Source organism: Balaenoptera musculus, chromosome 16 (genome assembly GCF_009873245.2).
Source record: "Balaenoptera musculus isolate JJ_BM4_2016_0621 chromosome 16, mBalMus1.pri.v3, whole genome shotgun sequence".
Classification (NCBI taxonomy): Eukaryota; Metazoa; Chordata; class Mammalia; order Artiodactyla; family Balaenopteridae; genus Balaenoptera; species Balaenoptera musculus.
The window spans coordinates 84,579,952-84,650,227 of NC_045800.1; the positions used below are offsets into that span (position 1 = coordinate 84,579,952).

Genomic DNA, 70,276 nt, shown 5'->3' on the forward strand with positions numbered 1-70,276 from the left:
ATTGGCAGGCGGATTCCTAACCACTGCGCCATCAGGGAAGCCCCCCGACAGGATTTTTTGACAAATAATACAACTTACGGGAATTTATCTTATAGAAATAATTATAGCAGGAAAGAGTTGGCTGCAAGCATCACCTGTAAAAGGAAATTTGTCCAGAATCTGATGTCTACCACGAGGATTTATTAAGTAAATAAAACAGCTGTGTCTACTCAGCAGACAACTACGCAACCATTACAGTGTGTCTAGTATCTGTATGGTCCCCAAGATGTTACTGAAATATTACACAGGAAAAAAAGTTGGGTAACTAAAACAAACAAAAAAATGCAAAACTTATGATCCAATTTGGCAACTATATATACATTTATTTAAATACACATCTACATATACATATGCAAAGGCACAGAAACAAGGCCCTCCCAGATGACGGGCGACTGTCTGGACAGCTGAGACTAGGGGTAGTTTTAAGTTTTTTCCCTTTTATTTTCTGAAGTTGCTACAATGAAATATATTGCTTAGGCGATACAAGAAAACAAGAGTATTTCTTAATATTAAATGAAATTTTAAAAAAGAGGAAAATAAAATTCCAAACTAAACTTCCGAGAGTGGAAGCAGGAAGGAAGAGCAGGCGGGACACGGAGCCCCAGGCCCAGCACCTTCCCGCCGAGCATCCACCCGCACAGCAGGGGCCACCAACCCCACCCGGAGCGGCCACCCAGCCGACACCGAGTCCCCATGTTCTGACTTGCCCAGCTCCATCGGAAGATGCGCTCAGAGGGAGGGCAGAAAAGCGGTGTTTCAGAATATGTCCCATGCTTCTTGAAGAACGTAAAAGGCAAAGATATTTAAACTGGGCTTCATTACACACCTATGTACCTGAAGTGAAAAAAACAAGTTTTCTACATAGTTCTAGTGGGGAGAGGGGACCCCAAACCACTGGACCAAGACAAAAACCACATTTGGAATGGCCACAGGGGAGATCTGGCAAATTTTATTGAATTCAGGATCTATTTTCAGGATTCTTTTGCAATACTTATGGCATAAAAAAAATGTTAAGAAATAGTGTGAAAAAATAACTGTAAAATACAATACATATTATATAAACTCCAAAGGATTTTCCACATGATTCAATGCCGCGAATTCAAGCATCTGAGTCCTGCATCCTCCAGCTCTCTTGGACCCGGGGCCACGGCTGCACGTCCGTGCGCGGCTTAGACGGCGTATCTTCTCTCTCCCTCGTGCTTTGCCTTGTGGTACTTCACGTAATCACTGTGCAGCTCCTTAAAGACGTCTCGCACCCCCGGCTGCAGCGAGGCCCGCAGGAACTGGATGTCGGGCTCGATGCACAGGTCCAGGATGAGGTAGATGCCCTCCTGCAGGAGGCCTTTCACCGCCGGATACAAGGTGACCTGGGAGAGGGGGACACACTTCTCTGTGAGCACAAACAGGCAGGTGCCAGACCCTTGAGGCTCTGACGAGGGATTCCAGCTTCTGCCACCGACTTGAGAAAAGACGTTCCTTTTAAAATGCCATTTTGCATGTAAGTTAAACAACTGACTATTCATAAACTTTTAAGTTTATATTTGGGGAAAACAGAGGCCAACTCAAGCAAACAAAAACCTGAGATGGAGTAAAACATCACGAAATCACAGGGGTAGCTTTGCTATTCAGTGAATGATGCCTCTGCACTTACCAGGGGCATTTAAAAACTTGAATCTTTAGATTTAAAAAATCTCATGGTAGGACTTCCCTGGTGGCACAGTGGTTTAGAACCCACCTGCCAATGCAGGGGATACAAGTTCAAGCCCTGGTCCAGGAAGATTCCACATGCTGCGGAGCAACTAAGCCCGTGAGCCACAACTACTGAGCCCACGTGCCACAACTACGGAGCCCACGTGCCACAACTACTGAGCCCACATGCCACAACTACTGAAGCCCGCATGCCTAGAGCCTGTGCTCCGTAACAAGAGAAGCCACCGCAATGAGAAGCCCGCGCACCGCAACGAAGAGTAGCCCCCGCTCGCCGCAACTAGAGAAAGCCCACGTGCAGCAACGAAGACCCAACGCTGCCTAAATAAATAAATAAATAAATTTATGGAATAAAAAATCTTATGGTAAGATCCACCTGAACACTGTGTCATATTCTTCCTCGTGGCCAATCACGTTGGAAGCTCTACTAACTGTGGGATGAGGGCGGCAATGTCGCCACCTCCCCCCAGAGCAGGGCAGGTAGGCAGTGGCTCTGACGCTCTCCAGTCGGATCCCTGATAGATCCCGTCACGTGGCTCAGTGTCAGACGTGACTTATAATTACCACTTCATAGATATTTTTACTTCTTTCAACAATAACACAATGGGCCCTAAATCCCTAAGTGCCCCAGAATGGTTTAATCGGTCCCTGTGCCCAAAGATGCAAGCCTTCCTAAAACTCTGGGTTAACCCAAATCTGGGCCACAGCTGGAGGAGCGGCAGCCCAGCTCTGGCGTGGCTACGTCGGCTACTGGCACGAACTTTGCGGATCAGAGATTCAGGCTGGTGTGTGGACAAAGAGGCCAGGACAGCAGGCACTACTCACCCTGCCAGAGCCGCCCAGGCTTCAGCCGGACCTGGGCAGGGCAGCGTCTGCCCACCGCAGCAGCTGCAGCCAGAAAGCAGCAGCAAGGTTCCGGCTGACAGGCCTGGGGAGTGGCCAGTTCTTCATTAGTGTCCTGATGGCCTAGGAGTTCATGCCTCTCTGCAGACATGCAGCTTCTAGAGAGGATACATTTTATTAACTAGAAGAAGCATGATTCACCAAGGCAACCTCCAGGAGACAGAGTCCTAAAGAGGCGCTTTGTTTCTGCCCCTAAGAGGATGCTGTTCTTCACAGATATGGTTATTTTCACACAATAGCTCAAAAAACATTTGACAGGTGATCACCTTAATTAAATTTTACTGTTTTATAGATGATAAGAACATTCAAGGACCACAGGAGGAATGGCTTGTCTGTGATTCCATACTAAGGTATTAGGGAGGGAAAGAAAAAATAAAACAGACAAACTGAAAACAGAAGAAGTCCTTAACCTCACTAGCTGGGTGAGGGCTTGCTCATTCATTCACTGAATCACCACTCACTAAACAAATAATCCCGCTTCTAAAGGCAAAAAGAGGCGCAGTAATTTCCCCAGTGGCAGCACTGAGATCTGAACGGGGCATGTGAGTCCAGATGTCACAGCCCTTCAGCTGGTGTGTCTCCTTGTGAAGTACAGCCCGGAGCACGGGGAGTGGGGAATGGGACAGCAAGGCCGGTAGTATCAGGACAGCACAGCCCCTTCGCATCTTTACGTTAGACAGCTTATTTGGAAAACGGGAAAAAAGTTAATTTCTACAACGTTACGGTCATTGGCCAACGAATGGAAACATCTCTAAGTTAACCTAAAAGGACCTTAGGCCAGGGGAGTAGTGCAAACTATTTACTCTAAGCTATTGATATAGAGGGACAGTTGTAAATCTGACCTACGGGTAAAAGAGAAGATAAAAGTGACCGTAACTTCCCTGACACGTCTCCAGGATGACACATCTCTGCATGGAAGGAACAAGGTCTGTAGGAGCAGCTGCCCCTCCTGCCCGAGGCCGTCTCACCGTCATCGGCCCCAACCACCGAAAGACCTTCACCTACGCCGCCCGCTGCTGAAACACTTGCCATCTAGCCTGTAATTAAACTTCAACACGTCTTCCTGGTCTAGAAAGATTTATGGCTTTCTCAGTAGAAGCCTCTAATACATATGGAATACTTTCTTCATTCCCAATTTTAAAAACAAATAAGAGTTAAAACGTAGACTGTCCTGCCAGTGGATTCTGGGACGCAACAGCCTCAGATAATTCCCAATGCCTTTGGCCTTCAAGATTAAAATTAAAAAAATAGCAGATAAGCGTAAATTAGACACGAATAATGAGGCTGGCAAACCAGAGACTCTTCATAAAGTAAATCTCAGAATAATAATCAGTGACTTCAGGGTTCAAATCACAGCCTCCGCTCTTGGCCCTTGGGTAAGTGATATTGCTGTGTCTCATTTTGTTCTTCAGTGAAACAAAAAAATCATGCCAGCTCGTGTTCCAGCAAAAGCTCACACATTAATGACTTGACTGCTTGGGAAACAACAAGATTCTATAAAAATGTTAAATAATTGCAAGGAAACCAAACCCCAAGCCCATATCTCATTCAAAGGACGACCTGCAGGGGCCCTTGTATGTGGTCCCAGCTCCCACACACCCGCCCCCCGACCCGGCCAACCGTCCGCCCAAATGACAGACATCTCCACTGGCTGAGGGATTGGGGCTGGGGCTGTGGAAACACCCTGAAGCGGGGCCAGGATGGAAGCTGAGGCCACACCAGGCTTTCTAAGGAAGCCCATTCAGACGACCCTCCCTTGAGAAACGCCGGCACCTCTAATGGAACATATTTAACCAGTGGCTCACCACCATTCTTACGAGATTTACAAAGGGGGGTATTCTACTGAGAGCAAGATAAACGATGTAACTGTATATCTATACCTGCACAAGGAGGCAGATAATACACCTGAACACACTACTTTAAGCCTCTGACATTCCATTTAAACAAGTAAGACATGAAGTCTTGCAACGAACTTACTACACAGGTCACGCGGGGTCTTGCGGAACTGTGAAAATAGCACACTGACACTCCAAAGTGAAATCACTGTTGAAGAATGAATGAATTATCCAGAATACTAAGGCCATAAAGTCAGATTAATTGGGACCAGAGCGCTTAATCCAGTTGAACAAGTCTACCGGGATCTCCCCCAGGCCATCTACCTGAGCGTCGGAGAGCGGCCCCATGAGCCCCTGCTGCTGAGGGACCCCAGGACCCCTCTTTCTGCCTCCTGCTCTTGGACCTGGGTAACATTTCACCTCCCTCATGACCCCAGAGACTGAGCAAAACAGCCCCAGGGTTTGTACCAGAGCAAGAAGAGACCTACCGGTGGCTGAGACCCCCCGCGACCCAGGCACCGCCAGCGCCCTGCGTCTTCGTGCAGCCCGCACGGGGACCCTGCAGGGGCTGCCGTACACGCGGGACAGCCGCCACCGCACCGGCCCGCCAGGCCCCACGGGTCACTGGCCGCACAGCTGGGGGACCCCGCGACCGAGGACTGTGGGCGGAAGCGCGTGGGGAGGCTGGCGGCTCGGCTTACCTTCTGCGCCTCCATCACATACTGGGCCACCATGAAGGGGGAAAACACCCTGAACTCCTCGGCCCGCAGTGCCACGTGGCTGTACATCCTTTCCACGAGGCGGGCGCACTCCAGCACCACCGGCAGGTCCTCTGCGCCTCCTGCAGAAGCAAAGAGTTTCCAAACCGATTAGCTCAGAAGCCGTGCGTTTTAACTCTTCCAATTTCACACTTTCAACATAGCCCCAGTTATTCAAACCTTCCGTTTTTGTGTTTTTTTTTTCCAGACTCTTTCCCTGGCTCAATTTGAAGACAGAATTAGGGAGACAGGATGTGTCCAAATATTGATCTATATTACAAAAGGAAGGGAACTTACAATCCTCAACAGTCCATGGGTTTTTTTAAGGGTCGGACTAGAATAACTAAGATTTTAGGGTGAAATCTACGATTGCTATTGTATTTAGAAAGGAAAATATGATTCTAAAGATAAGATGGCCTAATTATGTCCTTGCCTCGTTAAGTTTCAGAAATCATCTAGGATTTCTCCTTTACAGACAGACGTGAGACTCAACTATCATTACTAGACCTCTTGCTGGCTTCCCAGGTTTATTTCTGACCCCTAGTTCTTCCCACCCTAAAATGCCAGGATCACACACTCCTCCCAGGGGTTCTAACAGCCTGAAATGTCCCCGCGGCCCAGGTTACATGCGCCCCGGCCCCCGCCAGCCAGGCCGTCACAGCAGCAGGGGGGGACCCCAACTCAGCAGAGCAACCTCCCCGGTTTTCACTCAGCATAGTAATACACCGTTTTTATAAAATTCTAGAAAATGCAAACAAGCCTACGGTGACAAAAAACACATCAGTGGCTCCCTGGGGCTGGGGCTGGACCCCAAGAGGGCTCTTTCGGGGATGATGCAAATGCCCTGTGTTTTGACTGTTGGTGGTGCTTCCCCGCGCGAATTTACCCATCAAAACTCATTAACGTATATACTTTAAACAGATGCAGTTTGTTACACATATGTTAGGCGTCAATGAACTTGACTTTTGGAATGCACAGTATAATATGCAAATTTCTAAATACTGAGACTCTCCCCCGAATTAGAAATTTAGCAAGAATCAACAAACCTCAAGGCTGGAAAACAAGCTGTACCCATAATTTATGTGATTGTCATATGGAAGCTTGCTTCATTGGTAAACAAACACGACCTTGCTGAGCTGCAGCAGGAAAAGCTGCAGGAACTCCGCCCCCTTATAAGATGAGCAGAGAGCTGGCTCTACCACTGCCCGTTCCTCCTTAATCTCCCCATTAAACTGTGAGCTCTGTGAGGGCAAGAATGGAATTGTAGACGCTTTTACATCCCCAGTAAATGACAGTAAATATTTCCTGAGTCTAGATACTTTTTTTCTCCAGAAAAGAACTATTTCAATTAGGGGATGTCAAATGCATTCACTGCTGTGGATATAGTTAAAAAAATGTCACAGTCTGAAATTTTTTAAATTGTTTTACGTGTTCATTTGATGATCTGAATATTTCTCTTACGTAAACTCAACTGTGTGGTTTTATCTTCCGTAACATATGTGGCCAGAGACACCTGTAAAATAAACACATTTGAAATCTGTATCTGATACTGTTACTCTGAATTACCTTTGTCTTTCTGCCGCCCTTCGCGTATAACTGAACACACCAATCTATGAAAACAGTTCAAGAAAGAAGGGATGGCTTTCAGCATTACCTGCAATGACAGACAAAAGAATATGAAAATATGTAGGCAACTGTTTATTTCAAGATCTACTTTAAAGGAGTTCATATTTATTTCCTTCTTAACCTTATCTATCAGGACGCTCAAAACAGTGTGGCAACTCCTTTTTGCCGGGATTTTCTAGGGAAACGCTCACCCTACTTACTTAACTCTTTTACATCCGTTTTCATGGTTCGGGGTGGGGCTTCCATGCTGCATAACTTTAGGAATCTAATGAAGCAATCCTAGTTTAGAATTTGCTGAATCTGTCTTTTACTCTGTTAGTGGTGCATTCTGGAAATGGGTAGAAATAAATAACAAAACGTACAGTAGCCAGTGTATTCAAGTGTAATTGCCACTAGAGAAAAAGATTACATAAAGCAAATCCATTTAAAATGAGAAACAAAACTTCTCATTTTTCAGCAATGAAAAGGTCTGGCTGGGACTTGATCTTGAAAAATGATACAAAAGTTATAAAACAGGCTTCTTTTATACTCAACCGTCCTGAGATCATGATCAAAGCAATGCACTGTCCAATAAGGCAGCCACGAGCCACATGTGGCCACTGAAATGTTAATTAATTAAAGTTAAAATTCAGTTCCTAGTCATACAAGTCCACATTTTACGTAGTCAAGACACGTGTGGCCAACGGTTCCTGTGCTGGGTTGTGCAGATACGGAACACGCCCGGCCCGGGAGAAGTTCTACTGGGCGGCACTGCTCTAAGGCTCAGGGTGAACAAGGAGTGAATCAAGTGTTGGGACTCTTTCCTTTGGTACAGTTTATCCAAGCAAAGTCTGGAGAGCATAACACCACATTCTTTATGTCAAGTTATCAGCTTCAGCAACATGTTCAGAAAGAGGTCATTTTTGCCAAAGTATTCCAGGGCGTCATCACATTTCCAGAGGCCCCGTCTTCCTCCTCTGCTATCACAGTGAATAAATGCACACAAATCCAGGGCCAGACCATCTGAGTTCATACCCTGGCTTAGTATGCAATCCCAGACAGAACACTGAACCTTTCTGTGCCTGTTTCCTCATTTGCAAAGTGAAGATAATAACAGGTTGTCGTGAGGGTTAAATAAGTTAAAACATGTCAAGAGCTCAGAATGGCACCAGCTGCGGATCGCCCTGCCGGGGATCCTGGCTGGCCTCACTCTGTGCTGCTCCCTTCACATTTACCCAAGCCGATTCCAGCCGGGGGCCCATATCAACCCCCATCCACCGCCCACACGGCCCAACGGGTGGGCCCCGCTCCCCCAAGTCTGCCCCGCGGGCAATGAGTGTGAGCTGCCGTCGTTAAGTCACATCCTTCTTTACTGCAATACCATGTCATTATCCTTGTCAATTCTCTCCTTTCATTAAACGGTCTAATTCTGCTCAATGGTCATTCCTCACTGGTTTTGCAGGAGATGCATACAGTCTTCCAACGTCACTTTCATCAACTGCATGAAATCCTGAATCTTTTGCAAGATCTGCGGTGTCAGTTTATAATTGATTGGTATTGCATTTACATTCTACGGTCACACAAAAATCTAAGAATCAGCAGAGACCTGACAACAAAGAGCCTCACAAGATAGACAGGACCGAAGGCGATTCTTAAGTGGGGAGGACATTAGATGGAATGCTTAGTTTACCAGAGAATAAATTTTTTAAAAACTGCACTGCTGGCAGGTCTCCAACCTTAGAACATTACAACACTTAAAAATATTTGAACGTGCCTATGTATATGTGTATCTGTCCTATTTGTTAAGTTCCCACGCTTCACACGTATAGCAGAGGCACAAATGAACACCCGCCAAGGAAATCCAGTCTTGTAGCTAAAATTCAGACTCAGCTGGGTGACATTGGTCAAATCATTCAGCAGCTCTGAGCATCAGTTTCTCTACCAATGAAATGGGATTGCCACCGACTACACAGACTTGCTGTAGGGGTGAAAGGAGACACACAGCAAACGTTCAATAAATGGTGGCTAAACTGGAATCTTTTCTACAGGGCATTTGCTCCTAGTCTTATTTTATTTAAAAAGCAGCACACTGTAAAACAAGAACTCAGGATGGTTCACTCCCTATACCCAACTGAATTATAAACCCGAGAAGAGATCTAAGCCAGTGAGCGACACTTAAATATATGATCTGCAAAAACAGAATAATTTCTAATGGGCTTCCAGAAACACCTAGTACACAGCTATGTTCAAAGTGTCAGATCCAACACAGCCTGATGTGAAGGTCACACATTTCTGTGCTTGAGAAACCACCTGGGCCCTAGAAATTACTCAAAGCCAAAAGTTTGTTTTGCAAATCATTGTTTTTCCCACGCCACTGCTCTTCTGAAGGATGCGTTTCCCTGCCCAGCGGGCGCCCTGCCCTCTTCACCTTCGGGTGACACTGCAGGATTGAGAAGAGCACGTTGTGGACCCGCAGGAAGATGCGCTCATACTCGGGAGGCCTCAGGGCATCCAAGGGCACGGCCAGCAGGACACCGAAGGCCAGGCCAACGTGGTGTGGGTTGCTGATGGTCTCCTCCCCCTGCCTCAGCAGCGCAGCCAGGACGTCCAAGATGGGCCCGACCAGTGCCAGCGCCATGGGCTGTTCCCGACAAGCCTCTCGGGTCTGCAGCTACACGGTGAGGAACAAGGGACAGAAGATGAAGGCGATTCTCCGGAGAAACAGCCCCAAACCCAAAATGACAGAGGGAAGAATGTCCAGACTCCAAAATGACCTGAGTGGTCACTGGGCAGTTCAAAGAGACAAGGAGACCAGCGTTCAACCCCCTGGGGGGGCACCTACTAGAGACTTGGCCGTATTGGTCCACACCCTCTGACGGATGCGCCTACGCATGAAGAGAAGTAATTTCTCATAGAAGAGTTGATTCACCTACTTTCTCAGAATAAAAAAACTTCACATCACACACATAACAATATTCTCCCAAAAAGATCCTTAGTTCTAAAATGTCTATAATTAAACTCCATTTGTTACATTTCATAAAGAACAGCTCTAGTTCAAGACATTCAATTATTGCTCTAAAGAATAAACAGAAGAGACTGAAGCTGAGGGGTGGCCCAAAGTCTTACCTGGGTACCCTGGGCGAGCCCACCTGTGACAGCCCTCCTCACATGGCCAGCTGTAAACAGCACCCCAGCTGAGGCCGCCTGGGGCCTCTCACAGTGATCACCTTCTCTGGGTACCCTGGCTGTGCTGACGCTGTGCTATCCCCTTTAGAGTGACCTAAACGCCCAGCCTGCTGTTTATATCCACGTGGCCCTACTATGCGCTTGGCCAACACTGACCAGGCACTGCCCTGGGTCCTATTCCCCCCTCTCCCCGCCCTCTTCCTCCTGATGGTCCCCCTACACACACCTAAGTACAAATGGGCTTCGTCCACTAATACAGATTCCCAGGGAAACAACAAAGCAACAAAACAAAAGATCAGAGAAGAAAGCAATGTCTATTCTCTAGACCCTTTTGCCCTGAGAATATGCTAACCCAGGGCAATGCTCTCACGTAGCACAAGCTGTAATCAGGGTTCATAACGAAGGTCAAATAGGCACTGCTTTTCCGAACCCAAGTCTGGGAATACTGACCCCAGGCTCTTTTGAGGGCAGGAACACAGACAGTCCCAGTCAGAACCAGGCTTTTGTTCTAATGAAACAAAAAGTCATGTGACTACTGTGCATGTTCACACGTGCCAAAATTTAACGTCTGCATAGGATTAACAATCGTCTATCTGCAACGTTACTATCCTAGTCTAGAGCCATTTTTTTTCTCACTGAATCGTCACTTAAACACACATATTCCTACACATGAATGAATGCACTAAACTGACCACAGAACTCTGTGTGGACACAGAGAGGCCCAGGACTCCTTCTCCTGTCACCTAATTTAAATGGAAGCCTCCTGTGGGCACCATGTTCCTTCCATTACGGACCACGAATGCTTCCTGGCGCCCAAGGGCCTTCACATCACACCTACTGATGACACTACGTGTGCAGCCAGACAGAGGTGCTGCCTGGACACCCAGACAGAAGAGCAGTGTGCTTACAGCTGTCTTCAGGACACGGCCCCCGCAAACACACTCTGCATAATAAAACCTGAGCGTGACCGAAGAAGTGCCGCCCTGTCTGCACGTGAAAGGCAGGGGCCGGGGGACGCACAACCCAGAGGTACTCACCATTAGAGCCGTGACCACCTGTGGGCACGCACGCCAGAACAAACTGGCCTTCTCGCCACCAGATGGGCAGTTCAAGAGCAACTTGACCAACGTCACAGCCGACAAAACAGCCTAGGGGAAAAGGGAAAACACTCAACAGTGGGGGGAGCCGCCTCTCTCGGAATGCCCATCTCGGGAAGCAGGCTGGTCACCGGTGCTGCGACAAAGCAGAGCCCGTTAGAACCCCGCGTTGGGGCAGGGACGAGACCCAGCCTGGGTCAAGTCCTGAGGGTGGCGCCCTGCACGTCACCTGCGGGAAGAAATGAACAAGGCGAGCAGACTGCGGCGAAGGAAGGGCCTTCTCTGCAGCGTCTCACTAAACCGAACACGTAAATGTGCCAGGACCGTGAAACACAAGAGGCCACGGCGATCTAATCAGAGGCCCGTCTCGTCGAGGTGGCGTTGGAAGAGGAGGCCGCTGTAACTCACCCGCGAGAACCGCACGTGCGTAGGGGTGAAAGGAGACACGGACAACGTGCGACAATTAGACCAGGTGCCGGATGACAGGTGACGGTTTTCGACCACGGGAAGGGAGGGGAAGGGACTCAGTGACCCGTGCTGGGCATCTCTCACCATCCACTTCATCCACCGGCCCCTTCCTCCTGCCCCTAACGCTGCAGAGCCCACACCACGAAATCCTGGCTTCTGCCCTTTGCTCCCTCTGACCACAACCCCCTAAGCCCGAGCTGCGCTCCCCTCTCCCACCCCGCTGCAGGGTGTGTCTTCCCACCGAGGGTCTGCTGGCTGGCGCCCCCAGCCCCCGCTCCTCGCACTCACCCGCGCTCACTGCGCTGTGCACGCACTACCCCCTCCCTGTCTCCATAGCAATGCCCCCCAGCCCACCCCCCCAAAGCCTCTCCACCTCTGACCTCAGCTCAGCCTTACCCCCTCCACGACTCTCCTCTGACCATCTGACGGGCTTACGTAGAAGTTTATGGTTTGTCTCCCCTGGCTTGCTGAAGGGAAGCCCAGAGGCCTTCTCCAAGCTGAGCCCATCGGGCTGCGCACGCACAGTGAAGACTTCCAGAGGGAGGAGGGCGGCAGCAGAGATGGGCTTCGTGCTCACACAGAGATGTCAGTCCTCCCTGCTGCCCCCAATCTGCCCTCTCCAGCTCTCCGCCCACCCAAAGCAAAACCCAGCCCCTGGGTGCCGATTATAACCAGCAGTCAAGAAGCCACTCACACGGCAGAGAAAGCTCAGAACCAGAAGGCCTGGGCCGCCACCCTGGGCCCAGACAGCGAGCTCCCAGCCTTCCTCCGCCTGTGCGAGCAGGGACAGCCGCCGGCCACTCCGGCGCTCAGGGCCGTTCAGGGGACCGAAGTCGAGCACATCAGCCTCTGAGACACACAGGCCGAGTGGGAGTGAGGGGCTTCGTTAGCAACTACCAAACAGACTGGGGGGCTAAGGACCAAAGGGCAGCTCGTCACCCTGAAAGAGCCTCACATGGGACCCAGGCTACGTGACCAAACCAAGTAAAATCAGAAGTACGATGTGAGAGGTCCCACACAATGGATGTGAATGTAACTTTTTACGTGTCAGTATACGAGTACGGATTGATTTTGCACGTTTGTTTAGTTTCAGCGCTGACACCGCATTGCAAGTCACTTTTCCCATTGAAGCCCATATCACTTACATGCTGCCGCGCAAGGGAGAAAGGAGCAACCCACCTGCAGATCTGCTCTCCACACGTTACTGACGTCCAGTCCCTGGAGGACACACTGCAGCGCCATCTGGAAGTCCTCTGTCGTCCCAACCTCCAACATTTGGGTGAACAAGGCTCCCAAATGAGGCTCAATCTCCTCAACTACCTGAACCGGAATCGCAGGATCTGCGAGGAAAACAAAACTGCTGTGAGAGACAAGGGGCAGGTGAAATGGGGTACAGCTGCTAAAGGTCAGCATCTCAGGGATGCAGAAACGGTCATGGTGCAGGTCAAAACTGCAGGGCACATTCACAGCGTGACACCACCCTCTCACACCCAGCACCTGTGCCCTGCCTGCAGCACCTGGGCCCTGCCTGCAGCACCTGTGTCCTGCCCATAGCACCTGTGCCCTGCCCATGGCACCTGTGCCCTGCCTGTGGCACCTGTGCCCTGCCTATGGCACCTGTGCCCTGCCTGCAGCACCTGTGTCCTGCCCATGGCACCTGTGCCCTGCCCACGGCACCTGTGCCCTGCCCACGGCACCTGTGCCCTGCCCACGGCACCTGTGTCCTGCCCACGGCACCTGTGTCCTGCACCCGGCACCTGTGCCCTGCCCGCGGCACCTGTGCCCTGCCCGTGGCACCTGTGCCCTGCCCGCTGTGCCCTGCCCACGGCACCTGTGCCCTGCCCGCGGCACCTGTGCCCTGCCCACGGCACCTGTGCCCTGCACCCGGCCCAGAGAAAAGCCCGAGAGAATAAGCAGGGGGACGGCGACGTTTAGCAGGGCTTACCTCTAGACCACGGGAGAAGGTGACTGGCACTTTCTTTATACTCTTTTTCTACTTTGCATATATTCTTTTGTAAAATCAATAGGGGCACAGGGCTGGGGTGGTGCTTTTACACAGACGGGGATGTTGAAGAGATGGAAAGAACCCCAAGCTTGTGGGGACTGCCCGCTGCAGTCACCCAGTTGTTCCCACTTAATGCAGGACAGCCTTCTGAAGTACACCCGGTGTCCCCGGGTTTCATCAGAGAGCCCACGGTTAGGGAGTTCAAGGCCCTTTACAATCTGACTCCAGAGTAACTTTCCACCCCCGTTCCAGCCAGCAGACTATCCCACACTGCAGAAGACCCTCCTACGCCCCAGTCTTTGCTTACGGGGGGCGGGCGGGACCAAGGCTTCGAGAGAGAACATCTAGGTCCAAGTGTTCCACAAACTGTAAGATCCTGGATGCAGGACCTCTCTGGGCCTCAATTCCCTCATCCGTGAAATGGGCAAACTGCAACCAACTCCTGTGCTTGGCAAATCAAAGAAAGGGCACCGCAGACTCCCAACCCTGGAAAGCTGAGCGTCAGCACTGCCGCGTCACCCGCCCTCCCGTCACCCACCTCCCATGGCGGAGGCCTCGCCTGCCTGCACAGTCCACCGTCCTGGTCATTTCAGAGTCTTTCCTCACCCTGTGACTCAGGTAACTTGTGTGAATGTCTGTTTACTAAATTAGACAAGTCAAAATCAACAGCTCATTCATCTCCAGAGGAGGACACAGTTCCAAATATAGATGAAGCGTTTTTAAACTGATGGGTTCTTATAATTGAACTGAGGCAGCTGATTCTCCTGTCAGAGAGCATTTCTTACAAATGCTCATTTTTCTGAGCTGAAACCTACCTGAATCACCACCACTGAGGACCCAGGTGGCCACCTTAACCCTCCCTCTCCCAGCCCGAAGCCTTGGGCCACTCCCCGCTTGGCCTTTGCTCCAGACCTCCCACCACCCTGGTCCCTTCTCTAGGCCCAGGCTAGCAGCTCAGGTGCCTGAGGCCTGGGCCCTGGGGCAGTGCTCAGGCCTGCAGTCTGGGGGAGCAATGGGGTGGCTGGCCTCACCCCCGACCGCGGCTCTGCCCCCTAAGTCAAAGGTACCACCGGTCCAAGAACACACAGTTAGGACTTAGGGGCCACCTCCACTGCAGGGATAAAGGCGGACACTGCGTTCTGCAGGGGGTTGCAGGGATAAAGGGGGACATTGCATTCTGTCTAACGAAGGGGCAGGGGGGTCAGAGCTTCGGACCACCGGGGGCCATATCTTAGGACGTTCGTTTAGAATGCTCTAACCAGTGTTAACAGAAGACTGAATTTCAGCCCCCATTAAGAAGGTGACACCATTCCCTAGGACAGTAGCTGACAGGGTGAGACAGAACACGTGAGACTGAAGCCTTTCAGTCAATCCACAACCAGGGCAGATCAGAAAGGGGGGCAGCAGAGTGTCCTTCAGGCTACAGCACCCCAGCCCTGGCCTTGGCCCAGGCGGCCTTGCTTCCTACAGGGGCCCAGTGAACACGTGTGTGTGCTGTGATGGCTGGGCTAGGCTGGCCGACTCCCCAGCCCCACCTCAGACGACTGCCCTAACTAGCCTCCACCTCAGTAACAACCACACAAGAAGAAAATGGACCCGCACCCACTGGGAACAGTGCCACCCTCATGAGCTCAAGTTAGGGACGGACCCTAGCCTGCTAACCTCTGACCTCGGGGACAGCAGGTAGTGACTGTCCTGCTGGAGAGAATGAAGACACCGGCTGGGTTTTCAGTCCTGATTAGCTGGCCGGCAAGGGTGACATCCGACTACAACACTGCAATGACATCACAGGCTGAGCCTCTGTCCAATCAGCACCCACAGCCCCACGACGCCCGGTACCACTCTGAGACCTGCGGGACGATGTCCTGCCCTCAAGGAATTTTATGAGGTTCCCTATAAAGTAAGTCACTTGGAGTTTTGGAAAGTTGGCAGATTTTATCTTTCTGAAGTCCACTGATGGCGCTGAAGATCTGATACTGAAGGGCCTACGAATAAAGATGAAACTATCTATGTTGACCTCTGGGGCCAGGACAGAAAAAGGCTAAAACAGAGAAGAGTGGTTCAAAACTATAAACTAGAACAATCTCCAAAATAAGTGAAAAACTAAAGTGCAAAACAATATACCCAGAAGGCTGCTGTTTGTCTAAAAAGCAGGAAAGCAACTGTGAAGGTAAATGCTTACAGGTGCAGAGAAGGCAGACACCTGAAACGAACTCTGGGGAGGGAGAGTTTCTCCCAGCTCATCATGTGGTACCTTCGGAAATGCAGACCTGCTCCAAAAAGGAGAGGGGCAGCAACTCACCTGGCTGCCGCTTAGCGACCTCTCACCAAAAGCTCTACAGTACAGAACTAGCTCAAGAGAAGACGTCTCACCTGCAAGGACTTTTCTCACAGATTGAAACACGGAGGTAAACACAGACTCCTTCTGGGGGTGCAGTTCTGGGGCTAAAAAGAACAGAGTCAAAAACTGCACGGCTGCCTGGAGAGATGGGGTGTCTCCTGCTAGAGCCGGCAACTCCGACAGGATCTGAGAGTAGACAGCCTGGTAGAGGGCGGCATGGGACAGCAGCACGTGGTCTGTCCCTCCGGGAACCTCTGTCCCGCTGTGCCCGGAGCACAGGGCCAAATCGGCCTCCAAGAGCGAGGCGACCGACGAGAGGACGGGGGGCGGGAGGCGGCGGTCCCGGGCCCCGCGGGCGGCGCAGAGCTGGAGCACGGCCCCCGCCTGCAGCACGGCCGCCTGCAACAGCTCGCGCGGCGCTTCCAGGGCCTCGTGCTGCTTCTGCGCCTTGACTAAAGGCCCCAGCACTTGGCACAGCTTGGTTAAAGACACCAGAAGGAGCTGCTGGCCCAGAGGTGTCTGATCTTCCGACCGTCTGCCTGAAGTTGCTTCAGGGCGCAGGTGGGACCTCGAGAGGAATGCGAGGATTTTCCCGAAATTGAGCCCCGGGCTGAGCTTCCTCTGGAGCAGCGTTCGCAGCGGCTGTTCTAAGAAGGTCTCCACCACCTGGAGGAATTCCAGCCAAGAGGGGTCATCCACGTCCACAAGAAACCTCCTACTGGCTCTGAACAAGGAGGTCAGCGTGATCTCAAAGATGTCGCTAACGTACATGACCCTGAGCGCCGACTGGGCGCTCTTCCCTCTCTGCAGGTGACCGAGGAGCCGGTAGCACGTCATCAAACACCTGAGGGTCAGCGAGGAGGGGCAAGAGCTGCCCAGCGTAGCGACGGCCACGGTCAGCAACAGGAGAAAACAATGCACGTGACAGGGGGGCAGGAGGCTGTCCAGCTGCAGAGCAGAAAGAACCTCCAAAAGCCGAAGAACGCCCTCCAGCTGCTCCCCCTCCAGCTCAACGGCGGAGTCACCCCTGGCCAAGGAGAGTAAGCTCTGGGCGATTTCTCCTCTTGGCTCTACGCCTTCAGATCCGACCTTTGGAAATCTGCTTTCCCAGTGAGCCACGGCCACGTAATCCCCTTCAAAAAGCCAGGGCAGCTGCTGGCGGAGAAGAGCAGGGCCCCTCCGGGCGCCGGCACACAGGATGCCGGCGCAGCTTGCGGTCACGCACAGTAAGAACGCAGAGTGGAGGGACTGCATTTCGGGGAAGAGAGGGCTGTGGAGGACGGCCTTCGATATGTTTTCAAGTGTGATGTCTGGCTCCTCCTCCGCTGAGCCCTCCTGGGCTTTGCTCGTTGGCAAAGTTCTCAGCAGGACACCGGCCAGGTACCGCAGGTCGTCCGGACAAAGATAGGGTGTTAAAATCGTGAGATGGGACACGACTGAGTGCCAGTGGGCGACGGGGTAGGTGAGCGCACTCACTGTCCCCACCTGGCCGTCCCAGGAGGCCGTCGTCCCCCGGGTCAGGCTCGCTCTCCCGGAGCCCAGGATGTAGGCAGCATCGCGCCTCAGAGCGAGGAGGGCTTCTTCAGACTGGACGCCAGTTTGCAGCAAGGTGTTTTTCATTCTCTGCAGGTGGAGCTGCTCCAAGCAGTACCTGCCGAGGGAGTCGGACTGAGCCGTAAACGCCTCTATCTCCTTCCAGTGCTTGGCCTCCAGACCCGGGAGCAGCGGGGGGAGGCCCGAGGGCTCCGGGGCGGTGCCTGCGAGGGCCCCGGGCTCAGAGCGGTACGGGCCGCAGCTCAAGCCCAGCACAGTGTCCACCTGGGCCCAGGTGTGGGCGAGCAGGAGCGCAGAGTCACCGACCCTCTGTCGCCAGGGCTCGGGCACCAAGGGCCGGGGCTGGCGGAGGAGGTCCAGCAGGGGCCGCACGAGGCCCCGCAGCGTCTCGTCCATGGTGCGCCGCGTGCGCCTGACCACGGGCAGGGGCGAGTCGCCATCCAGGCTCCGCGCGTGGACCATGACGCAGTGCAGCAGCGAGCTCAGGGACACGGACTTCAGGGCCATGTCCATGTCACCCCGCAAATCAGGCAGGACCAGGGACTGGAACCTCTCCAGCATGAGGGCCCAGGCGTCCAGGACCTGGCTCGGGGGCAGATCCGGGAGGCACTCGCGGAGCACAGCAGCGGGGCCTGCGGACAGCACGGGCAGCCTGAGCGCCTCGGCCGCGGGGCGACAGATCACCCCCAGCACCTCCCTGAACAGCCGGGGCACCTGCCGGAGCTTGGCGAACGTCTGGAAGAGCGTGTGGATCAGCGCCTCCTGGGCTTTCTGGGTCCGCGACTCTGTGACTTCTGCATCGATCCAAGCTGAAGACAACAGGTCATCCAGGTCAGGCTCCAGAATCAAGTGATTCAGAGAGAGCAAAACCTTGAGGCAGCGGAACCAGGCTGGCACGGGGGCCTGCGGATGGTTCAGCAGCATCTCGGCCAGATGGCGGTAGAAGTGGAACTGAGTCTCCCCGTGCCGAATCCGGTCAGTGGCAATGTTGTAGATAGTACTACTGGCCACTGAATTTAGCAGCTGTTCCAAGGCCAGGAGTTCCGTGGTCCAATCAGACGCAGGCAGGGCTTGCAACTGCTCCTCCTGCAGGTGGGAAATCCTTAAGCAACCAAACAGCCGAGGGAGCACCTTGAAGCAGAGCAGCCGGTTGCCCTCCGTGAGGTAAGAATCTACAAAGAGCTTGTACAGCAAGGCCACGGAGTTGGCCACCACAGCAGCCTGAAGGGACGGTTCACAGTAGCCAGGATCCACCAGCCCGGCCATCACGGTGCCCAGGGGCGCTAGGAGATTCTTCATGGCCCCCATCTTCGTGTCACCTTGCTGCTGGTCCAAGAGCTCCTCTTTGTAGGAAGGGAGCAGCTCGGCCTGAAAAGCTCCGCCTCGAAGCACGGCCTCAATCTGACTCCTAATGTCCCGGCCTAGTGCCGGCCGCAGCTGGCCCTGGCCAGCCTGGGTCCACGTGCCTGCCGAGAGTAAGTGTCTCAGGACCAGGCAGGGCTGGAGCAAGTGTGTGGTCACCTCCCCAAAGGTGCGTCTCGGGTTGACCTGCTGCCGCTGAATCGAGAGGTAAAGGCCGAGGGTCAGGTGAAGAACCTCGAACAACTGGGGCATCACGGCTCCCGGCTGCCTACAGGCCAACCAGCACAGCTGGCTCAGCAGGTCGACCGTCAGCTCCTGCCTGGCCGTGTACATGACAGCAAGGGCGGGCGTCGAGAGGATACCCTGGCAGCAGCTCAGCACAACACAGATGCTCCTCTGAGATCCCAAGAGAGCGAACTCGGCCATTCTCTCATTGATGATCTGAGCATTAAGAAAGAAAGAAAACTCATCACTGACCCTAAACCCACACGTACACACAAAAAATACGACACAATCAGTGTGAACTCACTCCTTGCCCTCATCTGAATGAGAAAGAAATGCCCAGATTCGCACATCTAAATGAACGTGGCATTTCCTTAGCGCACCAAAGGAAGGCAGAGGACCTGTCGTAACTCCTACACACATCCGTCTCCTACCCGTAGAAACTTGGGAAGGGGCTCAGTGCCTTTGTAAATTTGCTGTGCCTTTTTAAAGAGTAGAGTTTTATAAGGCTTAAACCTCAAAGATTTCACTTTTTCTTAGATCCTAAACCTATAATTCAACTTAGATGCTACAGGTAGTTGGACAGTGGCCTTGGGTTATGATCCTGTGGTCCAAAACACATTTTTATAATCAGTCATACTGTTTGTATTTAAAAAGCCAAAGCAAAAGGCATTCTTAAAAGAGAAAAGCAAACGCTGCCAGCTACTACTTAATATACAGCAAACCCACAGTCTATTGCTTCCAAAATTCTGAAATTCACAAACACCAGAAATTATGAGGGCCAGGCAGGTTCCAAAGTTCACTTATAGGCTAAGTGACTTGCTCCCAGCCTTAGGGCATCTGATAATCAAATTTATCCTAGGTGTTAAGTTAGCAGTAGCCCAAGGACACAGATGTGTTTATCTCCATCCGAGTAACTGCTGGCTCTGGAAAAGCCCAAACAAAGATATCACATACTTAAACGCCAGCACACTTACTACAGTGATCTCCAAATTTTTCTGATTATACAACTTTTTCCACACTTATACCTGATAAGGTTATAAATTACACGTATGCACTACAGTACTAGTATCTTATATAATTATAAAGCATACATAGAAATTCAAGTGACTTTTTAAAAAACATATAGAGATGTAAGATTTTCTTCCCACATTCCCCAAGAACCATTCAGAATAACCCACTTTGGTGACCACTGGTCTATCATTTTAAAAAGTGACACAATTTAGAGCATAATTTCAAGAACCACTAAAGCCTATGAACCATCAGGCATCAACCATTTAATTCTTCTGTTCCCAGCCTCTACTGCTTTTCTCCTCCTGCCCGCACGCTCGTGTGGGTGAGGCTGCAGGGTAGAGCGCAGGCTTTGCCGTCAGACAGATGGAGGTTCAAATCCCAGCTCTGCCACTTACTTGCTGTGTGACTTTCGGCAGGTTACCTGGCCCACGCTCAGTGCTCATTATTCGTGCTTTTTATTGTCACCAGCTATCCTCACAGTATTTCAAAATACTCAGTGTTGACAGTGAAGTTCATAATCCCGACCTGAGACTTCAAAATCACTGAGTCAAAAACCTTTGAGGAAATTCTCATCCAGATTTTGGCCTTTGACCTCCCTCCAGTCCAGCAGAAAGGTGAAAAAACAAAAGTCATAAAGTAGCATCATTTGCTGGCTACCTTTTCCAACTAAAAAGGTAATTAACCACTTTACGAAAGAGTTCTAAGCTTTTCATAATATAAAGTGCTTAGCATGGTGTAGAGCATACGATGTGCATTCAATAAATATCAGTCATTATTATAACTCTAAAATTATTATTTCTTTCTCCTCCCCTACCTTGATATTTTCTGTATCTTCATATAATTAACCGTAAGACAAATAAGCCTCCAGCATTAACAGGAAATCAATAGAGATACATGTAACACAGGATAACACAGGAAACTGTTAATTACCTTGATGAGGGAAATCTGAAGGTTAATTGTCTTTCCATTCTTGAGGAGATTCTGCAATTTTCTGCTATGTAGAATGTTATCCATATAGATCCAAAGCCTTTCAACAATGTCTTCCTTCAGTTCAAGTTTTTTCTTATAAAACGCAACCAATGACTGTCGTGCCCAATCAAGTAATACCTGAATTTGGAATATACTTTAAAAATAAATGAATTTCTTTACCAAGAAAGAAAGACACTGGACATTTATAGGGACATCACATGCATAACCAAATACAATTGCCAGGGGGGAAAAACTCTCCTTTAAAACTTATCTTTGGTAACATTATGTTACGTTTTGGTGTCTTAAAATATTTATTATTAAAGAATCAATCAAAAAAATTGTGTCTTCATATGGGACCAATAAAAAGTTTCAAGAGAAACGGTTTCTTCTAACTAATCGCTTCTAAGTTTTAAAAGTTAAAAGCACAACAACAATTGCTCAGAATGGCCACAAAAGGAATGACACACAAAAGCAAAAATGCAGAGTCAGAAGACCAGGGTTTGTGTCCTGGCTTCCCGAGTTACCTGCAGCTTCATCCCTAAACCTATTTACCCTGTTCAGAAGACAGAGAGCCTTCTATGAAATGATTCAGAAGTGCTGTATTAAAAGGAGGGCTGGACATAAACAGTTTCCATTATTGTGACATGTTTCCTTATTCATAAACACAAGGAAAGGTGGTGAGGCTTCAGCTCAGGACACCAGAACTGTCAATAACAGCATGAATAGTGACAAATGCTAAAAGGAAAAAACTCTCTCCGGAGAAGGGTAGTGGAAATCTTGATGAAATTGCCTGCCACGGCTGCCAGGTCAAGCAGCCAAAATGATTCTCAGGTGCAGCCAGATTTAGAAACTACTAGCTCTGCTAGTGCTCTACATACTGGACCTCATCATTTCAATGGCTGTAATCCACTTGACGCATTTTGCGCTGCTTAATACTAGCAAATGAGTATCTAACTGCATGAGGTCATCATCCTGGTGTCTCCATTGTATTAACTGTTTTTCTTAGTCAGATAAGCTTGAGAAATGTTAACAAAGAGCTATGTCTTTCTTGGTTCCTAATCTGTTTCTAATCTATCGGTTTCTAATTTGTTTCCCCTCAGTTTATTACAAATGCTAAAGCTTCTCTACTTCCCAGCCTTCGATTCATCAAGTTCCAAAGATGTTTAACAAAGCACCAACAAAAATTGCTCATGGAGCATCACTTAGGATTTACAAACAAATGAAGCTGCCAACAGACTCAGAACTTAACTTCTGTAACCTAAATCCTAATTTGCTCACTGAGGCACATACTTAATTCGGAATATAAGGGATGTTTCCAAACATAAACGAAATGCTGAGGTTTTGTAACAGAAAAACTTTGTTAATGTAATACCTAACTACTTACTTTTTCTCACTGATAGGACTTTTAACTTTCTAACCATGTTTCCTTCCCCGACCTTTTCTCTAATCTTTTTAAATTTTAACTAAATGTCAATAAGCAATTTACATAAGTGATCATTAGTTTAGGTTGTAAAAATGTAACTTTCACATTAAACTTACTTGTTCTTTATTTGGAAGAACACACTGATGGGAAATCCAAGCAAAGTGAGCTAGTTTTAGTTTATCTTCCCAGGAAGTTGTCTTGCTTTTAAGTTTTAGAGAAATGCCAGAATAAACAGCAGCCATTGCTGCACTTTACCTACAATTTAAAGCAATGGAAAAAATTTATATTTTTTTAATATAAAGGACCAGAGTATTAAGGTCAAACTTAATAGGCATCAGAAAATGAACACTATGTACCTTACTGTCTACATAACTTATACTCCTTTAAAAATATTTTTCTAATGAATTAAAACACTGTTGGGCAGAAATTTATACCTAAGATGCTTGACTCCATGAGTTTTTTGGAGGAAATTCAAACAGAAGATGGATTACACACACACGTACAAGTATTCCTGCTGTGATCAAACATCACATCCTCAGAGGTCAGTGCGCAGGAATTCAATGGAACAAAACCCAAAGTGTTCAAATTACTTGTGAAAAGATTCGTTCACACGTGGTTTTAGATTAAAAGAGTTGTTTCTGCAAAAATATTCTAATACATACTATAGAGTATATACTAGGACCCACCCCACTGAACAGTTTAAAAAGATAAATAAGCAGTATTTGGAAATAGTAATATTTCTCCAAGTACAAAAGAAATATAGTATAAACCCAGTCCCAACAGAAAGAATGTTTTTTCAGCTGCAACAGTAACTTCATAAACTTACCAACACACACTGCTTCTAAGACTCTACAGAATATAGTTACACGATTAACGCTGGAAAAATACAATACAATTATGAATAAAGAAGGAACACAAACATACCAACCACCTATAATCCTATAAAACTGAGGTAAATGTAGCTTTGAGTTTCCTAAAAGCCATAGTAAGAAGGGGAAAACATATCAGGTTAAGTCATTTTCATTACATAAAAGTAAACAAGTCAGTTCCTCAAGGGAGAAAGTTTTTCATGATTCTTAATACTGAAATAAAATTATCGTAAATTACAACAAAATAGGACCAATGAAATACCAAGAAAAGATCGCGGCCCCGTGATTCCAATTTAAATACTGTCAAACCAAAACAATTTGCTATCCTGAGAACCGGATCGCTGGATTTTTTAAATCTAAGGGGTCTGAAATCCTACAGACTTACCTTCAGAGCTAATTCTCAATAGGCATCTTTACAGGGAATGAGCGAACATCGGATGAAAGACAATTAGGTTCAGCACGGTACCCTTCACTCTATTACAGAGGCCAGAACAGTCAAAGGCTGTCAGTCTTCCTCTTTGTCAAAACGTCCAATATCCATTCAACAGCTACTAATTTAACTTCTAAATTCAATGTTATACAGCCATCGCGACAGCTACAAAGTACTTTAAAAGTACCTGCAGAACTGGCTACAAAGACGCCCCATACACCCTCCCGGATATGTCAACCTTGGGCTCTCGGTGCCCGCAGCGATCCCTGCGAGCGGGCGTGGAAAGCCCGGTGCGGACCGCAAAGCCGCGTCCGTCCTCACGTGGCCACGCTAAACCCTGCGGAACAGAAGGAAGCGAGCAGCCAGGAGCGAGGCGAGAGGCCGCCGGAGGAGCAAGCCAGCGGGGGATGGCCGTGCCCAGGTAGGCAGCTCACCTGGAGGCACCTGGTCACCTGGGAGGGACCGCGGGCGGGGCGGAGGGCCGGCTGGGAGGGGGCTCACCTGCAGGCCGCCCCCAGGTGAGGAACTCACGCAGACCCCGCCGTGAGGGGCGGCGGGCGGGGCGGAGGGCAGTCACCGGGTGGGGAGCTCTCCCGGCGGCCAGCCCCGGATGGGGACCGCGCGGGGACGAACGGCCGCAGCGGCGGCGGGACCGACTCCGGGGCCACCACGTGGGGCTTCGCGCTCCTTCCTCCGGACTCCGGCTGCGCGGGGAGCGGCGGGGCGGCGCTGGACGGGGCGGAAGGAACGTGGGGCGGGGCGGCTCGCACGCCAGGCATCGCCAGCCGAGCGCCGAGGCGCCGCGCCCATTGGCGGAGACGGTCGCGCGTCGAGGCCCGAGCGGCCCGGCCCAGCCCGCGGCGGCTCCGCGTCAATCAGTCATGGGGCTGCAGCCCAGAGCCGCCGCGGGGGCGGCGGGGCACGGGGCGCGGGGGCCCGGCTGAGCCGGCCGCGGAGCGCGAGCCTGCCGCGGAGACGACGGAGGCGGACGCGGGGCGACCCCGGCGGCGGCGGGGGGAGCGGGAGCCGCCTGGGATGTTCAGTGAGTGCGGGCGGCGGGCCGAGGGCGCGGGCGGCAGCGCGGCCTGGGCGGTGGGGGCGGGGCGAGCGGGCGGCACCGCCTGGAGGCCCGGAGCGCGGGCCCGGCCTCTCCTTCATTTACAGGAGAGGGAAGTGTCTGTGGGCCGAAGTCGGGATGAAACTTGGCGCATGGTGGCGGGGAGGACGCGGGCGAGCGCGGCGATGCCCACCTGCAAGGGCGCCCGCGAGGCGGCCGCGCCCCTGACAGCCGCGTACGGGGTGCGCGCCGCGGAGCCCCGAGGCCCTGAGCGCCCGGGCGCGACGTGGGCGGGGAGCCGAGGGTGAGGGACCGGGTGTCCTCGGAGGCTCAGCGGAAGTGCTGCCCTCCCGACAGCGGTGAGAGCGCCCTGGGCCCGTGCCCCGCGGCGGCAGGCTGGAAGCGCTGACCTCTGACCTTGCAGGTGGAGGTCTAGGAAGGGAGACCCGGCTAGCAGGAATCGGGGCTGCGCTGGGAGGGGCGCGCGGGCGGGGGCCGTCTACTCTTAGGTGACCTAGCGCTGCGGGGTAGGGCGGACACGGTGGCCGCCCCGGTCTGGGTCCCAGCTCTGCTTGAGGGTGGGAGTAGGAAGAGGAGTTTGGGGCCCTAGCTTTACACTCGGAGAAGCTTCATGCAGCGGAGGGGGCTCGGTGACTACATCGGCCTCAGGTCGAAACCATGTAACTATATGTAACCTCTCGGAGCCTTCGTTTCCTCTTCTGTAATATGGGGTAATGACTGATAACTTAAACTGGATCTTTTAAAGGATACCCAGAAAAGGATTAATGAATGTGAAAATGCCTGACAAATGGGAAGTGTTCTGTAAATACTAGTTATCAGCTATTACAATTTCTTTTTTTGGCAGAGGATACTTTCTAGGTTCCTCGTAGGGCTACATTTGTTGCGTTAAATGTAATTTTGATTTTTGTCAATTATAAATCATTCCTGCCTTAAAAATCAGTGTTAAATTGGCAAACCAAAAAGTGGGCTTGCCTTGACCATTTTTTTTGTTTGTTTTGTGTCATCAACAGTAAAGCAGATTCGTGTGTTTTGGAATAGTTTTGTTGCTTCTCCCTCTGAATCTGTGAAATTTGTTTGGTTCTATCACTGTGGAACTAGATAAAGGCCCCTCTTAACTATTCAGTCACTGGTTTTCTGGTTTTACTTCCGCAAACAGACGTCCTTCATAATACCTATGAAGGACATCTCTGGAGAAAGGGTTGTTGTTTGTTTGTTTGTTTTGTTTATTTGATGATTCGTTTTAGCTGGAAGGGAGCCCCAGGGGCGCTCTGTTAAACCAGCATTACCCAGTGGACAGTGCCAGAAGCCGTTTCTGGCCTCTCCATGTGACAGACAGCTTCTCAGGTAGTAACTGTTGTGATCACTCTCTCAACAAGCATTTGGTAAGCTTTCACTGTTGTGTTTCCCAAGAGAAGCCTTTGAGCCGCAAGACACCGGAAAGGGTAAGAGCTCAGACCATGCAGCCAGGTGGCACTGTGGACCCTTGGGCACCTGTCTGACTTCTTTGAGCCTCAGCTTTCTTATCTGAAGAATGTTCCCTAGCTTATAGGGTTCTCGGGAGGCATAAACGAGATAATCTACGTAAAGCACTTAAAATAGTATCTTACCTGTGATGTACACTCAGTAAGTGCTAGGTATTGGTAGTGGCAGTGTAGGAAACAAATAGTATGGTGATTCCTGTGATAGAGGTTTGTTCCTGGGTTTGGTGGGTGGAAGGAATCAGGCTCAAGGAAGCTTTGGGGAGGAAGAAGTGGCCAAGCTGGGCTGTGAAGCATGAGTGGGAGTTAGCTAAACCAGCTAGGAGTGCCATTTGGGGTGTTCCTACAGTTAATGGAGGAGCCTTGACCAAAGCCCCTAAGGTGAGAAGGCCTTGTGGTACCCACCTGTTTTGTAAACAAAGGCAGATAAGAGTAACCTCAAGGTGACACAGTGGAGACTGGATGTTTTTATCCTCCACACTGGTGAAGGAAGGAGAAAGTTTTTAAGCTGAGCACAGATGGCATCAGATTAGCTGTTTGGAAAGATTGTGCCTGTAGTGGTGTGGGATTAAAAGTAGGGAAGGCCCAGCCACTTGTCCTGGCAGTTTTGTGTCTGCCTGGGACTCCAAAAGGTAAATGACTGCTTAGCAGAGGCAGGCATTTTAATCCAAATCTGGAAGCCTAAAGAGCACTTTGAGAAGGCATGAAGAAACCAGATCATTCCAGGCAACCTTCCCTCTTAAAAAGCATCTTCAAGGATGTACTGTATATGCCTGACTACAAGGCAGGATCCCCCCCAAAGTATCCCTCTGAAAAGAGGGTGGTACCACATGTTTAAGTCTCTCCTATTACAGGCACTGTAATTACTCCTTCCAACAACAAGACGCCATTTGGGAAATACATATTGGGCTGAAACAATCTCAGTCAGTGCTAGTTTGGGATATTTATACAACCAACGTATCAACAGTAAGTGATAAGTTTAAAAAGTTCTGCCCACCTGAATGGGTATTGATGGCTTGCGTTGAGATTTCCAGCGAGAGCATCAAGTGCTGTATCATAGATGATTTGGTAGGTGCGAAGGTGGTGTGTGTTCTGGAAAATGGAATTTGATGATTCAGAGTGGGTTAAGTGACCACAGAGACGCTGATGTTGAAGATGTAAGTGAATAGTTGGCGTAAAATTGTTTCATGAATTAATGTGTTGCCTTATATATTTTTAAATACATGGAAGTTAATAAAGATTATAAGCAGACATTTGACTAATTGATCTACAGTCGAAAAGGTTTTTTTTCTAGTTTAAGTTAACCAAAAATTTTTCTTTTTTAATTTTCTCATTGCAGGGGTAAAGTTGTCTTAGGTTCGAGCTTGCCTTTTATGTGAACGTTTTACAGAAAGTAACTGCTGCTCTGTTCGTCTACTGAAACAAAATTCCTTTTTCCCGTCTCATTTTTTAACTTTAAGGAGGTTTCAAGAATGTTGTGTACTGGCAAGTTTTAGAAAACACTATAGAAAACTCCCATTTATAAATCTTTGTTTAGCAGTCAAATGAGATATCTTTCTGTTAAGATGTATGTAAATGTATATGTATCTTAGTAACCTTACAGTGTTTGACAGTAATAAAAAGGTAGCTCCATTTTTACTAACAAAATACTAATTTCTGGAGATTTGGCAATTTAGGAATCAGAAGTGTTTTGCAAGACTTTGTGCATTTTTAAGTCAAGGCGCTGCTGCTTTAGCTTCACAAAGTAATGCCATGCTCTGGAACTGTGTTGTCCAATACAGAAAGCACGGGCCATGTGTGGTTGCTTACATTTAACTTAATGAAAATTAAAAATTCAATTCTTCAGCTGCGTTAGCCACATTTTAATTGCTAGACAGCCCTTTGTGGCTGGTGGCTAGCACACTGAACAGTGCAGACCTAGAACATTTCCATCATTGCAGGAAGTCCCATGGGCAGCACTACTCTAGAATAAAAAGTGACCCCTCTGCTCTGTGAGACACACACACACAAAGGATTCAGTGTCATTAAAGCATCTCCAAAACCTCACTTGCTGCACTTGAATTCCATTTCCGGGAGAATGATAAACATAGGAAACCATATCCCCCGTATTCTGAGAGCACAGCATCCTGTTTCTTCTGTCTACAGTGGTTGTAAATGGAGCACACGTGAAAGGTGTTCTTTATGACACGGTACATGTAGGCAGCCGTTCTGTAAGTTGTGCCATGCTCTTCCATGTTAACAAGGTTTTGTATAGAAATAATTTTTCTGAGCACTAAAATAGTTTTGAAGGAAGAATCAAATATTTGTGGCTTTCTTGGTTCATAAGAATCCAGAGAAATCATGTGCCTAAAGTAAACCGTCAAGAATTCCAAGCAGAAGCTAGACGACACTCATTTTATTTTTAATGTGAATTTCAAAGATAAAAGCCCTGTTCTAGGGAACTCTCCATCTGGGGGAAACTAAAGAACGGTGATGGCAGGAGTGGGCAGTCTGCATGGGGTGCAGAGGATGATTTTAAACATGGGAGTAGCATAGTCAGTCTTTTTGTCTGGCTGCATTCAAAAGGGTTTTTGAGGTTGGCCTAGAGTAGTAGGAGGACATTGGAATAGTCCAGGTGAGAAGTGATTTGTGCTGTCCAATCGCAGCAGTGAGGATATGGTAGCACAATGGCTCCAAGAGAGTCCTGTTCAGAATAAAGAGTTGATGGCCATTTAGAAGTGAGGGGGAGGGAGATAGAGAAAAGCGTCTTAAGGTGACTAGTTTTCATTTGATTGGTTGGTTTTGTTTGTGGTTTTTGTTGTGGTTTTCTCTGTTGGTGGATGGTGGCACCATTAAGCTGGCTGGGAAAACTAGGAGAAGGAAGAAGTATGGAAGGAAGAGAACCTGAGCACATCGAATTTCAGATGTTTGCAGCGTCCAGGTAGAGAAGTCTTTTAGACTTGAGCTCAGGAAGGTGATCTGACTAGAGACGGCGCGAGTCTTGTGTCAGTAGGGAATGGGAAGGATGGAAGAGGGGAGCCAGAGACCCGCTTGCAGGGGAGGCGGCGTGTTCAGCAACCTAGAAACCATGTAAGATAGTGGGGAAAAGTGACTTAGATTTGACAAGAGTTGAGGAATCTCAAGTCTTAGTAAATAGCCCGCTGGCATAGGAAGCAGGGTCGGCTGGCTGAGTAAGGAGACTGGAGCAGATTTGGGGGTGGCTGCAGGTAGGAAGCTGCAGGGAAAGGAAGTAGGTGACAAGAAAAGACTTCTGGGACGTTATGGAGGTCCCAGCTGATGTTAATCAAGTGCTAGTGGCCTCTGCCTGGCTGTATGATTTCTGCTCCGCCCCCAGCCCTCCCCCCCAAACTAAACCCCCAGATTCTACATTGCATCCTGAGCCCCCAGCTGTGAGCCTTGTTCATGTGCCATTTACTTCTTAGGACACCATGGGAAAGAGCACAGGTCTTAGTTCAAGTGTATTCATGTTAAGTCTGTGTCTGAGCAAAGCCTGAATATGAAAGGCCAACCTAATTTAAAAATTATATCATGATGACTGAAACCGAGTTCATTTATCTTTCAGCTACGATTTTTATTTTCACAAGCATTTTATCACAGTGATTAATGCAAAAGCTTATTAGGTTTGTAGGTGCTACTTAGAATGACCTTTTGATGGATTTTACAAGCACTTAGAATACTGCAAGGAAAGAGAAGAGAACTGATATATGAGCCCCTAGTAGGCACTTTACATGACCTCTCAGTTAAGAAAAAATACAAAATAATTTTTATCTGTTTTTAAGCATAAATTTGTAATTGGAAAAAATACACTATTAAAAAACAACAACAACAGAAACACCTAGCTACTGTCAGTATACTCAGTTGGGGAACTGATTTGAGGATAGTGGTGGTGAGTTTGCCTGGATTTGTTTTGAACTCATTCATCCTCAAAGCTGCCACCTTATATCTGAGGGGCAGGGGGAGACACACTGTTCATATAGTACTCTGTTGGCATCTCATGGAATTGGGTAGCGCTTAGCCCATGAAGTGCTGGGCTGGGGGTGTCTCTCCGAGCACCCCTCCACCAGCCATACACATTTGAACATAAGTGGGTGGGGTTAGGCTGCAGCAGAGAGTAGTATTAAGAGAGTGGTTCTTCCTGCACAGTTGTTACTTTAAGGCCGGAAGGTTATCATGTCCTGATTTTCCGTAGCAACTTTGGTAAAGTATTAAACAGTAGGCAACTATGAATGCATGAGAAATAGATACATATTGTGTCGGAATCCTCATGTTAATTTCCAGAAATACTAATAATGTGACATGAATAGAAAGGTGTGTGATCATCTATTTTTAACTTTAAAGATAAAATATTTTATGTCAATTGAAAATTAAGGGAAAACCTGAAATTTTTAACAAAGATGTAATTAGATTGAAACTCAATTTAAATTTAAAAGATTTTATAATTATGGGAAAAGATAAACAGGTAACTTGGAATTGCAGTGTTAGTCTCATGTCCGAGTCTCTCAAAAGACAGGTCTGTTTTTAAGGAGGTTTTTTGTTTTCTTTTTTTCCCATTCATGTGTCCATTTATGGGTATTAGTACTGTGGAAATCAGTCAAGAGAGGGGGACTGATTTCTCTGCAGAACTCTTTTAATTTATTATTTATTTCACTTGAAATATGTGTGCCCTGGAATCAAGTCCAGGGCAGTCAGTTGGATAATGTCTCTGGTATTTCAGTTGAGTGTGGCTGTAAAAGAGACTAATGCCGGCGTTCCTGCCCCTCAGACTCTTGGCCCTGAAGTTGGCTCACAGCCCACCCTCAGGGAAGGTCCTTGTCATACATGGTGGTTTGGAGCCAGAAACCGCTGTTCCAGACAGCTAATTTGGGCAAATTCATTAGAATCAGTATTTACCAGCTAGTTTCTAGTAATCCCCAATATGGCCAGTTTTTTACTATTGTTCATTCTCACTGCTTTCTGTTCGCTCTCTCTTTTCCCCTCCTCTTCAGACATGCATATACATTGTCCCGCCTTGGGGACACTTGTCATTGCAGGGTCTGCTGTGTCAGTTTTCCCATGTCTTTTCCTGTGCACATTTTTTTTTTCCTGTTAGAGAGGTGACCTCTCATTCCCATCTTATCTGAAACACTAAGGGACACACATTGATACAAGCGTGCACTCCCGTGGCAGCAAGAGATGGGCAGTAGGAAATCTGGAAAAGTTTTAGTCCCGGCCAAAATACAAGGCATCTGGCTGCTTTGGAAGAGTTTGGAGACTAAGAACTCTTGAAGTTAGATTGAAAGCATCTTCAGCAAGTGGCGTAGGGTCATGTGGTGGCGGGGCCGGGGGTGGGCGGGCGGGGAGTGGAGCCTGGTGGATTGACTGCTTCTGACTTGGGTCCAGACTGGCAAAGGGTAAGTAAGTACTCTCCCAGTCTCTGTGTGTACTTAAATTTTTTTTCTCTAAATATAACATTGAATCAGAATCTCCAAGGCTGAAATAATTTATACACACACTCGCAGGAGATTCTTATGTGTAACCAGGTTAGAAAACCATAGAGCATCACTGAAATAGTCAAACTGATACAGGAATGCTTATTAGTAACCACAAAGAAACAATTACCTGTCTTCATCAATGGACAGATGAATACTTAGAGCAGTGATTCCCACCCTCAAAGTCTCAGAATTCTTGTATGAGCAATAGAAAAAAAATCTTAATTAAAAAATAATCTGGGGACTTCTCTGGTGGTGCAGTGGCTAAGAATCCACCTGCCAATGCAGGGGACACGGGTTCGAGCCCTGGTCCGGGAAGATCCCACATGCCACGGAGCAGCTAAGCCCACGTGCCACAACTACTGAGCCTGCGCTCTAGAGCCCGCAAGCCACAACTACTGAGCCCACATGCCACAACTACTGAAGCCCGTGTGCCTAGAGCCCATGCTCCGCAACAAGAGAAGCCACCGCAATGAAAAGCCCGCCTGCCTCAACGAAGAATAACCCCCGCTCACCGCAACTAGAGAAAGCCCGCGTGCAGCAATGAAGACCCAACGCAGCCAAAAATTAAAAAAAAAAAAAAATCTGAGTTGTCATACAGCGAAAGACTAACACACCATAACCAAGTGGGGCAAATTCCATAGTGAAAGGTGGTTCAGTATGAGGAAATTTATTACTATGTTTCATTGTATCACTGAATCTCAATCCTTTCAGACCCAGTGCCCCTCCTTTCTAACAAATATTTGATACTGTCTTTGGTAATCCAGAAATGAAATGCATAGATAATGTAATCATTCTTTACACCTGGTTTAAAGTAATATATTCATGATGTCTTAACATTTTATATTTGTATATAAATATATGTGTTTTTGTGTGTGCATGTCTCCAACCTTCACCGTTTGCTCTGTTGTATGACTTTTAGGCAATTGAAAAGTAGATCTTCAGATTGTGTTTTAAAAGAGTTACCATGAATCAGTTTGGAAGGATTATTTATTTGCAGATGATTTTGGAACAACTTGTTTGCTGCAGTATCTGGGTAAAATAGTTGTTTGGTTATTCACCACATATTGTACACTGAAGGAAATTGCAATGGATAAATATTAGATACAGATAAACTTTTTAATATTTAAAGAAAAAATAAATAACAGGTTTTTGGAATGGGGGGAATTTTAAATCTTAAAAACGAATGGAGGAAATCACAAAGGAGAAGACCAGTGCATGTAATTGAAACTGAAAATTTAAACACATCCAAGTAAATTATCAAAAACACATCTTCCATACACAAAAAATTAGAAGTCCTTGATTTAGAGAAAGTTACCCTGGTGGGGACCATCACATGTGTATGGATAATGTTGCATGCGTTCCAAAACGGACACGATATTTTGATCCTGAAGAAGAAAATATTTTTTCCATCTCAGAAGTGAACCTAGAAAATTCATTCAGCTGTCACTGGTCATCTGGACTGCAGTATTCTTTACTCCAGGCACAGGAGTGTTTGAGGCCCATGGCAGTATCGGGGTTCCTGTCATTCTTGATAATAAATTTAGCAGTCAAGGAAAATAGTCCTTTTGGAGGGGGAACCCCCAACTTAGCTTGAATTATCAGAAGTTATTTACCCCTGTTGAGTGCATTTCCTTCCGTATAAGAATTCATGAGACGTTTTCTAACACATACACATACCCTCTTACAATTTTGATGCTTTTCTGTACCTGACGATACAAATAAAGAGTGAAAGAGGTAAACAGTATGATTGACATGAAGACACACTGGTCAAGTCCTTGACTCAGCGCCAGCAGCCTTTTCCTGACTGCTAAGAAAATCATAGCTCTCCCTTTCCCCGTTATTAACTTCTCGCTTTCTAACATCTCTTTACCTGGTTTCTGAATGTCTCAGGGCTCTGATTTCGTGCTGCCTCCTGCCTGCTTTCTGGCTGGCTCCCTGCTCCCTGACCCCTCTGCCTGAGCGAGGAGCAGCCGGGAACACGGGGCCCTGGAATTCCTCGGGGTGGATTGAAATCATGGTCCTAAATGGAGTTTGCCGGGGATCTGTGGAGCTGTTTTTTTTTTTTGGACCGCACCTTGCAACACGTAGGCATGTGGGATCTTAGTTCCCCAGCCAGCGATCGACCCCGTGCCCCCTACAGTGGAAGCGCGGAGTGTTAACACTGGACCGCCAGGGAAGTCCTGTGGGGCTTTGTTATCTAGGCTATTCCCGTTTTCCATCATTGAAGTTGGCGGTGTTGTCACTGGGACAATACATAAAGTGGAAGAGAGGGTGAGGTTGGTCTTAAGGCTCTCAAGTCAGCCAGGAGACTGGCCACGTGGCCTCTACCCGCGCGTGACGTCCGGCTGTCCCTATGGTTCCCCCGCAGGTCATGAAACGGGTGCGCACCGAGCAGATCCAGATGGCCGTGTCCTGCTACCTCAAACGCCGGCAGTACGGGGACGCGGACGGCCCGCTGAAGCAAGGCCTGCGGCTGTCGCAGAGCGCCGAGGAGATGGCCACCAGCCTCGCAGGTACCACCCACCCACCCCCGTCCCGGAGGCGGCGTCCAGCCCAGGTGCCTCTCTGAAAACCCCCCGCCCAACACGTCCTCCCGCAGGATCCCGGGGGCTTTGAGCTGTACCTGATGTCGTGTGCGACTTTCTCCTTCCGTGTACTGGGGCCAGGGTCTCTGTCCCCCTCTTGCACGTGTCCCCTCCCCCCCTCACCTGGGCCTCACCCGTGGAAGGCAGGTTCTCCAGGTGGATGAGTCCTTTGGGATCAGTGGGTGGAAATGTTGGCATCATATACGTGTTCCTGAGACTTTAAACATTTCTTTTTGCTTTTGCTGTTTGTTTTGAAATTGGATTTGGATTCTTTTTTAGAAAAACTTTGGAGAAATTTTTCCTGCCGTGCTTTCAGGGTGGTTGTGAGCGTCTTTAAGGGTGGTTTCCTGCCATGCTTTCAGGGTGGTTATGAGCCGGGTGTAGGAAGCTTAAGGTTGCAGTGCCTTCTCCAGCTCAGCCCGGCTCCTCAGGGGAAGGCTCCTTCCCTTCAGTGTCAGGCCCACTCACTCTCCCTTGCCTTCAGACTCTGCTGGGTTCCCCTGACAAGGACAGGGCCAGGCGATGAACTTGGAATCGAGTCATGAAAGCCTTAATGTTTCTAGTAGGATGGCCAGTGTACAGGACCAGAGTAATTCCTTCTAAACTCGCCGTCACGGGCTTTGATAAGCTCCTGCTGCCCTGTGTTCATTGGAACCTGTGCTGTTGCTGATAGACAATAGGGCAAGCACTATTAAATTTGTGTTCTCTGTTGTCTTCTTTTAGATACGATGGCGTATTAGGAGAGTCAGTGTTCCTGGAAAACCACCAGGAAAAGCGAGAAGCTTTTAAAATGCGATTATCGTAAGATTTTGTCCTAGGTTTTTCTGTTGCTTGAGTAATCTGAATACTTACATCTGCGTTCAGCAGATGGTGGTGAAGGTCTGCTGGTGGCCAGGTGCTGAGAAGTTCTCGAGAGAGCTAAGACTTGATCCTGGCTCCTGAGGAGCTCTGTCACAGTCCGGGGGTGAGGCAGGCAGACGGGCGCGCGTGGGCGGGCGTGACACAGTGAGTCCTGTGAGGGGAGCTCAGCCTCCCTAGGAGCACAGAAGATGGTGCTCTCAGGTGGGCCGGCAGGTCAAGAAGGGCTTCCAGAAGGTCTCCTGGTTCCCAGCGTACAGTCAGGGGTCCGCAAATCGTAGAAGGAATGAGCTGCGTTTCCAAAGAACCATTAGGAGCTTATCGGGGGGCAAGCTGGAGGTGGGTGTCAAGTTATCAAATGTGGATCTTAGGAGGATGGCTGTGCTGGCTGTGTTGACGGGGGAGGGCCCGGATTGGCACCAGGGGAGCTAGTCAGAAGGCCGCAGTGTGATCCAGTGAGAGGTGAGGACAGCCTGCGCTAAAGGGTGGTCACCGGAATGGCAAGGGGAGGACGCCCGTGAGGACTTGTGACTGTGGGACTCGAGACGGTTCCCTCACGGCGGGGCGGCAGGAGGGGGGCCTGTTCGTGCGCGTGCAGCCTTCCAGCGTGTCTCCGGGTTCTCGGAGGGGACGCTGACTCTCTTCCCGTCTGTCTCCCCGTCTCTCGACGTTCTCTGTCGTGGCTCCTCGGCCCTGCTGCGTTAACTACATTCCTGCTTCCTCCTTCTCACGTGCGTCAGTGTTCGTCCGGATTGTTGTTGAAGATGGCTCCTCAGTCCCCCGCCGCCTCTCCCCCGCTGTGAGGTCCCCCACCCCACCCCCAGCAGAAAGGGTAGGAGGATTTGCTTTTCTTGTTAGAAAGCATGAACTCACAGAATGGCGCTGAAGCGCATGTTTACATCCTGAGTATTGAGACTCCAGCCTTCTTCCTCCTCTCGCTGCCGAGAACACTGGCACCCAGGCACCTGCTGTCCAGGAAGGTGATTAAAAGCCTCGCCCCTGGTGAATCTGCCCTGCCCAACAGAATGGACCTGAGGACATCGCCAGCGGGAAATTGCCCATCCAGGTCCTCTTGGGTGATAAGCGCACGCCCAGGGTTCTCATCAGCTCTGTGGTGCCTCGCTTTCAGATAACAAGGGACTGTCAGATCCTGGAAGAAACTGATCTGCTTCATATGAAAAATGGAAGGAAACAGTGAGAAGCAACTTGAAGGAAGCAAACAGCAGAGAGAAAAAAAACTTCAAAAATACCATCATTGATAGCCTTGAAACAAGGAGAGACGGCTATTTTAAGAGAAGAAAACATTCAGATAAATACATGACAGTGAAACTGAAAAATCATTAGAAGGGTTGAAAGTTGAGGAAGCCTCCCAGAAAGTAGAGCAGAAAGACAAAAAGTGGAATCTGGGAGACATTAAAGGATCAGTTCAGGAGACTTACCTCGAAATTGTAGGCATCCCAGAAAGAGAACACAGGAGAGAAAGCAACAAAATGATTCAAGAAAATTTCTCAGAACTGCAAGACGTGAATTTCCAGATTGAAAGGGCCCACTGAATGCCCAGCAGGGGGGTCGAAGACGGACCCATCCCAAGGCACACGATGGTACAGTGTCAGGTCCTGGGGTCAGATGTGTCCAGAGGAGTCTCTCGCGAGCCTGTGCGCCTCTCCTCTCTCGTCCAGCTCGTGTACCCTGTGCTTTATACCTTTCGTTCCCCTGCTGTCACGTCCCTGGGTGTCAGGAGGGGGTGGGGTAGACATGTCGGTCATATTTAACCAGAAGCCCCAACGTACTTTGAAAATGGGCTGAGATGTCAGGTGCTACTGCTGCGCCTCCTTCCATCCATCCTGCCACGTTTTGGGCTGGCGATTGTCTTTGCCGTCCCCATCTTATGTATCTTTTCCTCCTTAGTCCAATCGGAATCTGGTTGTGCCAACATAGTGTCTGCGGCCCCTTGCCAGGCAGAGCCCCAGCAATATGAAGTGCAGTTCGGACGGCTGCGGAATTTCCTCACCGGTAAGTACTCCGCACGACCCCCTTCTCTTGTTAAAAAAGGGCGCTGCGAATTTCCCTCAGAACCATCTATGTTCCAGCTCTGGTGTTAGGCACCAGGGATTCAAAGGTGGTTGAACGCAGGCCTTGCATTCACACTTATGGTCTATTGGAACCCCCAAGAGAGTCAAATCAGGAGATTACAGTGTGCAAGGGCAGGGCTCTGGGTGCGTTACTCACTGTTTTGTCCGTGGCCTTCAACACAGTGACTGTGACTTGTGTTGAATAAGTGGAAGCTCAGTCAGCCGTGTAGGGAAACCTCCTTAAATGCAGCAGGTGTGAAGTGGACATTGACATCACTACCAGTGATACAGTACATCTCAAAATGGTCTTTTCCCCTTATTTCCAAAAATGCAAGACAGTAATCCTCATGAATCAGCACCACCACAAAATTAGAAGTTGTCATTTCGACCAGTTTGTGGGTGCTGTGATAGCCACAGACACACTGAATCAGTAGATATGAGTTCTGATGAGTTTTTCTCATTCACTGTATGACTCTTTAAATTAATCACTCTAAAAAATGTAGTCATATAGCCTTTCTGGGGCCTTTAGTTCCTCATATGTGAAGTGAAGAAGGCTATTCAAAGGCAAAACCAAGTGATTTCGTCTAGTTCTAAGATGACTGATTATAATTTTAATGTTGAAAAGATGATTACAATAAGAGGGACCATGTTGATTCTGGTTATTAATCAAAGTCTTTTGTTGAGTACTTTATACAAAACACCTTGAGGTACAAGAAATACAAAACTTTCTCTGTCCTCAAAGGATGGAGAGTAATTAGCATGTATTGGTTAGTAGAAAGTTATAGTTAAAATACTTTGAAGTTGTTTTATTTTTTTTTCCTTATTTGAACAACCCTCAGGTTAATAATTTTTAGTGGTAAAGAGGCATAGTAAGTGATCAATATATAAACCAAAATAATATACCTAATTTTGCACACTTAGAGTTGTCCTAATTTTACTTCACCCTTATAATGGTTAGTATTTTAAAGGAAAGAATCCACATTTCCTGTATCCTGTAGTTGGGCAAAATGACCAAAATGTTACAGGAAATAAAGATTATAAAATAAAACCCTAAAGAGGGTCATCTTATCAGTCTCACAGTTGTTGTGTGATGGGATTCATTCTGTTAAATTGTTACAAAAATGAAAAAATTGCGAAGATTAAGGGTCTAATAAAAAGAGTCTATTATGTTTAAACTGGAAAGAAACTCCATGAAGATCCTCGTATCATATAAATGTTAAATGTCTCAGAACAGTGGTCAGCTGCTTTCCATGTCCACTAGAGATAAAAAAAGAAAAATTGGATTTATAAGAAGGATTTCATTCAGAGGTAAGCAAGAACTTGGAGATAATCAAGTTATTTTTCATTATTGGCATTGGTTTTTGAGGCTTTAAGCAATTTTTAAGTTTTTTAAAATCAGTTTTTAGAAAGTTACTTGACTCGGTTTTTTAAATACGGTTATGATTTCTCCCTGAGAGACTTGTCTCACCAATCTAGCGGTGAGGAAGCTGGTTTAGAAAGGAGCGCCTGGCGTCCTTTGGCCCTTCTCTTTCATTCATTCAGCCTGCACCTACGTGAGGCTCTGACTGTCCTGGGCTAGGCATTGCAGGAGACTGTACTCATGGGGGCCCGCCCTCTGATGAGGCAGCCAGGCGGCGCGGAAGCTCCGAATCTGTCACTGTGATGGTCTCCATCAGCCTTCTCCTACGCAATTTCCCGTCCTGTTTCAGAACTGAGAAGGCTGTCTGTTACCTTGTCTGTAATTTAATTCTTTAATCCTCGGTCACAGGTTATTTTGAGGGGGTGAGTATACGTGTCTTTCCTCACAGACTGCTTTTCCTGGAACATTTTTCTCCACGTTCAGGGCTCTGAAGAGCAGTCAACCAAATCGAATGAATAGTTATTTCCTGAGCACCAAGATGAAGTATACCATGTAGTCATTAATCTGAACTGAAAGTTAACCCTAACATAAGGGGGCTAAAGGTCACAGTTTTGCATGAGCTGTGACTGGGGGAGTGTTTTCATAGGCCAAGACGGAGCCAGTCGCTGGGTGTTCGTGGGAGCTGCATTTGGAGTGAAGGGAGGGGCTGGCGTGGGGTGGTCAGAGGCGGCCTTCCTGAGGCGGGTAGGGTCGACATTAGCACTTGCATGTCGGGCACCTGTGCCAGAGTAGGAGGATCCGGCCTACGTGCGAAGGCATGACCAGAGGGGCAGAGACGGTGATTATTTTTTCAGGAACAGCGAAGGAACCAGCTTTGTTGCAAATGGGCTTTCGGGGAGGGATAAATTGGGAGATTGGGATTGACATATACACACTACTATATGCTAAATAGGTAACTAATAAGGACCTACTGTACAGCACAGTGAACTCTACTCAGTACTCTGTAATGACCTATATGGGAAAAGAATCTAAAAAAGAGTGGATAGATGTATGTGTATAGCTGACTCACTTTGCTGTACAGCAGAAACTAACACAACACGGTAAGTTAACTATACTCCAATAAAAAAAAATTTTTTTTTAAAGAAAAAAGAAAAGAAAAGGAAAAAGAAAATGAGCTTTCAGATTGGAGATAGAGACAGACAAAGTGGAGGCAAGATCTGACCACAGGGGTAGAAGTGTGACCCTCATCCTGCGTGATGGAGACAAGCCCGGGCGTGAATGTGGGTGTGGAAGCAGTGGACGAGAGTGTTGGTGAGAGGGGCGATGGGAGGCCAGCCTGAGTCCACTGTGGTCCCTGAGGAGTGAGACAGGGCTGTGGATGCCGAAAGTGGGGTCTTCAGTTCATAGTTACATTGTCAGGGTAGGATCTCCAGGGCTAAGGAGTAAAGGAGGGAGAAGAGCTGAGTATGCCTCAGGCTCTTTGCGGGGGGGGTGGGGGGGTGGGGTATATTGAACAGAAATAAGTCAGGTTTTATTTTTTACGTTGTTATGATGATAGCATCCTGCTGCGTAACACAGAAGATACAGACTGTGATACAGAACTCAGCATCAGCCCCGGGGAGGTACAAAGTAAAGTCTAGGAGGTGGTAACTCTCACAGGAGATAATAGAGGAAGGTGAGAGGTTCTAAGGCTGTAGCTCCCTCCAGTATTTCTCCTCCGGAAGCTGTGGGGCTGCGAGCTCCCGTGAGCTCGCCTGTTGCTCCAGGGCCTTTCCTACAGGACGTGTAGTGGGAAGAGCACGGACTATGGGGTCGGTCCCTCTGGATCTGAATCTGGGGACAGCTGTTGGCTCCTAGACACAATGTGGGTGTAAGTGCCCGGCTCGTGGGAGGCACACGTGCAGTGTTAGTTCCTCAAAGTGAGGAAGAGGAGCCCCCAGGCAGGGACATGAAGGGGCAGGCCAGCTGGTGCTGTTTCAGAGCTAAGGACGGTGTGCGGTCGGTGGGCCCAGCCCTGCGGAGAAGGGCCGGGGAATGAGGACCAACAAGCTCGGTGTTTGTTTAACTTAGTGTCCTTTCAGTAAAATATAAGGTGTATGTTATGATTTCAAGGGAACAAGATTAAAATTGAGTTAAGACTTAATGTTAGTCTCACCTTGTTCCACATATAGAATATGTTGATTGGAACTTTTATTCCTAATATACTGTTCTCTTCAGACAAGAAAGAACAATTAAGCAGCTTTGAAACTATGAGCTGAAACAACGGTGAATTTCAGTAAGTTTTAAAGTACTGCATCCCTATTTCTAGACGGCTAGTTTTTTTGAATCCTGAACTTAGTAAATTAAAATGCCTCTCGTTTTCGAAAATAAGCCTGAAACTAAGATTGTAAGGAGTTGAAAACAGCCCTTCATCCCAATAGAATATATTGGAAGTCTAATTGGTAAGAGTTGAATCTTTTTGTTTGTTTTAATTAGTATTTTGGGAAAGAAATATTCCAGAGGTCTTCTAAAGAATTACGGTATTTAAAGAAATACTGAAATCTGTATTAGGGTTCTCCAGAGAAACAGAACCAACAAAATGTGTATGTATAGAGAGATTTATCTTAAGGAATTGGCTCACGTGATTGTGGAGACTGACGAGTCCAAAATCTGTGGGGCAGACCCGCAGGCTGGGACCCAGGAGAGCTGCAGTTCATTAAGGAATTGGCTCACGTGATTGTGGAGACTGACGAGTCCAAAATCTGTGGGGCAGACCCGCAGGCTGGGACCCAGGAGAGCTGCAGTTCACGTCCAGAGGCCGCCTGCTGGCCGATTCCTTCTCCCCACAAGGGAGGTCAGTCTTTGTTCTCCTAAGGCCTTCAACTCATTAGACGAGGCCCACCCACATGTGGAGGGTAATCCACTGTACTTAGTCTACTGATTTAAATGTTCATCTCATCTAAAAAAATGCCTTCACAGAAATATCTAGAATAATGTGTGAACAGGTTTCTGGGCACTGTGGCCCAGCCAAGTTGACACATAAAATTAACCGTCACAAGTCCACCGCCTATGGACTTGTGATGGCACCCTTACCCATCTCCTTAAACCATAATTAACCTGCAAATAAAGGTGATTAACAAGGTCATAATTCTACTTAACATGGTACAGCTATCCCAAGTACAACCAAAAATGCCCTAATGCCTTCCTCAGAAGAGGAAGCAAAGTCCACAGGTGATGTTTACTCTTCTCCTTGAGATCCCATAATTTAAATACTGTGACGTAAAGTTAGCAATACTTAAACCCTATGATATAGGAAATTCCCTGGTGGTCCAGTGGTTAGGATTCCACGTTTCCACTGCAGGGGGCCGAGGTTCGATCACCGGTCGGGGAACCAAAATCCCACGTACTACACGGCACGGCCAGAAAAAAAAGAGTAAATACTATGATACAAAGTCAGTATAACTTATGTTCCATGGTAAGGGGATAAGAAAGGAAAGAAAACAAAGATATTTGCTTATGTATAGATATACACACACACAAACATGTTCATAACAAAATAAGGAGGAATACTCATGACAGGTACAGTCCTGGGTTCTGTCACTAGTCATGTGGTCATAGCTGGTCTTTACCTTCCTCTGCCGCCTATTCTGTATTCCCTTTGCCTTCAGTTATCGCCTCAGCTGGTCCTGGTTCTTTCCCTGGTGGGATGATGCAAACCTTCGTTCCTGAAGGGCCTGGGCCACTACCAGTCCTGCCTGGATTGGATTGTTGTGTATTTCCACTCACCTTAACCTCGGGGACGGTAATACTAAGAGACGCTAATACTAAGTGACCTCCTGTGTCCCAGACACACTGTCCTCGGCTCCCTGTGGGGCACAGTCCAGTTTCCCCTCAGCATTCAGGGTCACTCACCACAGCCAGCACCAGAGCTCCCTGTGCCTGTTGGTACAGAGGCAGGAACCCTAACTTCAGCTCAGCGGGATCACTGCAATTGAAGTCCATCTTCTAAGAATGCATCTGAGTGGGGGCACGTTGATCCTCAAATGCACCTACTATGCAATTAATTCACCTGTGATGAGGTGAAATAGAGCATCAAGCAGAGATAGCCTGCAGGGATCATCTCCCTTCCAGTTAGGGAGATAAGATTCCCTAACGCAGTGTTCCTGAATCTTGAGCCAGGTGTGGATTCCTTTTCAGGAAAAAAAAAAAAGAAAGAAAGAAAATGCTAGCGGAAGTGCTAAGAGCTGACTTAAAACATTTTTATATTAATTACTTAGGTATGTACAGACATTACACATGAAACCTTTATGCGTACTTTATTTTGTATAAAAGCTAAACTCATTTACATATGAAGTACAAGCAAAACCACAAAAATAAACTTCAAATTAACAGCAAGTGAAAGTAACAGATGGATTTTGCCAGTCATAACTCGCTACTCTAACGGGCCTAGGGCTGGTGTCACTCAGCTTCCCTGAGGTGCTGGTGCCTGCGATGGCCCTGCTCGCTGACCACTCACTGGCCACTCCGTCCAGATGGCTGTGGAACCTTCGCTCCGTCACAGCTCTCTCTGCCCTCCCTCACTTAGGTGTCACACACACTTCTGTGCTTTTCTCACTGGCCGTGACAAAGCTGTTTTTGAACATTCTTTGTCATGTACTTCCATGGTGTTAAAGTCTCAGATTAGTAAATGATTTAGTCTTGACATGAAAGTGTTCCACTTGTAAATTATCACTGCAAAAGAGAAGTTGTACTTTTTAACCAACAAAATCAAAATGAGTACACTGACAGATGTGGGACAATTACAGATGAACGATGTCATGTTGGCGTTGAGACTCGCCAGCCAGGGGAGCTAGACATGTTATTGGACCCACTAAAATAAGAACTTGATGTTACTGCAGGGGATGGGGCCAAAAGGAATCACAGAACAAAACAGAGCACTAAAACTGTATGTTAGTACTTACTTGCTAAAGGCCATCCAGAGAATTCTGAATTTACCTGTGTTCACTGTTTTTTAAATTATCAAGTTAAAGTTTCTGTGAAGAACTCAAGTGTCCCGAGAATGCATCTCAGGTCTCTCCAAGGTCTCAGGTCCCAGCTGGAGCAGCACTAATGTGCTGGGGAAAATACTAAGCCTTGAAGACTCAGGTACGAGCTACTGAATGCATGTGAGAACAGGCACATCGCTTAACCTCTGGGCGTCGAATTCCGGGTTTGCGGCTGACTTCGGGCCGGGTTTCCCGGCCTTCGGGGTCCGTGCTCTTCCTTCCTCGGTCCCGGCTTGGACTTTGAGTGTCCAGAATTCTGTGTTGGGCTTATACTTACATCCATAGCCTCAGAAAGTAGGGTCCTGGCCAGAAGAGGCCATGTGATGGCAGGCTCCCCAGGAGACTCTGCTGACTGTAAAGGCCCTGCTTCTCTTTCATTACAGATTCTGAATCCCAGCACAGCCACGAAGTGATGCCTCTCCTCTACCCTCTCTTTGTCTACCTCCACCTCAACCTGGTCCAGAACAGTCCCAAGAGCACAGTGGAAAGCTTTTACAGCCGCTTCCATGGAATGTTCCTGCAGAATGCCAGCCAGAAGGACGTCATCGAGCAGCTGCAGACCACCCAGACCATCCAGGACATCCTGTCTAACTTCCGGCTGCGGGCCTTCCTGGACAACAAGTACGTGGTCCGCCTGCAGGAAGACAGCTACAACTACCTTCTCCGCTACCTCCAGAGTGACAATAACACCGCGCTGTGCAGAGTCCTCACCTGGCACATCCACCTGGACGTGCAGCCCGCCAAGAGGACGGACTACCAGCTCTACGCCAGCGGCGGCCCCTCCCGGGGCGAGGGCGGTGGCCTGGAGCCTGCCGACGTGCCCGCGCCCATCCTGCAGAACGAGGCCGCGCTGGAGGTCCTGCAGGAGAGCATTAAGCGTGTCAAGGACGGCCCCCCCTCTCTCACCACCATCTGCTTCTACGCCTTCTACAACACGGAGCAGCTGCTGAACACGGCGGAGGTCTCTCCGGACAGCAAGCTGCTCGCCGCCGGCTTTGACAACTCCTGTATAAAACTGTGGAGTCTGCGTTCCAAGAAGTTAAAATCCGAACCCCATCGAGTAGACGTGTCCCGCATCCACTTGGCTTGTGATATCCTGGAGAAGGAGGTAGGAATGTCGGTCTTTCTTCCCTGCGTCTGCCTTACTAATCAGCTTGGAATATTCCTACCAAACGTGACAGATCTTATGGCAAACGCACTTCCTTATTTCCCGCATCGTATAGCTAACGCCAGACTCATGCCTCGTAACCTGTAGCCAGTGACTCCCTGCTAATGCCCAGCCTTGGCGGAGACGATAAGCAATGAGACGTAGGATCGCTGGGTCAGAGGGTCTGCATTTTAAAGTGTGATATTGCCGTCTCCCAGTCCCATCAGCAGTAAACGAGGACACTGGTTTCTCTCCACCCTCACCCACCCTGGCTGCTCTCGGCCTTTCGAGGGCAGTACAGGTCCTCTGGCTTCACCCAGGGTGCCCCCGTTTCGTCCAGCAGTCGGTGTAATGAGCTGGTTCGCTTTGTTTGCGGGTGGCAGTTGAAAAGGGCAGGCCCAGTGGCCTGAGTTTCAGGTCACCGAGAACCACTGCCTCGGAAAAAGCGTGGGCAAAGGGAGATAGAAATTGAACTTCACAGAGTTCACCTTCCCTGAGAGTGGCGCCACGGAAGTTGTGAGTAGGATAGCTCTGTCGTATCACCACTGAAATTCAGGTAGCTCGGCCTCAAGTTACTTTGGATGGAAAACCTTTGCACCAGGTTGAAAAGTTAATGACTAAAAAAAAAAAATCACTCAAGTTAATTTCCAGTTACTGATGAGGGTATCAAGAATGTTGGGTGTACAGATTAAGCCCTATTTCTACCGATTCCTGTTTTCTTAGTCACCTTCCAGTTAGTATGGCCTTCGAGTCTTTGCTTCTTGCAGTTAAGACAATATAATTAGAGAAGTTTGTTATGATGAGTGAAGAGTCTAAATTCCAATGCACAAACTTTGATTTCTAGAATTCTGTAGTGCCCTCCAGAATATTTTTCAGTGCACAAGTTTCTCTTCCTTGGAGACAGCTCTAGCTTCTTGGGGGTTCTTCACATACAGTGAGGGATACTGCCCTCATTTACTCTCAATTTTTTACTTACAAAAATTATTCCTACCGACCTTATTAGCTTTGATGATACTGAGTTTGGGGATTATTCTAGGCATTAAAAAATAATATACAGGAAGATTGCAAAGGTAGAAAGATAGATGCAAAGATGGAAAGAACATTAGCCTAAAATAAAAATTTATAAGATTCTACCGTGGCTACCGCTAAATTTTGTAACATGTGAATTAGATCTCATTTTTTTAAAAAAATCAAAAACAGTAACCAAAAGCTCCTGTGTAAGCATAAAATTATCCCCAATACGACTGGATTTACAGCCCTGCCCTCCCGCTTCTGTCGTCTCCACGTGAAGAGAACCTAGATTAGCCTCGGAAACGTGTTCGCTGGGCCCGCGGTGCCGCTCCCGTCACCCGGGACCGGCAGCCTTGGAACGGGCAGCGGGCCTGCCCTCCCTCCCCCACTTCGCTGCACACCGGACGGAGGTAGCTTGTCGATTGGCAGCTGTGTGTTTTTAATATTTGCACAGCATGGCAAAACCACAGGTCCCCAGTGGAGGACTTGCCCTTCTTTCCAGTTACGTGGACAGGACAGGACCACCCTCATCACCACCAGCCGCCCCGCCCTCAGCCCAGCAGTGCAGCACCTGTGTTCAGTTCATTTAACGTCTGGTCATTTCTGCCCCCGATCTGGTCATCTTTAGATTTGAAAAATAAAGTCTGTGTTGTCAGTAATACTCAGTTCTGTAATTTGCGTGTAAAACTGTCATTTAGACCCGGCCAGTAGGAATATAATGTGAGCCATATATGTAACTTAAATCGTCCTAGTAGTCACATTACAAAAGTAAAAAGAAGTAGTCAAAATTAATTTCAGTAATGTATTTTCAATCCAGTATGGCCAAAATATTGTCATTTCTACACGTAAGCAGTAGTTTTTAAATATTAATGAAGTGTGTTACATTCTCCCTTTTTGTCCTAAGCCTTAGAGATCCGTTGTGTGTTTACACGTACAGCACACGTCCATTCACACTAGCCAGCAGCCACCTTTTCTCTCCTAGATGAGGCTGCTGTCATCTCTCACACAGGTAGCAGTGTCTCACTTGCTTCCAAGTCTTACCCACTCCCAAGCCCAGCCATATTTAATTTCTTTCAGCTCCATCGGTAGCTAATTGGAGAACAGCCCAGGGCTGACTTTCAGACCCCAAAGTACCCTGATCTAGGAATGACCACACTGTGAGCTGGGCCACCTGGAACGTCCTAGTCCAGAAGCAGACGGAGGGACTCCGTGGCCTAAAGCAGGGTCAGCAGACTATAGTATTTGAAGATCTGTTATTTTTCTTACTCTTTGAAAATTTCTAGTTTAAGCATGTCTTATCATGTACATAATATAGTTTATTATTACATGAAAGTACTTTACAAATTAGAAATTCCTATTTGGGATGCATCTGGGGTGGAATGTACTGTGAGGGTTCAGACAGGGGCAGGGCATTTGGGGTGCTGTCCTGTCAGCATGGGAGGCTCCGTGAGGCCAGGCACGTGTGACCCACTGCCTGTTCAGGGCTTCAGCTCGACTGTGCCGAGGCCCTCATGGGGATGGGTTGAGCCACAGAAAAAAATGTGGCTGGACTATTTTAAGCTGTGGTCCTGGCAGGGAGCTGATAGGGATAGCCAGCAGGCCCATTCTGGCTTCCCCATTTCTTGGTTTGCAGAGTCAACCAGGCACTTTTCCACAGGCTCAGGACCATCGTCGGGCCCCTGGGAAGTCCAGCTTGACTCCGGTGTGTCCTCCTCTCTGCCTGTGAGCACACAGAGGGGAGACCCACTTCCATAACTGCCTGCTCCAAGCGAAGACCTCTTAAGCCTCAGAGACAGTCATGTGCGCCCCGGTCGGCCGCTAGCTTTCAGAGGCCCTCTGTGTAACTCACCCAGGGTCGTTTCTTGCCCCCGCCGCTCTTACACAAACTCTCCGGTGCAGAGCAGTGAGTCATTCTTGTAACTTTAAAGTGTTGCTGTAATTTCTTCGGAAAGGAAAATTACTAATATTCTTGGTAACGCTCAGTAGAACCTTAAGCTCTCAAACGCTCCTGTGCTTGTAATGTTGAGTATCTGGAAGAGCCATTTTGAGTATTCATGGACATAAGTGTTTATTTTCTCTTAACTTTTCTCCAATATGTAAACATTGGAGGCACTCATTCTATTTTGAATTTAATAGCTTTCAGATTAAAAGGATGCCCTTTTTCTGTCCAAAGGCTCACGAGGCAAGCTGGTCCAAGAAGCTTCATCCTACCCCCTGCTCTTCCAGTGAGGTCACTTGACTTTATGAATTCCAGGGTGAGGACGGCTGCAGTTATAAGGAGCTTGTCCACGAGAGAATGAACGGAGAGTGGCTTTGAACACAGTGTGCTTGTGGGGAAGAGGATGAGGAGAGGGGCTCTCCCCCCACACCACGAGTCGTCTTTCTGCCACACGTAGGGATTCATTTCCAAGACTCACATGAGTCACTTGGCTTTATTTAGAGCAATTCTGAATCCACGCCTCGTTTGTTACTTTGGGAAAATATTTGAGACCCTCCAGAAAGTCACGGTTTCAAAACTGTTCTCTCCTTTTGGACACCAGCCACTCATGCCTGGTCACAGGGCGTGAGCCTAATTTACTGGTGGCTGCACCTTCCTGGCCTGCTGTTACTTCTGTGGTATGTCCAGGTTTTATTTTTGGCTGAACTCCCACAGCGGTTCTGTAGAAAGATCTCGAAGTGAAACCACGCCTGCCTCCATCACTGGCCCCAGGCGTGGCAGTAACAGGCACGTGGGGATTTTTCTAAATGGACTAGAGACAGGGAGCAGCGTGGCCTACAAAGCAGCTGAGACTGACGGGCGAAGACGTGCCAGTAGAATAAAAGCACCTAAGAACATAAGTTCAAAAGTACATCTTTTCGAGTGATCGGCTCTGGAAATCGGTCCTCCTCAACCTAAGAGTAAGGTCCACAGTCATCACTCTGCACTAACAGCCTTGCTGTAGTCTTAGCTGCGAGGTGAATTTAAGGAAGGCAGTTTGTAAGTCGTAGGAGACATTTTATTCGGTTACGCAATTAAAGAGTTCTTCTCCTGGAGTCACCCGAAAGAGCAGGGTCATTTACTGAGTAGGTGCTGTTTCCCAAGCAGGTCTGTTTGTTTCTAGACGTTTGTTTTCCGTGACGGACCACTAAACACTCTTTTCTTGTGTGTGTGTGTGTGTGTGTGCGCGCGCATGCGTGTGTCCCCGCAGGACGACGAGGACGATAACGCAGGCACGGAGATGAGGGTCCTGCGGGGACACTGCGGGCCAGTGTACAGCACCAGGTTCCTTGCGGACAGCTCAGGGCTGCTCTCCTGCTCCGAGGACATGTCCATCAGGTACTGGGACCTCGGCAGCTTCACCAACACCGTGCTGTACCGGGGCCACGCCTACCCCGTGTGGGACCTGGACATCAGCCCGCACAGCCTGTACTTCGCCAGCGGGTCCCACGACCGCACGGCCAGGCTGTGGTCGTTTGATCGGACGCACCCGCTGCGCATCTACGCCGGGCACCTGGCGGATGTGGACTGCGTCAAGTTCCACCCCAATTCCAACTACTTCGCCACGGGCTCGACCGACAAGACGGTCCGGCTGTGGAGCACCCAGCAGGGGAACTCGGTGAGGCTCTTCACGGGCCACCGCGGCCCTGTGCTCTCTCTGGCCTTTTCCCCCAACGGTAAGTACTTGGCGTCGGCGGGCGAGGACCAGCGGCTGAAGCTGTGGGACTTGGCGTCCGGGACGCTCTACAAAGAGCTTCGGGGCCACACGGACAGCGTCACCAGCCTCACCTTCAGCCCGGACAGCAGCCTGCTCGCGTCGGCCTCCATGGACAACTCGGTGCGCGTCTGGGACATCAGGAGCGCGCACTGCAGCGCGCCCGCCGACGGCTCGTCCAGCGAGCTCGTGGGCGTCTACACCGGCCAGACGAGCAACGTGCTGAGCGTGCAGTTCATGGCCTGCAACCTCCTGCTGGTGACCGGAATCACGCAAGAAAATCAGGAACATTGATTTTTATCTCTGATGTAACGGCCTGGGGCGTGCGAAGGGCTCCAGACGGCAGGTCTTAGGACAGACGGATGGAATCACTGACTGACTGTGAAGGACTCCCCGCGTCCCCCCGCATCCCCCCTCGTGCCCCCTCGTCCCGCGGACATCCCGAGCCCGCCACCCTTCGCTCAGCCCCCAAGTGTGGAAGGACGGGGAAGGAAGGGCAGTGATGGGGAACGAACGTGAGATCAAGAATCACGGAGATCCCGCTGTGTCCTCGTGCCGGCCCCTTCCTGTCTCTGGAGCCATGGTGCCCTCACCTCGCCGGGGCTGCACTTGGCCAGAGGAGGTTTGCTGGGCGCCCTCCCCGGGAGCAGTGCTCTAGGGTCACTGGGTGGAAGGGACTCTATCTGGGTAGAATTCGGCGGCGGGAACTAGGAAAGGGGGCAGGGTCATCCTGGCAAATGTCTTTCCTTTTTCGTGATTACAGAGAACCAGGATTTTTTATTATTGTTATTATAATTATTATTATTAATGAGAAGAGGAAACCTAGCACTGGCAGAGGGGGCCTTCTCTGCTCTCATCTTTCAGGTTTTACTCCTGGCACTGGCTGTGATACTTGGAATTTTGAGGTTCAGGGAATTCAGAGAATCTGGTCGTACAGTGTATTGGGAGAAAGGGAAAATTTCTGGGTGACGAGATTGATCACTCCAGCTGACGTGTTTCTAGAAGTGGGTGGGTGGCTTTGATTGAGAAAGTCTTGGGCTCTTGCAGTGATGGTGGGATAGATTCTTTTCGTGGCTGCACTTCTATTAACAATTCTCTCCACTGAAAGGACAGATTGTGGTAAAGAAATGAAAATAATTGGAAGTGAGAAGTCAAAAGATAGAATTAGAAAATGTTGAATTTCCAAATGATTCCGAGGTGTGGCTTTTCCAGCGTCTTTTCCCCCTGAGATCGTCCCTCCCACCTCCTGCTTTGCAATAGCAGTTTTATGAACAGTCTGTGAAACAAATCTTTAAGTACGAACACACACGTCGAAAACTACGCTCTGAGGATAAAGCAACTTCTAATTTGTGGAAAAAGGATTAAATATTTCTGTTTTCTGAAAAGAGTTATTTTGTATTTTGTTTTCTATTAAAATGTATTTAGTTTCAAAAAACAAAAAGCGTTGGCATCTCTTTTAAACTGAGGACAGGCGGGGGTGTGGGCTGTTCTGGGGACACAGCTCAGCTTTCTGCAGGGTGGCAGCCAGTTACATAGCCCGGACTCCCCGGGGAGCTGCTCTCCCGTCTCTTGTATTCTGTCCGGCTTGTTTCAAATCATTCCTCTTGGCATTCACGTGGATTATTGGTAGCATACAATACTTTTTATACATCCAAACTTGCCAGTTGCTCGCCAGAGACAACATAGATTTTTCTCTCTAGAGTTTTTTGGTGAGATCCTACTTCAGTTTTCTTTAAAGACCCCATTGTAAAATCTCTAAGGGGCATAAGGACGGTGTCATTTAATTAACTCAGACCATTTATTGAACCATTCCAGGTAAAGGACTCATTCAAAGATTTAAATGATGCAAGAATTTTTTAAATGTACTTTAAAACATAATTTTCTGGCAAGGACACCAAGATGTATCACGAAATTAAATGGGAAGACGAGAATTCTAGGCCAAAAAAATTTTTTTACTTGAGCCTAAGATCCTAATTAACAGGAAATGTTTCTTATAAAAATCCATATATTTGAGATATTGTAAGAAAGAATATTTGGCAGCTTACCCAGGCAGCATCACCTTTCACGTGGTCTGCTGGTAGAGCCTAGAATTCAGGCGCGTTCTTATCTGTAATAAGTGAACTCTGAAGTTAGATTGTGTGGTATATTGCTAGAAACAATGAAGTCCCTAAATTGGGCTGAATCATTCTCAGAAGTGAAAGTACCACCGATTTTATGTTTCATGTGTGTTTTAATGCAGAGTTTCTCTGATTAAACACAAAAATGCATTAGTTTGGTCGGCCATCACACTACCAATCACATGTACACTTAGTGATTTCAGTTCAGGCTCTCAATGGTCTGCATATTTGGCCTTTTTCTTTTGTGAACTAATCTTAATATGGGATATAGTTAAATTACCTCACAATACTTCCCCAAAATCTTAGAAATATTATAAGGGTGTGTGTGTGTCCTTATGTCCACAACGGTGCATGAGAACATGGTCACGGTCTTCAGGTCGCTTTCTTGTACTGCTTTATTTTATCTTCAGAGCAATCCTGTGAGGCAGACAGGACTAGAGATATTACCATTTTGTAGGTGAAATACCTAAAATACCCAGAAAAGCTGTATTATCTATCTGTACCCAGCATGGAATAGTCAACATGTCTCGAGTGTGTTATGTAGACGATCTATATTCCAAATCCTCAAGTTCTATAGCTAGAGGGTATAGTCCTGAAGATAGAAAAACTTTTTAAAAAAACTCTCCAAAAAGGAAATATGAGTATAAATAAGTTATTTAACAAGCATATATATATATATATATATAGTGCTTACTCTCTACCAGAAACTGCTCCAAGAGTTTTATGAAAAGTAACTTATTTTATCTCCATAACAACGCTGTGAGTTAAGTGCTGTTTTTCATCCCCATTTTACAGACGAGGAATCTGAGGCACTGATGGATTAAGTCACTTGCCAAGCGTCATCGAGTACAGCTAGTAACTGATGAGGCCAGAGTTTGAAGTGGGCAGTCTGGCTCAGGGTCCATGTTTCATCCATGCTGTTGTCTCCCTTCATTCCCACAGAACCAGGTAAAGAGTGACCTGAGGTCTGTAGTTAACAGTGTTCCTGGCAGTAGTTACAAGACTCATGCTTCCCTTTGCCAGATAAATCAGTAGAAACCAGCAGGATCAGGAACTGCTAGTAAGAAAAAACTTAATATATAGTTAAAAGAAACCTCAGAATAGTCACTTATTTTGAAGCACAATGATAAATCTCTGCAATGTGTTTAAGGTGGGGGGCAGGGGGGAACAGCTGAAATTTCTTAGACTGACAGGCTCAGAAAATCTGACTGTAATTTAGCAATATAGACTAGCCAAAAGAGGGAAAATTAGGATAAAGGAAAGTAATGAAAGACATAAAACAGGAAACAATTTAAAGCTTTTATGTTCAAGATCCAGCTTCTAAGGGTATCCATGATTCCTAGTTTTTCATTTGCTTTATTCCTGTATTTAAAATGTCTTGGTTGTATTTTTTTTTAAAAATCTGTTGCATATGTAGGCTTCTGATTTTGCTATCACCCAGATTGGTATTAAGTACATGGATTAAAAGATTAGTCTGTACTTCAACTTGTCTTTCAGTTGCATGTTTTAGAGAAGTGTCCATTGTCTCTATGCCCGGCCCACACCAAAAATTCATATTATTGCCACCTGCATAGTAGCCAAGTGACTCAAACTGCTTTGTGGGGAACAGAAAATCTTCACTGTGGAGCTTAAGGAATGCAAATGTTCCCTGTCAATTTCACGCGTTGAAGGACACTTAAATACTCTCCTATGATTGACTGAAATTCAAAAAAAAATTTTTTTATGTTAATATGTGAGTGTCTGTTACAATCAGATATCATGTTAGTGGGTGGAAATACAGTGGTAAGCAAAACTGATACAGTCCCTGGCTTGACTTTAGAGAGGGAGGCAGATATTGATCAAATGATGCCATAAATATATACATATATGATTTCAATCTGTAGCGCGTGCTGTACTGGCTGCGGTGGAAGAAGAAACCCAGGGATCCGAAGAAGTAGTAATTAAGCCGAGGCCTGGAGGGTAGGTGAGAGTTATCCAGGCAGAGTCAGGAGAGAACCAGGGCACACTCAGGGAAGTCCAGGGGGGCAGGTAAGGAACGCCACAGCGTGACATGAGCTTGGGTAACAGGCACGGCGTCAGGCACCGTCAGGAGTTTGGGATGGAAGCCACTGAAGGCTGTAGAACAGGGAAAGGATGCAGCCCGGTTTCCACCTTAATATTGCTGGCAACAGGAAGGCATACAGACATGTTTACAACTGGAATTCACTTCAGCGTCAGGATAACGAGGCATCGATTACTGAACCCAGGCTGCCAGGCACTGCGGGGCACAGCTGAGTGGTGGAAGCCAGCTGCCCTGCCGAGTGGCCCCCGGGGCGGTGAACTGAGAGCAGCCTCCAACCCAGAGCCGCTGAGGACCTAATTCTGCCAAAGGCCACACGGGTGAGCTTGGGTGCAGATCCTGCCTGGCCGAGCCTCAGATAAGACCGCTCCTGACCAACCTGGAAGCAGAGGCATTCAGTAAGTGCCCAGATCCCCAGCTCACACTGGGGTGAAAGAATTACTGATTTAAAAAGAAATCACTGGCAGCTGTAAGGAACACAGAGGGAGGGGCAGGGTGGTGGGCAATTAGGGTCATTGCAGTCGTGCAGGGGAGAGAGGCGGGCGACGTGGGCCAGAGTGGCTACAGTGGGCAAGGAGAGAAGGGGGCAAATCCAGTGAGTATTTCAGAGCTGGCTTTGGCTGGACTTTGTCCTGGGTTGGATGGGAGAAAAGAAGAAAGGAATAGTGGATGACCCCAATGTTTCTGGCAAGAGCAATTTCATAGCTGGTGTTGCCACTTACCGTGATGAAAACACTAGAGGAAGAGGAGGTTTGGGGAAGAGAGAAAGAGTTCACTTTGGGGCCTCTTAAGTTTGAGGTGATTATGAGAGAACCAAGTGAAGACGTCAGACTGGCCTTTAGAGAGGGACAGACGCCTGGGGCTCAGGAGACATCGGGCCTCGACCTGCTGATTCAGGAGTTGTCTTCATTACAGTGCTTTCTGCCACGCGGGACAGAAATAGGACTCCAAGTGGCTTTAAAAATAACGAATCTTATTGGTTCACATGACAAAGTCTAAAGGTCAGGTGGGTCTCCTGTGCAGAGCGCTACCAACAGCAACGAGGGCCAGACATTCATGTCCAGTGGGAATGTGACCTTACTCTCCGTTCCTTGCTCTTAAGAACAAGGAAAAAAGTTTCTGGAAGCACCATCAAATCTCTCCGATTTGGATTAGGCCTGCTAATCACTGAATCAGTCCCTGACAGGGCAAGAATCCTTGGCATGTAGTTGGAATTGGAAACCTTGCAAATAGATGAGATGACCAAGGATAATCAGGAGGAGATCAGGGGTTAGGACTATGTCTTGATGTTCCCTGACATTTAAAGGTCAGGAAGGAGTTACAGCCAACAAAGGAAGAAAAACAGGAGAGGGTACCGTTCTAGAAGCCTATGGGAGAAAATACTTCAAAATCGGAATGGTCAGCTGTGCTACTGAGAATTCACAAAAGATAAGGATTCAAAATTATCCATTAGACATGGTGGGGAGGGGTGGTGGGGACTGACAATGTGAGCACTAGAAGTTATGGTTGAGTAATGGACATTGAAAGAGCGTTGAAACTGATTGAAAAGAGGAAAGGTCATAGGAAACAAATATGAAACTGTGAAGGTGACACACACAGCAAGGGAGGAAGGAGAGATTTTGTGCTACAGTGCTAAGACAACTGGCAATCGACAGGGAAAAAAATAAAATTAGACCCATAACTCCCTATGCATGAAAATCAGCTCCAAGTAAATTAAAGCCTAAATGTGAAAGGCAGAAATCTAAAGCATTTATAAGAATATCCTCATGACCTAGAAATAGGAAGAAATTCCTAAAGACACAAAAGGCCCTCAATAAAAAAAGAAAAGATTGATTAAATTCGAAAACATCCATTCATCAAAAGAACCAAAAAAGAAAAAGTGAAGAGGCTATAAATAGAAAGACGGACTAGTAACATGTGACAGACATAGACAAACGTCTGGAACCGCACTGGACAGTAGAATCAGCTGTGAGGAGGGGAATGTTCTCTAGTCCTCTCCTGTAGAATGTTCTGAGACGAGGGGAAAGTTCTCAGGTTCTATCCTGTGGAACGTTCTGTGAGGAGGGGAGTGTTCTCACATTCTGTCCTGTGGAACGTTCGGTGAGGAGGGGAATGTACTCTAGTCCTGTCCTGTCCTGTAGAACGTCTGAGATGAGGGGAATGTTCTCAGGTTCTGTCCTGTGGAACGTTCTCTGAGGAGGGGAATGTTCTCTGGTTCTGTCCTGTGGAACGTTCTCTGAGGAGAAGAATGTCCTCTAATGCTGTGTATGGAACATTGTATGAGGAAGGGAATGTTCTCTAGTCCTGTCCTTTCCTATGCAAAGTTCCGTGAGAGACGAATGTTCTCTAGTTCTGTCCTGTCCTGTGGATTATCCTTGAGTAGGGGAATGTACTCTACTCCTGTCCTGTGAAATGGACTGTAAGGAGTTGAATATCTTCTAATTCTATCCTGTGGAGCGTTCTGTGAGGAGGGGGATGTTCTCTGGTTCTGTCCTGTGGAAAGTTCTCTGAGGAAGGGAATGTTCTCTAGTCCTGTCCTATCCTGTCATGTAGAACGTTCTGAGAAGAGGTGGATATTCTCAGGTTCCATCCTGTGGAACGTTCTGTGAGGAGGGGAATGTTCTCTAGTCCTGTCCTGTGGAATGATCTGTTAGGAGGCGAATGATCTCTAGTTCTGTCCTGTGGAATGTTTTATGACAGGGGAATATGCTCTGGGTTTTTCCTGTGATAAGTTCTCTGAGGAGGGAATGTTCTCTAGACCTGTCCTGTCCTGTAGAACGTTCTGAGAGCAGGGGAATGTTCTCAAGTTCTGTCGTGTGGAACAATCTGTTAGGAGGGGAATGTTCTCTAGTCCTATCCTGCAGAACTCTGAGAGGAGGGGAATGTTCTCTGGTTCTGTCCTGTGGAACGGTCGGTGAGGAGGGGAATGACCACTGGTCCTGTCCTGTGGAACGTTTTGTCAGGAAGGGAATGTTCCCTGTTCTGTGCTGTGGAATGTTCTGTGAGGAGGGGAATGTTCTCTGCTTCTATCCTGCGGAAGGTTCTGTGAGGAGAGGAATGTTCTCTAGTCCTGTCCTGTCCTCTAAAACTTTGTGAGAGGAGGGGAATGTTCTCAGGTTCTGTGCTGTGGAACGTTCTGTGAGGAGGGGAATGTCCTCTAGTCCTGTCCTGTGAAGGTTCTGTGAGGAGGGATTGTTCTCTGATTCTGTCCTGTGGAACGTTCTGTAAAGAAGGAATGTTCTCTAGTCCTGTCCTGTGAACATTCTGTGAGGAGTGGAATGTTCTCTAGTCCTGTCCTGTGGAATGTTCTGTGAGGAGGGGAATGTTCTCTAGTCGTGTCCTGTAGAACGTTCTGAGGCGAGGGGAGTGTTCTGTGGTCCTATCCTGTAGAATGTTCTGTGAGGAGGTGATTGTTCTCTGATTCTGTCCTGTGGAACGTTCTGTAAAGAGGGAATGTTCTCTAGTCCTGTCCTGTCCTGTAGAACGTTTGGTGAGGAGAGGAATGTTCTCAGGTTCTGTCCTATGGAACGTTCTGTGAGGAGGGGAATGTTCTCTAGTCCTGTCCTGTCCAGTAGAACTATCTGAGAGGAAGGGAATTGTCTCAGGTTCTGTCCTGTGGAACTCTCTGTGCGGAGGGGAATGTTCTCAGGTTCTGTGCTGTGAAACGTTCTGTGAGGAGGGGAATGTTCTCAGGTTCTGTCCTGTGGAATGTTCTCTAGTCCTGTCCTGTCCAGTAGAACTATCTGAGAGGAGGGGACTTGTCTCAGGTTCTGTCCTGTGGAACGATCTGTGAGGAGGGTAATGTTCTCATTTTCTGTCCTGTGGAACGTTCTTTGAGGAGGGGAATATTCTCTACTCCTGTCCTGTGTAATGTCCTGTGAGGAGGGGAATGTTCACTGGTTCTGTCCTGTGGAACGTTCTGTGAGGAGGGGAATGTTCTCAGGTCCTGTACTGTGGAATGTTCTGTGAGGAGAGGAATGTTCTCTAGCCCTGTCCTGTCCAGTAGAACTATCTGAGAGGAGGGGACTTGTTTCAGGTTCTGTCCTGTGGAACGATCTGTGAGGAGGGGAATGTTCTCATTATATGTCCTGTGGAACGTTCTGTGGGGACGGGAATGTTCTCTAGTCCTCTCCTGTCCTGTAGAACGTTTTAAGAGGAGGGGAATGTTTTCAGGTTCTGTCCTATGGAACGTTCTATGAGGAAGGGAATGTTCTCTAGTCCTGTCCTGTAGAACATTCGGAGAGGAGGGAAATGTTCTTTGGTTCTGTCCTGTGGAACGTTGCGTGAGGAGAGGAATGTTCTCTAGTCCTGTCCTGTCCTGTAGAACGTTCTGAGAGGAGGGGAATGTTCTCAGGTCCTGTACTGTGGAATGTTCTGTGAGGAGAGGAATGTTCTCTAGCCCTGTCCTGTCCAGTAGAACTATCTGAGAGGAGGGGAATTTTCTCAGGTTCTGTCATGTGGAACAATGTGTTAGGAGGGGAATGTTCTCTAGTCCTATCCTGCAGAACGTTCTGAGAGGAGGGGAATGTTCTCTGGTTCTGTCCTGTGGAACGTTCGGTGAGGAGGGGAATGTCCACTGGTCCTGTCCTGTGGAACGTTTTGTGAGGAAGTGAATGTTCTGTGGTTCTATCCTGTGGAATGTTCTGTGAGGAGGGGAATGTTCTCTGCTTCTATCCTGCGGAAAGTTCTGTGAGGAGAGGAATGTTCTCTAGTCCTGTCCTGTCCTGTAGAACGTTCTGAGAGGAGGGGAATGTTCTCAGGTTCTGTCCTGTGGGACGTTCTCTGAGGAGGGGAATGTTCTCTGGTTCTGTCCTGTGGAACGTTCTCTGAGGAGGGGAATGTTCTCTATTGCTGTCCTGTTCTGTGGAAAGTTCTGTGAGGAGGGGAATGTTTTCTAGTCCTTTCCTGTCCTGTAGAACATTCTTAGAGGAGGTGAATGTCCTCTAGTGCTGTGTATGGAACATTGTATGAGGAAGGGAATGTTATCTCGTCCTGTCCTTTCCTATGCAAAGTTCCATGAGAGACAAATGTTCTCTAGTTCTGTCCTGTCCTGTGGATCATCCTTGAGTAGGGGAATGTACTCTACTCCTGTCCTGTGAAATGGACTGTAAGGAGTTGAATATCTTCTAATTCTATCCTGTGGAGCATTCTGTGAGGAGGGGAATGTTCTCAGGTTCTGTCCTGTGGAATGTTCTGAAAGGAGGAGAATATTCTCAAGTACTGTCCTATCCTGTCCTGTAGAACGTTCTGACAGGAGGTGGATATTCTCAGGTTCAGTCCTGTGGAACGTTCTGTGAGGAGAGGACTGTCTTCTAGTCCTGTCCTGTCCTGTCCTCTAGAACTTTGTGAGAGGAGGGGAATGTTCTCAGGTTCCGTGCTGTGGAGCATTCTGTGAGGAGGGGAATGTTCTCTAGTCCTGTGTGTGGAACATTCTATGAGGAGGGGAATATTCCCCATTCCCGTCCTGTCCTGTAGAATGTTCTCGGGGGAGGGGAATGTTCTCTAGACCTTTCCTGTCCTGTAGAACGTTTTGAGAGGTGGGAAATATCCTCTAGTGCTCTGTGTGGAACATTCTTTGAGGAGGGGAGTGTTCTCTAGTCCTGTCCTCTCGTACGGAACGTTCTGTGAGAGACGAATTTCTCTACTCCTGTCCTGTCCTGTGGAACATCTGTGAGTAGGGGAATATTCTCTAGTGGTGTCCTGTAGAATACACTGTAAGGAGGGGAATATCCTCTAGTCCTGTCTTGTGGAACGTTCTGTGAGGTGGGGAATGTTTTCTACTCCTGTCCTGTGAACGTTCTGTGAGGAGGGGAATATTCTCAGGTTCCGTCCTGTGGAACGTTCTGTGAGGAGGGGAATGTCCTCTAGTCCTGTCCTGTGAACGTTCTGTGAGGAGGGGAATGTTCTATAGCCCTGTCATGTCCTATCGAACGTTGTGAGAGGATGGGAATATTCTCAGGTTCCGTCCTGTGGAACATTCTGTGAGGAGGGGAATGTCCTCTAGTCCTGTCCTGTGAACGTTCTGTGAGGAGGGGAATGTTCTATAGCCATCATGTCCTATCGAACGTTGTGAGAGGAGGGGAATGTTCTAAGGGTCTGTCCTGTGGAACGTTCTTAGAGGAGGTGAATGTCCTCAGGTAACGTACTGTGGAACGTTCTGCAAGGAAGGGAATGTTCTCTACTCCTGTCCTGTCCTTTCCTGTAGAAATTTGGGTGAAGAGAGGAATGTTAACTAGTCCTGTCCTAAGTAATGTTGTGTGATGAGTGGAATATTCTCTGGTTCTGTCCTGTGAAACATTCTGTGAGGAGGGGAATGTTCTCTAGTCCTTTCTAGGAGGAGGGGAATGTTCTCTATTGCTGTCCTGTCCTGTGGAACGTTCTGTGAAGAGGGGAATGTTCTCTAGTCCTTTTCTGTTCTGTAGAACGTTCTTAGAGGAGGGGAATATCCTCTAGTGCTGTGTGTGGGACATTGTATGAGGAGGGGAATGTTCTCTAGTGCTGTCCTTTCCTATGGGAAGTTCTGTGAGAGACGAATATTTTCTAGTCCTGTTCTGTCCTGTGGAACATCTGTGAGGAGGGGAATATTCTCTAGTGCTGTCCTTTCCTATGGGAAGTTCTGTGAGAGACGAATATTTTCTAGTCCTGTTCTGTCCTGTGGAACATCTGTGAGTAGGGGAATGTACTCTACTCCTGTCCTGTGGAATGGACTGTAAGGAGTTGAACGTCTTCTAGTCCTGTCCTGTGGAACCTTCTGTGAGGAGGGGGATGTTCTCTGGTTCAGTCCTGTGGAATGTTCTCTGAGGAGGGGCATATTCTCTGGTTCTGTCCTGTGGTAAGTTCTCTGAGGGGAGGAATGTTCTGTATTACTGTCCTGTCCTGTAGAACGTTCTGAGAGGAGGGGTATGTTCTTAGGTTCTGTCCTGTGTACCTTCTGTGTGGAGGGGAATGTTCTCAGATTCTGTCCTGTTGAACGTTTTGTGAGCAGGGGAATGTTCTCTGGTTCTGTCCTGTGGAGTGTTCTCTGAGGATGGGAATGTTCTCTGGTTCTGCCCTGTGGTAAGTTTTCTGAAGGGGGGAATGTTTTCTAGTCCTGCCTTTCCCTATAGAACGTTCTGAGAGGAGGGGAATATTCTCACGTTCTGTCATGTGGAACGTTCTGTGAGGAGGGGAATGTTCTCTAGTCCTGTCCTGTGGAACGTTCTGAAGGGAGGGGAGTGTTCTCTCATTCTGTCCTGTGGAACGTTCTGTGAGGAAGGGAATGTTCTCTGGTTCTATCCTGTGGAATGTTCTTTGAGGAGGGGTATGTTCTCTGGTTCTGTCCTGTGGAACGTTCTGTGTGGAGGGGAATGTCCTCTAGTCCTGTCCTGTACAACGTTCTGAGAGGAGAATGTTCTCTGGTACTGTCCTGTGGAACGTTCTTTGAGGATGGGAATCTTCTCTGGTTCTTTCTTGTGAGGAGGGGAGTGTTCTCCAGTCCTGTCCTATCCTGTGGAATGTTCTTTGAGGAGGGGAATGTTCTCCAGTCCTGTCCTGTTCTGTAGAACATTCTGAGGGGAATGTTCTCTGGTTCTGTCGTGTGGAACGTTCTGTGAGGGGGGTGGGAGAATGTTCTGTAGTCCTGTCCTGTGAATGTTCTGTGAGGAGAGTAATGTTCTCTGGTTCTGTCCTGTGGAATGTCCTGTGAGGAGGGGACTGTTCTCTAGTCCTGTCCTCTCCTATGGAACGTTCTGTGAGAGACGAATGTTCTCTAGTCCTGTCCTGTCCTGTGGACCATCTTTGAGTAGGGGAATGTTCTCTAGTCCTGTCTTGTGGAATAGACTGTAAGTAGGCGATGTCCTGTAGTCCTATCCTGTGGAACGTTCTGTGAGGAGGGGATTGTTCTCAGGTTCTGTCCTGTCGAACGTTCTGTGAGGAGGGGAATATACTCTCGTCCTGTACTGTGAACGTTCTGTGAGGAGGGGAATGTTCTCTAGTTCTGACCTCTGGAACGTTCTGTGAGGAGGGGAATGTCCCCTAGTCCTGTGTGTGGAACATTCTATGAGGAGGGGAATGTTCTCTAGTCCTTTCCTGTCCTGTAGAGAGTTCTGAGAGGATTGGAATGTCCTCTAGTGCTGTGTGTGGAACATTCTATGAGGAGGCGTGTGTTCTCTAGTCTTGTCCTGTCCTATGGAGCATTCTGTTGGAGACGAATGTTCTCTAGTCCTGTCCTGTCCTGTGGAACACCTGTGAGAATGTTCTCTATTCCTGTCCTGTGGAATGGACGGTAAAGAGGAGAATGTCCTGTAGTCCTGTCCTGTGGAACGTTCTGTGAGGAGGGGACTGTTCTCTAGTCCTGTCCTATCCTGTAGAACGTTCTGAGAGGAGGGGTATATTCTCATGTTCTGTCGTGTGGAACGTTCTGTGTGGAGGGGAATGTTCTCTAGTCCTGTCGTGTCCTGTACAACATTCTGAGAGAAGGAGAATGTTCTTTGAGGAGGGGACTGTTCTCTAGTCCTGTCCTATCCTGTGGAATGTTCTTTGAGGAGGGGAATGTTGTCTAGTCCTGTCCTGGGGAACGTTCTGTGAGGAGGGGAATGTTCTCTAGTCCTGTCCTGTGGTGTGTTCTGTGAGGAGGGGAATGTTCTCTAGTCATATCCTGTAAGACGGTCTGTGAGGAGGGGAATGGTCTCAGGTTTTGTCCTGTGGAATATTCTGTGAGGAGGGGAACGTTCTCTGGTTCTGTCCTGTGGAACATTCTGTGAGGAGGGGAATGTTCTCTTGTCCTGTCATATGGATGTTGTGTGAGGGCGCGAATGTTCTCTAGTTCTCTGCTTTCCAGTAAGGTAGCTGGAAGCCACATGTAGCTATTGAGCAGTTGAAATATAGATAGTATAACTGAGGAACTGATTTTGTTTAATTTAATGACTTTAACCACATGAGACTACTGACTATCATATTAGTCTGCAGAATTCTATCTTATGAAGAAATCCTACATATTAGTGAGAAAAAAAAGCCTATAGTCAGTGGGGAAGAAAAGCAAAAGTCTTAACAGGAAACACTTCACAAAAGAAACTCAAATGGTCAAGAACAAATTAAAAATTACTCATCCTTGTATTATTCAGGGAAATGCAAATTTAAAACACTAGATTCCACCATAGACAGATCAGTCTAAGAACTTTGTAAAAGCCTGTCCGTGCTAAGTTTGGTGTGTTGGGACCCTTGTAACACAGGTGGGAATGGAGGTGCCTTATGTCTTTGAGACACAGTCTGGAATTACACAAGGAAGCTGAAGAAAGGCAGACTCTGTCATCCCAGCCATCCTACCGGCTGTCTGGGATGCATGCTTACACTGCTCAGGAAGAGACATGAAAAAGTCCACGGCAGCAGTGTTCACCATTTTCCAAAGCTGGAAACAAACTAACTGCCCGTGAGGTGAAAGGATATATACATTAGTGAGTAGTCACATGGTGATAAAATACAACAAGAAAAATGGACAGAGCAGAGCTACAAGCAGCAACATGTTTGTACCTCACAGTGTTGAGTGAAGAGGAAGAAAGACAAATTACTTACACAGAATGATTCCATTTACAGAGAGTTCAAGTCCCACAAAACTAACTGTGTATTTTGCAGTATGTGTTCAAAGACAACTAAACTGGGCTTCCCTGGTGGCGCAGTGGTTAAGAATCCACCTGCCAATGGCAGGGGACACGGGTTCGAGCCCTAGTCCGGGAAGATCCCACATGCCGCGGAGCAACTAAACCTGTGCGCCACATCTACTGAGCCTGCACTCTAGAGCCCGCGAGCCACAACTACTGAGCCTGCGTGCCACAACTACTGAAGCCCGCGCGCCTAGAGCCCGTGCTCCACAACGAGAAAAGTCACCACAATGAGAAGCCCGCGCACTGCAAGAAAGAGCAGCCCCCGCTCGCCGCAACTAGAGAAAGCCGTGTGCAGCAATGAAGACCCAACATGGCCAAAAATAAATAAATAAAGTTATAAAAAAAAAAAAAAAAGACAACCAAACTGTAAGGGGGCCAGGGTCCTGATCAGGAGGGGCTGCTAGCGTGCCAGGGATGACTTAGGTCATGGTGTCCCCAGTGGACACTTGAGAACTATCCATTATGTGGTGCAGGGAAGTTTTATTTCATTATGTTTAAAATGTTTCCAGAAGAGTAAAAAGTTGAGGAGCGAGTGGCAGGTGGAGCTGGTGCATGCGGCTCCTTAAGGGGGGCAGAGACTGAGCCATGTGGAAGCAGAAAGAATGGTTTTGTTTGCCTGCTTGTTTGTTTTTGTTGGTTTTAATGAAAATTCCTAAAGCAGGGGCTTTCAAACTTTTAGACCTCAACCTACAGGAAAAAATATATTTTATACTGTGACCTAGTGCACATATATACAGGGTTTCATTGAACCTAAGACTCCATTGATTATAAGAGGTATTTTTTTAAGCTGTCATCAAATGATGAACAATGCTTTCTTATTGCTTATAAGTTTTGTTTTATTTCATGGGTTTTTTTCCTTTTTTTTTTTAAAGAAATGAGGTTTTTTTAAACTTTATTTATTTATTTTTGGCTGCGTTGGGTTTTTCTTGCTGCACACGGGCTTTCTCTAGTTGTGGCGAGCGGGGGTTACCCTTCGTTGCAGTGCGCGGGCTTCTCACGGTGGTGGCTTTTCTCGTTGTAGAGCACGGGCTCTAGGCGCGCAGGCTTCAGTAGTTGTGGCACGTGGGCTCAGTAGTTGTGGCTCGCGGGCTCTAGAGCGCAGGCTCAGTAGTTGTGGCACACGGGCTTAGTTGCTCCACGGCATGTGGGATCTTCCCAGACCAGGGACCAAACCCATGTCCCCTGCACTGGCAGGCGGATTCTTAATCACTGCGCCACCAGGGAAGTCCTCATTTTATGTTTATTTAAAGCACTTTCAGACTTACATAGTCTTATAACATAAGTGAAATACATTGGTATGGGTGTTCCTAAAACTTCCTCACCCAGAGTCCAACTTTTTGAGTCAGTCCTCAGTATCTAAGTTTTCCCCTCTGTGCCCTCAAATACACCATGGTTGGAGCATCTTAGGAGAAGGCAGCCTGTTGTCCCCAGGATTTCATTCCAGGCCATTGACACCCGTCCTGCAAGGCTTGATGTCAGCACCTTCGTTATCCTGGTGTCAACAGAAGCTTTCAGAAAACGACCAGGCTTCTTATTCCTTCCTAAATCGTCCTTAAATATTTTGCTGACAGAAATGAGTGGCTGCAGTGACGCGGGCTTGGCAGCTGGACTAACCACCCACTCTACATGTCAAAACCATCACCATCACCTGGCCGAGGGTAGCTAAGGTGCCATCCAGTTGTGAGGCCCATTCTCTCCTGAGTCCAGAAATGTTCAAAAATGTGTCTTGGACTCAACAGAGTACAACACGTAGAAAACCATTTCCATGTGTGATGTACTGTGAGATACAACATTTAATACTGGTCACAACCCACACATTAAGTTCATGGCCCACGAGGGACATCCCTGGCGGTCCAGTGGTTAGGACTCCGAGCTTCCACTGCAGGTGACACGGGTTGGATCCCTGGTCAGGGAACTAAAATCCCGCCTGCTGTGCAGCATAGCCAAAAGAAAAAAAGAAAGAAAAAGTTCATGACCCACAAGCCAGGCCATCACAGGCAGATGGGAGGGTGCTGCCCTGGACCCCCCAAAAGCTGGCAAGAGGAGGCCAGGGTAGGGAGGGGCAGGCAGGAGAGGAGAAGGTGGGAGGGCTGGGGTCGGGGCACACAGGCGGGAGAAGGGAAGGAAGGGGAGAGGGAGGGGCGTTGTAAATAACAAGAATGAGCTTCTGAACCCACATATGTTGGATCACTGGGATTATTTCTGCATTAGGTTTTGTTCACATCACTCAGCTTTGATGACAGATACACTGCCCGGAGCAAGCAGCTTAGTCTCTCTGAACTTGAGACTGTTTTTCAAAACACAAAGGAAAAAAACAAACAGAAAAAAACTAGAGAGTTGCCGTAATGCTGGCGGTCTTGTCTGGGTGCAGTCCCAGCGACGGTGGCGCCTTCGGCCTGGACTTGAGCCTCCCATAGCCCCGTCGCACTGCTTTCCTCTGGCTTCCAGGAGAAGTGGCAGGATATACAGTCTACCCCCTGTGGCAGTGCAGACCCAGATTCAGATGCTTTGAAATGCACGTACCTGTAAGAAGGAAACCTGGGCTTTAGCGGGGTTGTAGGGAGAAGGGTATTTAATCAGCTTGCTTGGTTTGAGCTGGTGCAGGGGTGGGGCCTGGGGTCTCTTTGCAGAAGGAACGCTGAGGCCTGAAAAGATAAGTGTGCTGCTGAACCCCAGCGCCAGTGAGCTGTGCTATGGCCCTGGGGCTGTCACTTGGCTTCTCTGAGCCTGTTGGCTCATCTCTGAATGCGGAAAAAAGGAATTGAAGTAGCAGTGAAGACACAAATTTTAACAGTCAAAGGATGCCATAATATGTACTCAGAAATATTGAGTGAAAAATCTAGCATATCTCTTACCAACGTATGGAAAAGCCAACAAGCGTGCCTAGAGAAATCAAAGTTCAACTCAGAAGGTAACATGAGATGATGAAAATTGTGGTGTGCTACTCTGAATATACAAAACACCATCGGGTTGTACACTTTAAAGGGGTGAATTAAATCTCAATAAAGCTGTTACCCAAAAAATTCAGAAGGAAGATCCTGCCTCCAAATGATGTAAGTGCCCTGTAATCCGCACACAAAGGTTTCCTGAAGCAGGAGAGGATGCCACACGGCAAGGACAGCTGCACAGTCCGGGGAGACAGCAGGCAGGCCCTTGACTTTGAGAAGATTTCAGCTCCACTTCCAGCAGGACACCAAGGGCTGACCTCTCTGCTGGAAAGATTAACTCAAGGCCTCGAGTTTTGTGTGGTGAATCATTCTAGTTTCTTCTGCTATTTTTTTAGTCTTTTGGCCACACCACGCAGCATGTGGGATCTTAGTTCCCCGACCAGGGATCGAACCCGCGCCCCCTGCATTGGAAGCACAGAGTCTTAACCACTGGACCACCCGGGAAGTCCCTCTTCTGCTATTTTTTTAAAATGGGATTTATGCTTCCTAACAGTGTTTCTCAATTTTTTTAAAATGCATTTCTTGTTTAAGCCAACATTCCTGGGTTTACAAATGTTTCTAAGTTTCCCTCTATTTATAGATAAAGTTCAAACTTGACTTAACCCACAAGTTGATCTGATGGCTCACTGAGTTTGTTGGTAAAATCCTTTGGCCTCTCAGAATGAAACCACAGGTATGTCCAACAAGGGACCAGAAGTGAAGAAGAATAAAATACAGCTCCTTCTACTGGAGTGAAGAAGAATAAAACACAGCAATCCGGGCGCCATCAAGCTATACGTCAAGGCCCAGAAAGGCACCACAGCGAGCCCTTGGATTAACCTCCTTCACAACTGTCATCTTTGTTAAGGGCTAGTTATAAAAAACTGAGAAGTCAAAAGCCTACCTCTTAAAGGACAGAAAATGAATGTCTCCTTAATTAGAAATACTTCTCTTTAACTTTAAACTTTTTAATCCTCAAATAAGAGTGAGACCCCGGGACTTCCCTGGTGGCGCAGTGGTTAAGAATCCACCTGCCAATGCAGGGGACATGGGTTCGAGCCCTGGTCCGGGAAGATCCCACATGCCGCGGAGCAACTAAGCCCATGCGCCACAACTACTGAGCCTGTGTGCCACAACTACTGAAGCCCATGTGCCTAGAGCCTGTGCTCCACAGCAAGAGAAGCCACCGCAATGAGAAAACCACGCACTGCAGCGAAGAGTAGCCCCCATTCACCACAACTAGAGAAAGCCTGTGCACAGCAACGAAGACCCAACGCAGCCATAAATAAATAAATAAATTTATAGAATAAAGTTTGAAAAAAAAATTAAAAAAAAAAAAGAGTGAGATCCCTAGATTCCACTGCTATTGAGAATCTGTCACCCCCAAAGTTTAGCCCTCTCTTTGGAGAGCCCTCTTCATTTCTTATCTTCCTGGTGCTTTTCTCAGCCAGTTCCCGCATTGTTTTCGAGCCTCCTGCCTTTTCTCTCCTTGCTAAGAGTTCCCAAACCGTGGTGGAGCTTAGCATCTGTGACTGTGTGAGGGGTGGGATCCGCTCGCCTGCACACAGAGCACTGGGGCGCGGGCTCCCGAGGCAGCTCTTCCACCGTGGGCCCCGTGGGTCCCCACCAGGGAGGACAGCGCCCCCCGCAGCTTCCCTCCAGCAGCTGGGGAGCTCGAAGCGGCCTTCTGCGGTGTCAGAGTCCGTCCGAGCCGCGGTCCAAAGCAGCGCCTTTCTGAGGAGCCCTGAGATGCCCTGGCAGCCGCAGCGCATCCCTGCCCGGCCTTACCCTGCTCTGCTGTGCTCTGAGCAACTCTGGGACGAACTGGAAGCCGGCCAGGTGGCTTCGAACTGAAAGATACTAAGGAAGTTCTGCTATTACACACAATGACCAGGACAATGCTTTGGAAGACCTCATGGCTAGGGCGGGAGCCGGCTGAGACCAGGCCCTGCCTAGGCCCTGCCACGGAACCACCCCTGCAGGAGGCCCTGAGGAGAACACCTGTGGGCAAGAAGGGGCACACTTCCAGATTTTCTTTTAGGGGTGGAAGGTCAGGTGTAGAGACCGTGCTTGCCAAGTCTCTATGAACCTAGGTCCTGAGCTGGGGAGAAAGTGGGGAAGATTTGGGCATGCAAATGCCCCCAGAACTGTCCTGGCTCCTTCCATATTAAAAGTGTCTGTATTCTGAGAAGTGTCCTTCCCACCTTGGCCATCCAGAGAGACTTCTCTGGTCTTTCTGGGGTCTGTATGGCCTCAGCCGAAACCTGGCCCAGCTGCCAAAAGGAGGTGGGGAGAAGGAGGTGGGAGGGCCTGACTCAGTGCCGCTCTGGGGCTAGATGTTTCCCACCTCTGTAAGGGTGGACTGACCTCTAATCCAAGTTGAGTGCAATTGAAATGTTCTTCCAGCGTTTTGTTTTTTCCCCTTTTAACGATGTCACTTAGTGTTACACTGGTTCTGCAATGTCTCTGAGGTGCAAAGAAGGCCCTTCTCCTCTTGGGGTCCTGAGTTTGCCTCTTCTGCCAGGCAGTTACCATACTTCCCTGCCCCAGCCTGTTTCTTTTGGCCTGGTTTGGACCATAGTCTTCTGCTACCCGAGATTTGAGAGCCCCCTGCTCTAGAAAACAGTTGTCGGTTTAAGAAATCATTGGCCCCTTCCCAGCACATCAAGTGGGGAAGAAAGAGGCTGTGATTTAGTCACCCAGGACTAACAACAACAACAAAAAAACAGTTCAAAAACAGCTTCTCTGTTTTTGGACTTATTCTCCCAGGGCCTTATGTTCTGATAACATAGTTCTCAGAGCCAGTGGTTAGCACGTTCCTTTTTGAAGGTCCTGGAGAGCTTCCCTCACTGCCCCCATCCTTTCACCTTCTTGGTGAGATAAGAGGGGTGAACCCCTTGAGGAAGTGGAAGGCGGTTCTTCTCTGCGGGGTCCCCCAGTGAAGCAGCAGGACTGGCACTTAGGTTGTAATCAATGTTAAGCCAAAACAAAGCCATGGTAAATAATAAGAGACTCTGGGGCAATGTCTTTTGGTAACTGGGACATTTGTTGGGGGAGGAGGGAGGGGAGTAGATTTTTAAAAAGGAGCAGGGGATCATAATAAAAACTACCACTTAGGGGACTTCCCTGGTGGTGCAGGGGTTAAGAATCCGCCTGCCAATGCAGGGGACACGGGTTCGAGCCCTGGTCCGGGAGGATCCCATATGCTGCGGAGCAACTAAGCCCGTGTGCCACAACTACTAAGCCTGCGCTCTAGAGCCCATGAGCCACAACTACTGAGCCCACGTGCCACAACTACTGAAGCCCACGTGCCTAGAGCCCGTGCTCCGCAACAAGAGAAGCCACCGCAATGAGAAGCTCGAGCACCACAACGAAGAGTAGCCCCCGCTCACCGCAACTAGAGAAAGTCCGTGCTCAGCAACAAAGACCCAACACAGCCAGAAATAAATACATGAATAAATAAATAAATTTATTAAAAAAGAAAAACAACTACCACTTATAGACTATACGCTGTGTGCCAGGCATCGTGCTAGATGCCAGAGACTCTGTGATAAATCAGATGGCACCTCCACCTTCCAGTTACCAGAGAGGCCTTGTCTCAGCAGCTTCTCAGACATCACTGAACTGAAATGTTTGAGGGTCAGCAGCTTAAGATCTATCTGCTTCTAGTAAGTGTGCGCAACAGTTCAAGAAATTCCTGTGAGCAGTGATACCATGGATCTGGCCTATTAACAAAAACAAACACCCAAAATACTTCCAGCTGGTCAGCGGGGGTAATGCAGCACAGGGCTCTGTCTACTGATGCGGTATCCTGCAAGTTCAAAGAGGATAACGTTAAGTGTGTCTGGGAATTTGAAGATTACGTAAGAAATGTATTACACTTAGAACTACGTCAACTAAGCCCTTTAAATATTCGTAGGTGGCACCCATTTCTAGACAAAGTTATTGAGACTGTGTGATGTAGGGTGAATA

The 70,276-nt window shown here is 48.2% G+C and overlaps 2 protein-coding genes across 18 annotated transcripts; one reads left to right on the plus strand and one right to left on the minus strand.

Moving 5' to 3' along the window:
• Nucleotides 1-972: 972 nt before the first annotated feature.
• URB2 (URB2 ribosome biogenesis homolog) lies at nt 973-24,426 on the minus strand. 13 transcript variants are annotated; one of them, XR_005016776.1, is made up of 12 exons: nt 24,289-24,426; nt 22,605-22,743; nt 21,027-21,203; nt 15,977-19,301; nt 12,778-12,938; nt 11,071-11,181; nt 9,276-9,518; nt 6,809-6,852; nt 5,186-5,325; nt 2,916-3,686; nt 2,572-2,747; nt 1,272-1,406 (listed from the first exon to the last, which is right to left on the minus strand). XR_005016776.1 is itself a non-coding variant. In XM_036828163.1 (10 exons), the coding sequence occupies exons 2-10, from the start codon at nt 22,728-22,730 to the stop codon at nt 1,279-1,281; spliced, it is 4,455 nt and encodes a 1,484-aa protein (XP_036684058.1). In that variant the 5' UTR covers nt 22,731-22,743; nt 24,289-24,426; the 3' UTR covers nt 973-1,278. The 13 variants fall into 13 exon arrangements, 7 of the variants coding, with proteins under 7 accessions (XP_036684058.1, XP_036684055.1, XP_036684056.1 ...); XR_005016774.1 differs by having other exon boundaries at nt 2,916-3,717; XR_005016772.1 differs by having other exon boundaries at nt 6,809-6,896.
• On the plus strand, nt 24,188-50,950 carry TAF5L (TATA-box binding protein associated factor 5 like). Of its 5 annotated transcripts, XM_036828172.1 has the most exons (6): nt 24,370-24,829; nt 34,183-34,327; nt 37,166-37,270; nt 44,097-44,821; nt 48,045-48,126; nt 49,060-49,194. In XM_036828172.1, exons 1-5 carry the CDS (start codon nt 24,398-24,400, stop codon nt 48,108-48,110), a joined length of 1,473 nt encoding a protein of 490 aa, XP_036684067.1. In that variant the 5' UTR covers nt 24,370-24,397; the 3' UTR covers nt 48,111-48,126; nt 49,060-49,194. The 5 variants fall into 5 exon arrangements, with proteins under 5 accessions (XP_036684065.1, XP_036684067.1, XP_036684063.1 ...); XM_036828170.1 differs by lacking the exons at nt 24,370-24,829; nt 48,045-48,126 and adding an exon at nt 24,188-24,208 and having other exon boundaries at nt 49,060-50,950; XM_036828168.1 differs by lacking the exon at nt 48,045-48,126 and having other exon boundaries at nt 49,060-50,950.
• Nucleotides 50,951-70,276: the final 19,326 nt, after the last annotated feature.

Coding starts and splice junctions, on each gene's coding strand:
- URB2 (XM_036828160.1), bottom strand. CDS start 22,730: ATGGCTGCTGTTTATTCTGGCATTTCTCTAAAACTTAAAAGCAAGACA. Junction 21,204..22,604: donor TTCTTCCAAATAAAGAACAA/GTAAGTTTAATG, acceptor TTCCAAATTCAG/GTATTACTTGATTGGGCACG. Junction 6,897..9,275: donor TCCTGCAGTGTCACCCGAAG/GTGAAGAGGGCA, acceptor CTGTCATTGCAG/GTAATGCTGAAAGCCATCCC.
- TAF5L (XM_036828168.1), top strand. CDS start 24,398: ATGGGGACCGCGCGGGGACGAACGGCCGCAGCGGCGGCGGGACCGACT. Junction 37,271..44,096: donor GCTGCGGAATTTCCTCACCG/GTAAGTACTCCG, acceptor CTTTCATTACAG/ATTCTGAATCCCAGCACAGC. Junction 44,822..49,059: donor GTGATATCCTGGAGAAGGAG/GTAGGAATGTCG, acceptor GTGTCCCCGCAG/GACGACGAGGACGATAACGC.